Genomic DNA, 72,089 nt, shown 5'->3' on the forward strand with positions numbered 1-72,089 from the left:
TACTGAGTCATTCTGACGGGTCCCTAGTGTTACAATTATTAAGAAAAGAGTTGGATGTATATTTAGCTCTTCTAATTAATGCAAATCATTTTTAGCAATGAAAAAATTGTTCACATAGAAATGCTCCGAACAGAAATGCACCCTCGTGTACTGTTACGTTTTAAGAAACTAGTTTTATGGTTTCAGCAGACTTATAACAAGTCAGCGGATGTTTATGCAATTCTCAATATTTATAGGCTAATTTCAAGAAAATGGAATTAAATCAAATCTTGTTTCCGGCGGTAGTAGCCTTTGTAAATCTGAAATGAATAAAAATCGTTCCAAATTCCATCGAATTTTATATTCCAGCATTTGTTGACAATTTTCAGATGCCACTGATGCATAAAGATCCTACTTATAACGTTCCTAAAAAATTATAACTCCGATCAGAAAGCGAACCTTCGAAACCATACGTCAGCGTCCGATTATAAATTTTCCTGCTGCGGTACATAATTGACCGCCAGCAGCCCGAAGCATACCAAGAAACCATCCCAATTTGTCCAACACCGCGCAAGGGATTGATTACACCTCGTGATCATCCGGTGCCGATTAAACAAATCGCCGGCAGCGGACGAGCGAAAAACCGCGAAACCGTCGAGCAAAACGCGATCGTTACCATGATTTAACAGTCGCGAGTGTAAACCCAGGGGCCCATTTCCGGGAGCGTGGTCCCGAAGGCACGGTCGGTTAGTCGATGAATTACGAGACAGTCAGCGTAAGACGAAAAAATAAAAAAAAAAAAGAGAAAGAAAAAAGCGTGAAGGAGTCAATTAGCATACGTCGCGGACGTATCAGCGGCTCGCTCGGCGTACAAGGAGCGTTAATATTCCCCGGGTGGCTCGGACAGAAACGTGTCAGATTTGTATGCAAATTGCTAGACGCGAAATGAATATACCGTGCTTTAAAGGATTTCATTTTGAGCATTTACGAGTGGCCAGAGAAAGAGAGAGAGAGAGAGAGAGAGAGAGAGGGGCGTGCTCGCGAGTAGAAGCTGCAAGCCTTGCGGAGCGTAACTCAACGGCGATCGTTGAAGAGCACGCGAGAAACAAGCGAAGAAGATTTACGACAAGGGAAATATACCTTCCCATCCTGTCTGCGAGCGCATTCCGGCCCCGAAGAATGAGAGAGGGGTGCAACTCGCGTTACAAGGGCTGTAAACTCCGCTCTCCTTTGTGACGTAGCGCGTAAAGGGTTTAACCCCTTCGGCTGCCGCTGCCTGCCGTTGCTGCCGCAGAGCTTTTCTGCTCTTCGCGAAAACCAGAGACGCGGTTCCTTGACGACTTTTGCCGGCCGTCCACTCCCCTCCATTCTCGCATTCGAGAGACAGACTGTCTCGTATGAAGATGAATTTCGTGAGCGAGACACACTACGATGACGCATTCAGTCATCGTTTCCGCCGGTTACGGCCCCGTCATTACGCTCTACACGCGATCTCCATTTTCGAAGGTAAACGACGCGCTGTTCCTTCGTTTCTGTTTCTATCCTTCTCCCTCTCTCTCTCTCTCTCTCTCTGTCTCTCTCTCTCTCTCTCTGCCATTCTCATTCTCTTTCTCTTGTTTTTCTCTAAATGAGGACCACCGACCGGGATCCGCCACGGGAATTCGTAGGAATCGTTTGTGTCGGCTCGACCGTGTCGCGCGTGCTTCCTGGGAATTTTAATTGAAAGGGAAGAAAAATTCTTCGCTCGTCGCCAGGGAAAATCTGGGATCGTCGGGAGAGGAAATCTGGATTCTACCGGGATCTTGTTTTGTCGTGCACACCTTTCTAGAGTTGTTGTCTAGAGAGTTTCTTAACACTAAACCACCCACGGCCGGTCAAACTGACCTTTTCTGCGTGCAATTTCGTACATACAACATGATCACGTCGCTATTTATCTTGACGACCTTTCTTACAGTATGTATACAATGTATTTTCCAGTATTTATTTCTCGTTTTATTTTTTTTCCCCAAGTCCTGCCTGACCGAACGAGATAACATGGTATTTGCTTTTCTAAACCTAAACAATCAGTGTAAATGAAAGACTGTTCTCAATGTGGCATGACCAACTCAAAATAAATGAGCCGACTTATTGAATGAGACGCTATCAAGTTACGCACGTGCCTGGTTGATAATACTGTTTCATGGCAAATGCATCCAAACCGCAATGGTGGACGACTTTTGTAAATCGAGGAGAGAGCATCGCAGTATTCTTTGTATAATTGAAATTGTATGAAAATAAATTTGCATCGTCATTTTGTGGAAGTTGTTCATCTGCTAATTCATTCAGCAACAAATTTACTATTATCCACTATTTACTATTTGTGTTTCTCGCCGTGGGGCGGCGCACGTATTCATGCTTTACATTTTTTCGATTAATATACGTTAAATGTTCAACTATATGGCAATTTTTTCTGGTTACTAAACAAACTAGGTTTTGATGGAACATAGTAACGATAACTTCTTTTAAGGTCCGGTCTAGGTATAGAAGTCCGGAATAGGTATACAGGAAGTGTCGGTAGGTTTAGTGTTAAACGTAGGATCGCACCGATTCCGATTGAAGCGCTTCGTTATTATAAATTTGGCACTCATTCGAGTATTAATAAAATGCATACAATGTGAAAGGGCTATCAAGTATAGGAGAACTTTTATTATCTACCGGACGTCGGATGTCTTTACTGTCTGAACAGTTTGCACAAAGAAATAGTACAGTAATTTCTCTATATATGTCGCCAAGGCCTGGATGATAAACGTCGCGGAATTATCCCCACTACCGCGGGGTGTACCCCGTCAAGTGTCGCGAAGCTTGAGAGACCAGTGCGATAAGATCGACGTACATTCGACTAGACTTGCGCTTTTGGATTTGTTTCCAAATGAACCTAAGGAATTATTCTATTAGAACAACACGCGTATGATATGATGAAATTTTCAGAATCCCTGTCAATTGCAATTTTTGCAAAATTTCTTTCTCACGTCCGCAGTAAACTAATTGTTCTAACACCTCGAAAAAAGAATCCAAGTCGTACGATGCAATATTAAAAAAGTCATGGTCCTTTTGAAAGCCTCCATTACCGCGACTTATTGTATACAGGAGCGATTGCATGAAAGCTGATAGTTTTTGATTTTTGTCCATTGTCAACGCGCTGTGCGACGTTCCGCTGTTACCCCGGTGAACGGTAGCCACCTTTAGGGGCCATATTTCCAACTTAAAAGGAGCTGCTGTCAGCAGTGATTTGGGTGGTGGGTGAAGTGCCGCTTTTATAGTACGCACGGGAGGAGACAGTCCAATTAAGGGCACATTTGTATACTTAAGTGCACCGATATCGATGTATAAATCGGTCCGCGGGCCACGATTTATGGCTCCGCCGAATGTCGTAAAACGTACGGCAGCCAGATACAGTCTGAGAACCGGGGACCCGAGGCCCCAGGCCCGGGCCTCCGTGTTCCTGGAAGCTGAGCCCACGTCCCGGGCCCGGGTCCTCGAATCGAATCGCAACCGTCCGGTGAGGACCCCGTCTCTTCCTCTCTTTTTCCTCTCTTTGATCCGCTGAAAAAGTCGATGGCACAACCGGTCGTCCAACGGTCCGCCGTGTCGCACGAATCATCTCGGGCCCCTTCCTACACCTGAATGAAATATTGAAATGAACCCGGATGACACGCGACCATCTTTCATGCTCCTTAGATCGCGAGCTCTTCGTCAAGTTCAACAAGTGCTACAATTCACGCTTCCCCAGCGACTTTAATTGCTGGTCGTTGATATTATCGAGTTGGTGTGTGTAACTATTTTTTGGACAGCTCCCTTTGCTAAGTCGCCACTAAAATTTGCCACGTTGTAACTGGCAACAACTTTTACATTGCTTGATTTGTGTGCACTTCTGAACGGTGACCGTGTTACCTTATTAAAACATCAGAATTCAATTTATTTAGATTTTATTTTATTTTTTGGACAGCTCCCTTTGCTAAGTCGCAAATAAAATTTGCCACATTATAACTCACACGAATTTTTACACTGCTTAATTTGTGTGCACTCGTGCACGGCAATTGTGTTACCTAATTAAAATATCAAAAGTAAATGTATTTAGATTTTATTTTATTTTTTGGACAGCTCTATCCCTTTGCTAAGTCGTCACTAAAATTTGCCACATTATAACTGGCAATAATTTTTACATTGCCTAATTTGTGTGCCCTCGTGCACGGCGACTGTGTTACCTAATTAAAATATGAAGGTTCAATTTATTTAGATTTTATTTTATATTTTGGCCAGCTCTATCCCTTTGCTAAGTCGCAAATCAAATTTGCTACATTATAACTCACAAGAATATTTACATTTGCTTAATTTGTGTGCACTCTGTGTTACCTAATTAAAATATCAAGATTCAATGTATTTAGATTTAGGTTCTGGATGATTTCACTAGTTCATATTACAGTGAATTCTCGATATATGTCAACAACACGGGTCTTGCCAGCGTCGTGTATCGTCCAGGAGACATACCCGAGCCGCGTTACGTTTACACTCCTCACAGTAGAGATAATTCCGCGACGTTTATGCTCCAGGCCTTGGCGACATATATAGAGAAATCACTGTATCACGTTGATCGCGTGTGACACAATTTTTACATTACTAAATATGTGTGCTCCTAACACAGATATGTTTCTCTGTTAATTTTTCTGTCCACATATTTCCCAACCAAAAATCCAATTCTCGCCAAAATTCGAACTTGATATTTTTCACTGCTGCAAAGCGTCACAAATGAAATTTCATTCCAACTTCTTTCTAAACTTCGTCCAATCAAATCTCGCGAGGACTCGTCGCCGCGTTCTCGTCATAATTTCCATTAGCTTGTCGCGGCGGAATTTCTCGTCGTTCCGAGAAGAATCTCGATTTCTAAAAATCGATCGTGTCCCATCGGGGGGGAACAAGATAGAAAGTATCGACAATATATCCCATTCGGATTTCACCGGTTTTACGCGCGCTGGAAAGGGGGTGGGGAGGCGGAGGGGCGACGGCGGCGGCAACGTTCGCGGTTCTCGATGATAAATAGACGGATTAGAAAATGGGTGACCGTTCTTGCTGAAAAGCGTCGCCCGGCGACAAATTGCCGGCTAGTTTCTAACACACCGGCCTTCGAGCGCACACCGTCCCGTATTTTCAAACGTAGAATCGCTGGAAGCTCGTTAACGCGCGTTAAGCGTGCACACGCTGCTGCAACCCCGGGGCCAGGCTCCTCTAGAACAGTCGCAGGTGCATGAAATGCACGCGGAGAATCGGGAGAAAAGCGTTTGTCGCGAGTCGAATAAGAAAATGATGAATAATACGTCACACCGTTCGCCGGAGAATCAGCCTGCGAACCTTAATATCGCTCTGTCACTGCTGCTAATTAAAGTGCGAGGTTCGGACATCAATTCGATACCTTCTTAAAATTCGCAGTACATGCACTGACAAAGATATACAGTCTGTTGCAATAATATTCGGACGCTCTTACCAAGAAGATAACTTTCCAACCTCTTAACTTAACAATTATTTTGTAAAAGTGTGTATTATATTATAATACCCGAATATTCTCGGGCTTTTAAGTTAAGAGGTTAAATAGTAGACCGTACGACTTGGATTTTGCGGAGAAGTTAGAATTAGTTAGTTCACCGCGTGACGTGGGAAAGACATCTTGAAAAAATTACAATTCGTCGGAATTGCAGAGAAAATACCAAAGGTTGCCCGAGTATGCGTTAAAATAATTTTTATATTCTATAGTAAATTCGAGAGCCTTCGTGAACAGTGTAAGTTGTATTATCATAGTGTAAGTTATATTATATTATGATAATATAACTTACACTATCCAAGAAGGCTCTCGATTTTAGTAGAGAATATAAGAATTATTTTAACGCATACTCGGGCAACTTTTGGCAATTCTAATTGTTACTTTGTAATCTTTTATCAATTGTAATCTTTTATTTCTCTAGCGCCCACTGCAAACTCAAAGCAGTTTTTTAATCAATTATCTCCGATCAATTTCTCCGTCGAATTCTCAGCTGACAAAGAGAACGCGTTGCCGATCGAGAGAAACGATTTTCGCGGAGGAATTCGCGCAGGCGATCCTCTCGCCTCGATCATCGACAGCTGGCGACCGTCGATTAAGTTGCTCGATATATTTATATCCGCTCGTTAGAGATCGAAAATACACAAAGCGAGAAACGAGAGACCGGTCCCGGGAAAGGGGTCTGTGTAAAGAAGAAGAAGAAGAAGAAGAAAAAAAAAAAGAAAATAAGACGAGGAAGAGAAGGAACGATGAAATATACGCGGCAGTTAATTCCGTCGATGGAGCGTGGACGCGCATACGGAACAGGTGCGTGAATTTATGCTCGCTGGAGGACCGAATTATTACGCTTCGGTCTCGCTCACGCGAACGCCAGAGACCGTACGCTACTGTTTCGCGAGGAACGAACGGTTCGATCGGTTTACGCAACGGGGTTAATTAAATGTATTAGAAAATGCCCGCGTATCGACGGATTAATAATCAGATAGGCCCCGATAACCGGCGGAATTCCTATTGGAACCCCCGAGGGCGAACCTGTAATTAGCGCTCCTGATTAATAATTTACGGGACGGGAAGCAACGATCTTGTCTACCCGCCGAGCGGATTCGCGGTTTTTCCATCGCCGGATACTTTGTCGCCGGCTAATCGATACCGAAAACAACGTAAAAGTGTTTAATTACGGGGGAAAGAGGCAAGGACGCCGGAGATCGATCTCTCTCTCTCTCTCTCTCTCTCTCTCTCGCGTCCCCGTGATTTTGATATCGTCGTATACTACATTATATAAGTCGCATCTTTTCCCGCTCTCTTTCTTGCTTCCTGTATTCCCGCGCGAGCTCGAAATTCCGGTCGTCGTTTTTTTGCAAACCCGGTCGGTCTCTTCTCGTTAATGCGATCGCGTGTCTCGCTCGACTTCTCTCTCTCTCTCTCTCTCTCTCTCTCTCTCTCTCTCTCTCTCTCTCTCTCTCGACTTCTCTCTTTCTCTCCCCCGAGAGAGAGAGGGATCCGAGCGCGGATCTCCCGAGCCAGCAAATTTTTCATCTTCGCCTAATTTATAACGGGCTGCCAACAGGTTCCTCATTTTATTATCCGCACGAATTTATTCCGCGAATTAATGCTCCCGGCCAATGACAGTTACAACCTCTTCATTTCGGAGACGCGAATAATGGGGCGACGACTGACCGTGGGATTCGGGACGCGAAAATCATGGTTTTCTGATCGCCTGGCGATTTGGTTTAAACAATTCTGGGAACTACTTCTGCGTTGGTCTTTCCACTTATTTTATAATAGCCCTGGAGATGAGAATTCGGCGTCGATAAATAACGATTCTAGTTATTGTACAATACTATTCCGGTTGTAATGAATTTCTATTTATTTTAACAGAGCGCTATAGACTAGAATTAGGACTCTATAAATGACGATTCTATCTATTGTATAATGCAATTCTCGTTACAATGAATTTCTATTTATTCAGATACAACACTGTAAATTCGGATTAGATCAACGAGGATTTTAACGCTCAGGGTCAAAACAGACCCGGTTGTTCACTGGCAGAACAAATTGATTTCTTCTTATTTCTAAAAGTAATAATATAGACAACAATGCTCAGGATGGTAAATTCTTCAAGAATGATGACAATGGGGTCAATAATGATTTATGGTTCTGTGCTTGCAATTCTGACAATGTTTCAAATAGTAGGAATTAATGTAGCGGTAATTAACAATTAAAGAAGAACTAACTTGCAGATTTTTGCAAATTGAAAATAAGAAAATGGAGAGCAACGCTCAAAATAGTAAATTCTTCAAGAATGTTGACCAGTGGGATCTAGAATGATTTATGGTTCTGCGCTTGCAATTCTGACAATGTTTCAAATAGTAGGAATTAATTTAGCGATAATTTAAAATTAAAGAAGAACTAACTTGCAGATTTCTGCAAATTGAAACTGGAAGAAAATGAAATGAAAATTAGAATTTGTGGAAATTAGAAATTAGAAGACAGTGCGTGAAACGGTTGATTTTTGAATATACGTCGCAACATTCTGATCAAACACGATCGACACTCGAAATCTAGCCAATTTGTGTACACACGAAGCAGCAGTCGGGGTGATTTCACGTAATTTATTCCCGCCGTAAGTATAGGTATGATTCTAGAATTCGAAGGAACAATCGTCATAATCGAAATCATCGCTACTGTCAAGAATAAGAATAATCTTGTACAGTTCTTGGAGAGAACGCGAGGTCGCCGATTTTCCTGTCAACGTGACAGGAATAATTCCGAGACTTACTCATCGGACAGAATTTCCATTCGCCACGAGTTTCTGCAACATTGCTCGACAATGCTCGATCACGGGAAAACGAAAATTTCTACGCTAATGCAGGATCACACGGGGGAGCCCTGAAGAAATACATGGTTGCTTGTTTAATTTTAAAGAAAAGGAAGGAAGGTTCATTCTTGACTAAATATTGAAAAAATTGTGAAGAACTGTAGATCACTTCAAAAGATAACATAGGTTAGGGGTCTAAGGTGATTTATACTTGCTGCAGAATGCAATTTCAAAAATTAACTAAGCTTCTAAAGAGACCCTGATTATAATTTTCACGCGTTCCAGATCTTTTTATAAATTTCGTACATATTTTCATAATTATTGATTTTCCGTGCACACGTTGTCCATTCAACTCACTCTACAATGGCAGAGGCCGAGCTAAACCAGCACAGAGAAGCTAATAATAGGACGCACGCGATTAACCCTTAATTATCGAGGTAGAATCTGACGTAATCCAATTTTGCCCTACACACGGTAAAATTTTCACACACTCTTTAGAATCCGGCGTGCAAGTCAATTTAGGCTATACATCAAAATAATTGCTGCTATTGAAATTGTACTCCTAACAAATCTACGAGCATAAATTATTATTGATTTAAACCAAGCCATAGAGGGAAAATTGTGAGAGATTCAATGGCAGCAGACTAATCAACGGGTCTTCCATACTGACTGAAACGGGAATCTAATCTACCAACGTATCAATCACAGTCGAGCACACAATCGTTGACTACAAGAAGAAAACGTAGATCCTAATATATTCAAAATCCCAAAGGAGCTGAAGAAACCATTCCAGGAAAAATCGCGACCATCTTGCAAATGCAAAATTTTCATAGAAACAACCACAGACAATTTATGAAGGTACGCTAATGAGTACGTCGCCGATGCAACGTTGAAGCCGCAAGTATCAAAACGAACGACTCTCACAACTTCCACAAACTGTTAAATCGAATTTACAACTACCCGGTTCGGACGATCATCGCGTGGATGATTCATTCGCAGTGAATGTGAAAGATGAAACAAGAAAAAGGACGAAAACAATGTTTCTCGATGAATCATCCCGCATGATCACCCAAATGAAAATTCACGCGGAATTGTTGGCACAATTTCACCATTTCTCCCATCGTAAGACACTTCTGCGCAGGCTTAACACTCCGTACATAGACTGTACTAAAAATCGCGAGTCAGATTTTTTAATTTCACGAAAACCCCAAATCTAATAAACATGTATGTTACTAAATTTCCTTTAAACCGAACTAAAATTCTATTCTGTTGTAGTTGATATACATGCTTTGGAGAAACCATAGGCGCGCAATAAATGTAAACTATCGTTTATTTTCTAGGAAATTCTGGACGATGAAGAATTTCTAATCATTATAATCACTAGACTGCGGATCTTCATGCAGAACAAAACTTTTTTACCTGAATTGCAACGAACTGAAGACAAATAGAAAATTTTCTTTCTTACTATGTTTAGAAAATAATATAATAGTATGTTTAAATTTTTCTAATATTTTCGCTACTTAAAATTACGCCTACTAATTTTTGTGATAAATGCATAAAATTCGCAGTCTAATAATCACAAAATAAGTAGTAGTGCAAGTGGTTAATTTCTCTGTGGTGCAAAAGAGGGAGAAAAAGACAAGAATGAGTAAAAAACAAACCAGAATTCCCGTTTGCATATTCGTGAATCCCCGAGTCTCGCCGATTTCATAGTAATTCCCTGCTCGTCATCTAGCATGGTGACGCGGCCGATTCGATGCGAGTTGCTACTGTGCGAGTAAAAAGCAATCTGGCCGAGAAAGTCGAGGCTGCGGCAAAGCTCGCCGCCGACGCGTAACAGCAATTTCATTGACGATTGTTCCCGTGCTCGGCGAGAGACCTTTTTTGCGGGGTCAATTAAAATAATCAGAAATTATCCCGGGCCGGCCATTACGGGCAACCTACCAAATCGGGGAACAGGTTGCTCCCTGCCGAACCCAGCTAGAACCGGAGCTACAGCCTCCTCGTTTATGTTTGCTCTTGCTCGGTGATGAGCTATGACTCGAATCGTTGCAAACACTCAGGTACACGTGACAAAAAATTCAAACAGTATCCAACATGATATTATACCGTAAAAATTCTAGAAAGTCTTGAATATGGTTTCCAGTTTTGGTCAATTCTTCGAAGCTTTATTTTGCTCCTAACTTTACCAACTTAACAAATCACTCGTAGCGAGATTATTTCAAACATTTATAACTTACAGCTGAAAATGAGTGAACTCGACGACGAAGGCAATTTTCGTGATGAACCAATACGCCTGGGACGTAATAGTTTACGCTTCGTCATAACGAAATATCAAAAGTATTGAAGAATGTCTGAATATGTTTATAGAAATCATTGTATGTAGAAATTGGGTCAAAATTTGCGGTACAAATAAGACCAGGGCGACAGAACGGCTCGAAATAAGCCAAACCTCAAGAATAACAAAATTGCATTGGCGGCTTCGTTTTCGAGAAAAAAGCAACTCAAAATACTAGTTCGGATAGTGAAGGTCCCACCAACATGCTCCGAACTATGTCATGTTGGGGCTCCTTTTAATCGGGAGAACCTCACGAATAAATTGGTAATAGTTTCGCAAAGAAACAATGTAAAACGGAAAAGTTCAGCACTGGATAAGCGTCGTCTCACCGACCCATCCAATCCTGCGTCATGTTACACATCTTCTACAGCTTCTGGGCGCCTCAAAGGTCACGCACGGCGACAGTAGGGACAAACTTTACCGAAACATCGTGTACATATCTCTCGCAAATATCAAATTCACAATTTCCCGTTGTTTATCACGGAATCGCGGCTCGCGTTCGACTCCTCGCGTCGCCGGCGTCAGATATCCGTCGGTTTCGAGCTCGTGGAGGTTCCTGGGAGTCTGTCGCCGATCGGCGTGTTACATTGTAAACGTGACCGAGCGGCCCGGCCGGGCCGATATTTTCACTTCTCGCGGATCAGCCCGGGTCCCCTCTCGGTACCGATCACGTGCTCACGATAACAGGTCCGGGGCCCGACGATGTTTGTTCCGCCGTGTCTACAACGGAGCGCCGCCGCGAACGATTATCGACGTTCGACAATCGAAGGATTTATCGTTCCATTTGCCGCGGAGCCGCGTGCTCGCCTCGAATTCTGCTTCGGCCCGGGTTTTCTGCCAGCGGAGCGCACGACTCTGCGCCGCTTCGCAAACGGGAACTCCTTACACGTACCGCGAGAGGTTCCACGAACGCCAATTCTCCTCTCTTTACTTATCGCCGCGTCGCTTTATTAGGAGATACCTTTCGACAGATACCGGCGAACCCACGTTTTTCCTAGGTTAAACGAGACCCGCGGATACCCCATCTGACAGCCATCGAACAGCACCCCCACCACCCCAGGAAGACTGACTTCGACGCTGACTATCGGACGCCTGACGCTGATGACTCCGATTTCACGATCGACTAATCGGGGTACAGCTTGTTGGCACCTGCTACTGCGATTGATTCCTTCTCGTCGTTACACGCGGAGACTTCTGTTGGCCGATCTGATTAGGATTTGATGATTCTGGAGGGTCGTAGACGCTGAGTAGCTGTAATGGGAATTTGTCGGGGAGAGAGGGAACAACAAGCTGGTGGTTCTCGTGATGAGAGATTAGAACGGGAACTTGAAAAATAGCAGTCATAGCTCTATGATCGAGGTTAATTTATGCTTAATTATTTAAGCGTTCTTTAGGCTTATTTAGTTATTCTTCCACGAAATTCTGCGAATACGTTGATCCCCTACGATTTATTTTATGGTCACAGTGATTCGAATTTCTCCTATGTTCGTTATTTCCTAGAAAAAGAGAAAATTGATATCTACCGGATACCTACGTATATGACAACTACAATTTTATGCCGGTTTTACACTAGGTTTACGGGACACTAAATATGCCTATTCTACATAATAGAAAAATAACGGAAATGTATATATACAAATTTTTAATCATTTCTTTTACAATATATACCCGAAGAAATAAATCTGTTGAATAATTTCTCATTTGTGCACTTTATTTATTTCGATAATTGTGAATTAAGAAGTCCCGTAAACCTAGTGTTGCAGGAAATTAGTGGGGTAAATAATTTGCAGACTTTGCACGAAACTCGAGTCACGAGTCTGACTCGATGTTATAGGGGAAGGGGTTAAGTAGAAAAAGACAGTGATATCGCAGACTTTTGCGTACAGAGATTAGAAGAATGTGAATTATGACACTGCTGGGATCATTCATGGCTTGGAATCCTCGAAATCGTAAGAATTTATTAAGTAGAAATAATTCTGAAATTATAAATTTTTGCATAGGATAGAATTTCTATATATCAAGAATTATAATGCATGGAACGGTCGATTTTTAAACAATGTCAGTTCCGTGATCGACTCCGCGATCTAGAACAATTTACAGCTCGAAACCCTCGAAATCCCATAATCCTAGATTCTTTTAGAAAAAAAGCTGAAATTGTAGTTTTTTATATATTAAAAATTAGAATACACTGTATAGAACTGTCAGTTCAGAAGAAGGGACAATTTAAGGCTTTTCCTGAAGAGATTTTAAAAATACGGACATTAATGAGTTGATGTTGTGACTACTTTTGCTATCATGACATTAATCGTGGAGCTACGATGTTGATACCAGCTACTTGGATTGATACATTGATTGATTAATGTTTGTCTGATTACGTGACGATTCTGTTGCTGCATCGATTTGCATTAGCTGTTTCTAGAGAGTTCAACGTTGGACACTGAGTAGGCGAGATGGAACTTTGAAGAACAAAAAAACTAAACTAGTTTTGTTTTTTGTTGTGGGGGCATCCAGGTTACATATTCTAGCGAGTTGAAGTTATGAATACTTCTAACTAATTGACACTTGATCGATACTTCTAACTAATGCAGCAGGCATTATCTTTTGCTGAAGAGGCATCAAGACTACGCGGACCCCAATTAATTCATTTATTTATTTGACAGAGTTTAGTTATCAGGATACAATCGTGGAATAACGGTGTCGCTATCAACCAGTTGATACCTCGACTGACTTATGTTTTTCTGTTTACGTGGGAACTCTGTTGCCACATCGATCAGATTAGGATTCACTGCTTCGGAGGGTTTAATCCTAACCGCACGGATTGAGCTAACTCGTTTGGAGATACTCGGACAATTAGAAAGAATACATTCCCACCTTCAATTTCAGATTCTATCTTGCCGCATTGGAAATCTGTGTTTGCTATACTTATTAAATTTAGGAACGTAATATTGACCTCACTGAAAATTGTCTCCGACATATAAGCTCGATCAGTGACTAATAGAATTTAATAGAACGAGAAGTCGCGTTAAACTTCGTCTTTTCTTGTGACCACGGTCAAAATGACCGGTTTTATATTTTACAATTATTGAAACTATATAAATTCATTCAGGGAAAATAATAGAATTTCCAGATACTGTTAGTGCTTTGTAGGTTCAGTGTTAAAACGACATTCAGACTAACCCAGGTATGACACTTGGGGACACTCTAGTGTTGAAGATTAACATTTACAACAGAATATTGAATGAAAACCATTTAATAGAAGAATGATAACAATGAAGAAATAAGGTCTGTGTCACTTAGAATTATAACAATATTATTACCCTGGGTATTAGAGCACGAATATATTATTGCACATCAACATAAACACTTTGGCTACCGGGACATCCAGATGCAAGTAAAATGCATCTTCTACTAGAGCACTAAATTATCAATTTATAAAAGAATATTAAATGGAGTACATTTAATTGGCGTCCAGGGAAACTGAAGAGAACGAAGAACTACTTGAAGATGAAGATCTACGACCATATTGACTTATAGCACTGTGGCTATGCGTTAGGTCATGATATATCACGACTTATGAACACTTTGGCCACCAGGACCTTGTGCTCGAGAATAACATTTACAAAAGAACATTAGATCGAGGTCTACAGAGCCTAAGTACATCACACAGTACTAAGAGCACTGTATCCACCCCGAAAATTAAATGAACCACGAAACCTCATCAAACCCCGACCATAATCACTCGGAACCGCCACGCACGCACACAAACACGCACGGACACACAAGAAAATTCCGTCATGGAAGGCTGCTCGTACGATCAAATCGTGAAAGAGTGTATCGACTCACCGTCAGTTTCAACTGGTAGCTTCCAGGTACTATCGTGGACCGCGCGAATCATTTATCACCGCGACCATTCGTCCGCATAATCGTGGTTCTCCTGGCGGGAGCCTAAGCTCTTGGGTCTGGGTATATCACGCGCGCCGAGTGGTCCACACGGCTCGGGCCCGCGATGAATATTCGAGGATACCTTTGGAGCACTGATCACGCACGGATTCACAGGATCGTTAGCCTTCGGATCGCTATCCCCCGGCAGTGAGCGCGGGCCGACGCGATGGGCGCACTACGCGAGCACGTTTAAAACTAATTGAGCAATCATCGGGAGATCGCAGCCCGGGACTCTGCGTTCGAACGGTTGCCGAGCCGAGCCGAGCCGAGCCAAGCCGGTTTTTCTGTGACACCACAAAACGATTCCGAACAGCCGAAGAACCTATTGCCCGGGAAGGGGCGAGGGGGGAATGATCCAAAAATCCTGGCACCTGGCTGTTCGTCAAACGAAAGGGTCTAGCACCAACAGACACCAGTTTTGCGAGCACACACAGAACAATCCAGGCGAAATCCTCCGATCTTCAAGAATCCTGATCGCTGGGAATACCAGACGTCAAGATACACCACGAAGACGCTGTTGTTAATGTCGTCGAACACCGGACGTCACTTGGCCACGAAATTTTCCGGACTCGGATCCCACCGGAGGTCGATGCTCGAGGGTATCGACTCCGATCCAGAAACCGAAAGGTCACGGAGTTTCTGTTCACGCCGCTCGGATCGCGCGACAACAACGACAACGACGACGACGACGACGACGACGACGACAGTGAAACGGCCGCGGGATGACAGCGCCGATATATAGTTCCTCTATCTAGCACTGTAACGATTCACGTTCCCGATATCGGCGAGAGGGCCGGTAGATGCCGGCGATGACAGTAGGCGGGAACCGGCGCGGCGTTCCAGAACAATTAACCCCAAAGTCTAATCGATTTAATTAGGCGTCGGCCGTGGCGTGTTTCCGATCGATCCTGGTCGCCTCGTCCGTCGAGACCCGAGACCTCCTTTTCTTCCTCCCCGTCATCGGGTCCCCTCGATCCTAATCGACGACGTCTTCCTTCTCGTCGCACCCTGTCCTCTTCCTACGGTCTATCCTCTCTATACACCTTCTCTTCTCTTCGCGCTCTTCTCTCTGGACCCTGAAGAGAAATCGAAAGAGCAACCTGAAGACCTGGAGACAACGAATAGGCACTGGTCTCACTCAGCAGGGACTTTTCTTCATGTACTGATGACTGACACAGAGTCTTCAAGCTTGGGTGTTCAGATTTTCCCAGCTTCTACTTCCTCGTACCTTCTTTATCAACCCTGAAGAGGAATCGAAGAGACAGAACTGATAAATTGGAGACCGTGCAGCAATTGGGTCCCTGGACACTGATCTCACTTAGCACGGTCTTTTCTTCATATACTGCTGTTTGGCACAAAGGTTTTCAACCTTGAGGTTCTCAGATTTTCCCAGCCTTTTCTTCTTCGCACCTTCTTTTCTCTATCAACCCCAAAGACAAATCGAAGGGTCAAACTTGATAAATTGGGGACTGTGCACCAATTGGGTCCCTGACCGCTGATCCCACTTAGCAGGGTCTTTTCTTCACGCACAACTGATTGGCACAGAGTTTTCAAGCTTGAGATCTTGAGATCATTCCAGCTAGCTTGACACTAGATCTCCCCAGCTTCTCAATCTTCGCTCCTCTCTCCGAACACTCAATTTTCTCTCTGAACCCCGAAGAGAAATCGAACGAACCACCCGACGAATCCGAAACTGTGTCACCAAATAGGTCCCAGGAGCCCTCGATCTCACCTGCTGGGGAACCCCAGGTGTCACAGAGTTTTCACACTCGAGATCCTCGGATCCAGCGATCTCTTCAGGTTCTCCGAGGGATTTGCGATGCCCCCAGCTTCCGAATCTCCCGAACCAGATGGAGGATCGACGAGTGAGCGTGATTCTTCCTTGAACAGGTGATGGACCACGCGGTTTCGGCGGTGGGCGTGCGTGTAGGGGACGCGTGTGCGGGCGGCGATGCAGGTGATTTCCCACGTGTTCACACAGGTGGGCCGCCCCGTGCGCGGCAGGCTGTCAGAGGGCGCGGCGGTGACACCTCGTATCCCGTCATCCTTTGACCCGTTCGACCAAGCTTTTTCTCCGTGCGAACAATCCCGTTTCCCGAGGTGAGAAATAAACAAAGCACCCCCCGGGGGCAAAAGCTCGGCACAGAAAACCGCACCTGACACGGAGCTGGCGGGAGAGGGAGTAGCCGGCCGCGGCGTGGCGCGTGGACCGGCACACGATCCAGGCCGGCGATCTCGCTGGTTTTCTGGATCGTTGGCAGAGGGGTTTCGCGAGCCGGCCGAACCGACGACGATGACAGAGGAGAGAGAGGTCGCACGGACTTCTCTCCGGGCTCGTCGAGCGATTTTTCCTGGAGGACGGAACGACACACTCGGGGCGGAACGTGGAACACACGGCGCGGCGGCGACAGAGCGGCGCGGGGGACGGGGCGCGAATCGCCGCGGTACGATGACAATGATAATGATATAACAATAGCGTGCGTTCTCCGCTGGTTCAGATCTTACACTGAAGACCAAGGTACACATACACATGTGTGTCGGCCGGCCCGGCAGGTAGAAGAAGGAGGTAGAGGCTGGAGAGGTAGGAGGAGTGTGGTGGAGTGTGGCTACGGAGGGAGGGGAGCCACGCTCTTGTGCACCGGCCACACACAATCGCGTGGCTCCGACCTATACAAGCTCACCTTTCTCTCTCTTACTATCCCGCTCTCTCTCTCTTCCTCCCTCTCCCTCGTTTTCTTTCCTTCTCTGTTTGGGCCTCATCGCCGGGGCCCCCTATCTCTCGCCTCTCTTCTCCCGGGGACCTAACGTGCTGCCTCTATACAGGCCGGACAGCTCTCCGTAGGAAGTCTCTGTGTGCCGCGGCTCCGTTCCGTTCGCTCGCGAAACCAAACGAACCTTCTTCTTCCTCCTTCTCCTCCTCCTCCTCCTCCTTCTTCTTCTTCTTCTTCTTCTTCTTCGTTGTACGGTTGTTCCGATATCTCTCGTTCTCTGTTCACCGGGAGAGACACACACGCAGAGGGGGGGAGAGAAGGAGAAGAGGATGCGAGTCCGCAAAACGTATCGTGTGCGTGCGCGTAGCAAGGTGCGTGAGGGGCGAGCACGTGTGAGGGGATACAACTGTGTGCGCCTACACGCGAGGAGACAACGCCATGCCGCGCAGCCACACACAGGCAAATCCCAGAGAGAGAGAGAGAGAGAGAGAGAGAGAGAGAGAGAGAGAGAGAGAGAGAGAGAGAGAGAGAGAGAGAGGGCCCGAACGAACCACCTCGCCTGTATTGCTCGCTTGCTTGCTTACCTGCTTACCTGCCTCTGCCCTCCTGCCTGCTTCCCTTGCTTCTTCTGCTTGCTCGCTTCTCCTGCTCGCTCCGCTTGCTCGCCTCGTCCCGCCAACGGCGCCTCGCTTACATACGATACGATGCGAACAGAGCCACAAGGCAGGCAGGTAGCGCACAAAACTAAAGAGACTCCGAGATGCCCCGCGAGAGAGATAGTGACGGGTCCCTTGGCCGAGAGGAGAGAGGAGATGATCGAGAGAAGAACCGGGGGGGGGGGACCGCCGGAGACAACGCGTATCGACAGGGGCGAGTGAGAGAGAGAGAGAGAGAGAGAGAGAGAGAAATCGCGAAAGAGGGAGCCCCGGACTAACCACTCGCGAGGTAAGGGAAGAGAGTGACCAGAGAGGAGAAGAAACCGCCTGATACCCGTGGAGGGGTGTCCGTCCGATCCTGCTGCTGTTCCTGCTCCTGCTGTTGCTGATGCGGCTGATGCTGATGCTGCGGCTGCTGCTGCCTGCTGCGGCTGCTGCAGCCTGTTGCTGCGAAAGCCGCGAGTACGCACGCTTTCAGCCAGTCGCGCGAGTATTATACCCCTACCACCGCCTGGCCCGAACGAGTCCCGATCGTCCTTCTCGAACTACTGTTCCGGGGATGACGCTAAGTGATGCTGAGGAAGGGCTGAGAGCGTCAGTCGTTGGGGAGGTAAGAACCGGGGGCTGAGAAGGATGGATTATGAACTGATAGTTTCAGGTAGTCTAGCAGATTGTTCGTGATAAGTAGACTGCGGATCTTTAGGCAAGATAAAAAATGTTTGCATCGATTGCAAGACACAGGGGCGGAATGAAAATTTCTTTCTTCTTTGAATTATTTTATTAGCACGTTAAGTGCCAAATATCATTCCCAGAGATTCTTGCGAAATCAGAGTAATCTAATTAATGGAAGCGAAACTAGAGATTTTAAATGTATCATAGGGGATGCTGTTTTAACCCTTTCGAATTCTAATGATCTTAGTGATTTTTGACTAGGTTCAAACGTTCATTTTTATTGTGACATATCATACAGTCAGTCATATGTGACTGACATGGCAGTTAACGTGTTAAGCTAAATACGCTGGTTCCCTTAGGAGCCAAGACTCCGTAGATTCCCGATAAGTTAGAGTGACCATGTTACCGACAAAAATAGGCGAAAAATGGTTTCACGTGCCTCAACTTTTCGTCAGTACAGGAGAATATTTTTCGCTGGGAAAGGGCTCGTTCGAAAGAGGAAGATCCGATCTAGCCTTGGCCCTTAAATCTTCGTTCACTGCCGTGTCACCCATATGTGGATGACGGAATTATTTGTCCGGGTTTTAAAATCAATTTTTACGTTGATATATTCATTGTACCAAGTTTGACTAGGAACTGTGAAATGCAAGAAACTTGGTGGACCACTTAATATCATACGTATAATATTATTAGTACACAGCGGGTATTTATGTGCAATAAAAATGTTCTGCATCGATTGCGAAAGGCGGAAGTTCCATAGAAATATATTACATCAATTTAGAATTTCTCCTAGTCATTGTCACCATAAATGCATTTAAAATCCGCAGTAAAGAGAATATAAGAATGTTTTCAAATTCTTTTAAAATTTAGAATTTCGTCATTGTTATAAATGCATAAAATCCGTGGTCTAATTGTTAGAAACACTTAGATACACTTTTATAGTCCGTCATTTAATTTCTAGAATATAGAATTCTTCTAACGTAGAAGAATATAATATAATATAGAATAATATAGAAGATAAAATTCTTTCAATATAGAAGAATATAATATAATATAATATAGAATAATATAGAAGGTAGAATTAGAATACATACATAATATAATATAAAAGATAGAATTCTTTGAATGTAGCTATAGAAAATGTTAGCAAGTCTGAATCATCGATAGATTACAGTAACACCCCTACCATCAAGCAACGTCGATCATACATTTGATGAAGTTTCGTAACCTATAGAAACCTATTTCGTTATTTTTTTATAACAATTTTTTAAAGCAGGATGCATACTATTCGTAGCAGTCTGGAGTTGACACTTGATCGTTCAGGATTCAAGTGATAAAAACTCAAATTGAGTGAGCCGTTGAAACAGCGTTGCTGTGCCGAGCTGTAATTTTGTACAGTCATCGGTCGACTTTTCTCTGGATTCTCTGTTTTTCATGCGGGTGATGATTCTTTTATAGAAATGAGCGTCTGCGGATTATTCTTGAGTGTATCGGAATCGATGATTGGTTCACGGTTTGTTATGCACACCCGCATCCCTTGGTTCGATATGGTTCTTTTTTGCATGTTGCACGAAGCGCAGAAAGTAGTATACTTTGCTGGTAACTTTGTTATTTGAGAACGGAATGTGGAATGCATAGCTGGATGCACTTATGCTGGTTGTCTTAATCCTAATGAAAAGATTTGTGGACTAAATATTTCTCAAATATTCTTTTCTTATTTGTGAGATTAAATTTTCTGAATTTGGAACGTGTCATCACACTTCTTGCAAAGGACAGCTCGAAATGTGGCTCCTCAAAATTTTAAATATTTATAAATATATATTTTTATCACTTTATAATTTTTATTTTAAATCTATTCTAAACATTTTAAATATTAATATCAAACCTTGCCCAGTCCACATACTTCAAATCGCATCTCCATTTACCACAAACAAACACTAAACATTTTCAAGCAACAAAGAACGCTACAAATTTCACGCTTCGAAAGATCAGAATTTAAATGAAGCATCACGCGGCTAACGATACTAATCGTGTTACCCCGCCGAAGCAGGATTAACCGCAATTACAATCCCGGCAAAGGTGTCCACGGTTCATCGATGCGTAAACATAATTAGTTCGAACTCAAAGTAATTCCTAACAAAACCAGCCTACGACGCCATAATTATACCTATAAAACAAAGAGCAAGTTATCGCAGGCTGGAGAGCCTGGTTGACACATTATCTGGTCGATTGCGGAGGGCCTGTATTGCGGGCTAAATCGAGAAAATGCCGAGGGACGGACGAGCTGATGCGCCTGAAACAGGAGCATCAGAAGACACTAAAACGTGTCGCCGATTCTGATCTACAACCGTCGCGGATTAACTCTCGTTTTACGCGTTACAGGACGGAGGAAATTGGAGCAATTTTCCAACGACATCCAAGCGGCGGGCAATTAGTCGCGGTTGGAAAGCCGTGGATTCCACCGGTCCAGGTGTTATCAGTCGCGGGGATCGATAAAACCGGCACGGCCAAAGTGTCAGGGAAGGATTAAGACGATCGGTGGGTGTGCTCGTTGGCCAGCTGTCTCGTTTCCATCGACCGAATTACCTGTCATCTCTTCTTATCGCGGACAATCCGTTCATCCGTTTACCTCCCTTCATTCCCCTAAGTCCTTTTTACCCGAGAATCAGTCGCCTCTCCTCGATCGCGAAATTAAACGCGAATTCACGCTTCCTCGAGATGTACATCGCGCATGAATCATCCCCAATTCATATCCAGGATGAAAACCGGAGTATTCATACTTCTTTGACGATTGAAAAAGACATTTCCGAACTTGACACAATTGTGCACAGTGGATTAAAAAATTACTCGAACATCAAACTTCGCAACAATGTTTACTGACTGGAAAACCAAAAATGCTAGAAATTGAAACCACTGTGAAAACGTTAAAAAATTTTATTCCTGAACGAATCTTCCACAGATTTCAAGAATGAAATCTGCTCTTTACAACGACACCTTAAAGATTAACGTACGATTTTTTCTCACTGTTTGATGGGTCAAAAATCGGGGACAAGGTCAGTCGTACCTTGTGTTACCACAAAGTTATTGTACACTTGTCATTTAAACCTCGATAAAAAACCTAAAAAATATCGTACGTCAAGTTTTTTTGTTTTGTTGTAAAGACGAGGCTTTAATCTTCGAATCCGCGGTAGATTCAGTCACGAAAAAAATTTGTCAACGTTTCAGTAGCTTTTTAGTGAATTTTTAAGGTATTAGGCAACGATGAGTGCTAATTGGTAAACGTGGAAGCCTCAAACTGTAATGAGAGATTATAGTGAGAGATTATAATGATGAGATAATTATTATAATGATTATAATTGAAGTATCGACGATTTCTCGAGAATTCAGTGACCAATCGTGGACAATTTCCAACAGTTCTCGATGATAAAAGACGTTCCGAGAGAGTTCGACTGCCAGTTCTGTTGTAAATTTAACCGTTCTTTATTGTACAGGTGAACCCGAGGTAGCCGTCCCACCTGAGCCAGGTACGGTCCCGGTTCGAGAATCCACAGGAACGAACGACCCGCGTCAACAATAGCAACGCCGGCCGGCACCGTTACATAAATCGAATTACCTAACAGTCACTCCGAGTCATTGCACAACTGTATTTGCGCGCGAGTCGATGGTACCAAAGTGATTTGTTTGCGCGCGATTTAGAACATCTGTGCGCACGGCCTTCACCGACTGATTCCGTAGGCACTGTCGCGATAATAACCTCGCACCGACGACGATCGCGAAGGATGCCCGGGAAAGCTCCGTTATTCTTTTGATGACTGTCGTCCTCGATTCCAAGACGCCATCGGTGCTTGATAGATCGAGAGTCGGGAAAATGATTTACGTAATTCTCTATGCCTAAAACCGTGGTGAAAATAGTGTTAATCGCCGGCCGGCAATTATTCCATAATTTTTACGCTAGGTTCAGCGGACCCGGCGGGTTCTAATATTTCTAATTTACAATTATTAAGATTGTGAAGATACATCTATAAGGATTTATTCAACAAATTTATTTCCTTGGGTATATGTTATTAATGGACTGCCGGTTTTATGCATTTATGAGAAAAACGGGTAAGCACAATTTAACACTTTGACTGCCAAACTAGAAACCTCAAAATTTCCATAAAAGTAAGTTAATTAATGAAATAAAAAAATTGAAAAAAATTAAATATATGATATTGAGTAGCCCTCCAACTTTCCTGCATTTTATAGATCTCAATCAAATTTGGTACAATGATATATTAACGTAAAAAATCATTTTAAAACCTGGACATTCAATAAAATCAAAGTAAGTTATTTAATGAAATAAAAAAATTGAGAAAAATTAAATGTATGATATTGTGTAGTCCTACAACTTTCTTGCATTTTACGGTTCCTAATCAAATTTGGTACAATGAATATATTAACGTAAAAATTAATTTTAAAACCTGGACAAATAATTCCGTCACCCACACATTGGTGACATGGCAGTCAACGTATCAAAGCAGTGGATATACTAAGAAGATTTAAGGGCACCAGCGTATTTAGCTTAATAAAATAATTCTAAGAAGAAAGAAATTTTCATTTCGCTCCTGTGTCTTGCAATCGATGCAAATATTTTTTATTTTGCCTAAAAATCCGCAGTCTAGTTATTAAAAAAAAAATGGCTAAAAATTTAGGCAGCACATTCTCGTTATTTTTATAAAGTAATGTAAAATAGTCGCTTTTTGTTACTATTTAGAGGATTTTTCAACAGCAATTCTAATTGTAAACCAGCAGGTCCCAGTATCGCCATTCCAAGGCGTTCCAGATTATAAAATAAAATTTCTAAGCTTCCTATTGGTAGAATTGCTAAAAATCCTATTAATAGGATTCCGGTGGAGAAAGTGTTAATGTTATTCGCAGTCAGTCAACGCAGATCGCAAATCCCATCGATCGATCGATGAGATGCTGAAGGCCCATCTCGCGGTTCTCGTTCAACCCCCATTCTTCAGCCGCCCACGCAGCATCTCGAAACCGCGGTTGACATTCCACGGATAAAATAAAGAATCGAGCCACGCAGTTAGGGGGATAGTCTCTGATTTATCGTCGTCGGTTCTGGGCCGCGAGAGCGTCGCGCGGATCGGGCGTGATCGGTTGCGCCAGCGCAGCGCAACGCAGTGCAGCGTCTGCGTCGCGTTCCAATTTTGAGTTCCACCGGCGCATAATGAATCGGTATGCAAAACCACGAATAAGGATCATAACTCATTCGTGCGATATCGTGTTCTCACACGCGGTCAATCTGACGTGGCTCGTCGGATCGAAACGGGGACTCTGCGCCGTGCACCGAGCCTGTTCTCCCAGGCAAGATAAGAAGTGGGCATCGAAGACCGAACGTATGCGAACGAATGCGAACGTTGCAATTACAACTGCGTATATTCCCGGGGACGCATACAACCGTTGAACCCGCTCTCGCTCACGAGATTCGATATGGAAGCTCTTTCCGAGAGGGACGACAGCACAGAGAAAAACGGACGGAGAGAGACCGGGGATTAAAAAAAAAAAAACAGAGAGAAAAAGGTCGAGTCGAACTGACATGAAATATGCGATCGCGTACGCGTAAAAGTATCGGCCCACCATCGTCCCTGTTAAGTGTCCGAGCACTCGGCCGCGAAACCCACTCGCGACCGGGTTTCCTAGCTGCGCACCGTGCGCTGTTCCCGTATGCCGCGCAAAATTCGATTTTGATAACCGGACGACGGTGCTTTGTGCAAATTCCCATTCTTATGCAGAATTTTGTGAGAACTAAATTCAGGAAAAAATTTCGTTCGTGGACCAAAAGATTCCTCAAGAATAAAAGGAATAAGAATAAATGAGGAGGAGAATAAAAATTTATTCTCATTGAAGAATTTATTTTTAGTGATACTTGGGTTTTCTTATGTTTCAGAAATTAGCACGTGGAATAAATGAGGATCAGAATGAAACTTTATTCTCATTGAAGAATTTATTTTTAGTCAGTTTTAGTAATACTCGGGTTCTCTTATATTTCAGAAATTAGCACGCAGAATAAATGAGGTTGAGCGTAAAAATTGATTCTTATTGAAGAATTTATTTTCAGTCAGTTTTAATAATACTCGGGTTCTCTTATTCTTTCAGAAATTAGCACGTGCCATAATGAGAACTAGAGAATCACTCATAAGTCGTTCCTACAACCATTTGTTAAAGTCGGTGCACGCAAATTCCTTTTTCAACACTTCGTCCATCAGTAATGTATGCCTGACACTATTTTCGTCAAACTTGTCATAGGTTTATGACATAGAGAAATGCAACATTCGACGAGAACCTCAGAGTTCGTCTAAATGTCCCTCGCCAGAACCGCGCAAGGGGCTTATAGCGGGAATTCACTGTACACCAAAACACGAGCCGGTATCGAGCAAAAAAAAAAAGAAAATAATTTTCGAATTCCGAGCGTGTAGGATCTAGACCACGGTGAGCCGGCAGCGAGCGATTTTGCGTTGGGAAACCGGCTGGTCAGGTGATTAATGGCCGTCGCCTCGGGGACGCGTGAACCGGTGCATCCGATTACGGGGGTGAAGCATTGCGGAAGGGGAGATCGTTTCTTACCAATCGCGTCTTTCTCTCTCCCTCTCTCCCTCTCTCTCTCTCTCTCTCTCTCTCTCTCTGTGTCTCTCTCAATCCAACGATCCGACCGGGAACTTATTTCTTCGAGGCTCCCGGGACAGCCGGGACCATTGTATTCTACACCTGATGCTCGCGCGGACTCTTTCCCGGCGACGTTAACCGATCGAGGGACGCCAGAAAACGTCTCTCCTCTCCTCTTCTCCCCCCCCCCCCCTCTCCCCCTCGCTCGTTCTCCTTCACAAGGAACACAAAGCTGCGGAGAAAGAGATCGAGGCTCGGAGAAGAAGATAATGGATTTCACAAGGGCGAGAGACACCAAGAACCGGCGCGGCGCGCGAGTTTAGCGAGAAAGCTAACAGCCGTCCAAGAGAGAAAACGGCTTAGAGAAGAAGATCGCGCCACGGCCTCGGCCTCCGCTCGGCTCGGGGGCGGATTTATCGCGGCGGCTCTCCTGGACATTAACTGGGCAAAGTGTCAAGGGCGACTGAGCTTGTTGCGGCACGGATGGTTCACTTTATCAGCGGCCGAACGTTGACGGGAAACCGTGAGAAAGAGAGACGGGATAGGCCAGATAGAAAGCCTCTCTCCTCTCCGAGAGAGGCCCCGCGGGAGGAGGACGTTGCCTTGCGGAGGCTCGAAACGAGGCTCTCCACCAGGGAAAGAGAGACGAAGAGGGCGCAAAGGGAGGAAGGGCTCGGCGGTAGCGGTGGTGGTGGTGGTGCTTCTCGAAAAGCAGGGTACCCGTGTCCATTGACCGTAGGTACGCCAGTGTCGACCGCATCGATAATTCGATAAAGTGTCCTCACATTACCCTATTGATTGCTCCATTGTCCAGCGACGCTTCTCCACGATCGCCTCGTCCGAAGCTTTCAACCCCCTCCCCCTCCCCCACACCACCCCCAGAAGGTTCAACGCTTTGCTTCCTCTTCCTTAGTCGCGACCAGCCGGGCCGAGTCGTTTGTGTACACGATTATAACGATATTTCCATACGTACGGATAGTTCGCTATCGATCCGTCTGTCGACGATGCTGCGCTAATCAGCGCTGCAAGGGTGGTAGGTACAATACTTTGTCCAGGAACGTTCTAGCGTGCCACGATCTTTCTCTGGAACGCCTTGGAACCGCTCGATTTGATTTCGATTGAACCCTCTGGCTAACAAGGAGAGGCCACGACCTTCGGGTCACCGATTCGGTTGAAACTTTGCACACTTATAGATCTCGTTCTCCTGTTCACGAATATATACCATTATAGGGGCAGATACCCAATAGTTTTCGAGATATTGACGATTAAACTTTCAGTATTTCCTATGTAATGCCGTATTTTTTCTGGCCTATACCAAGAGTCGGTGTGGCACGACGGTAGCGTGCCAAGTTTTCAGCCGGACGACCAGGGTTTCAAATCCTGTCGACTAACGCATTTTTTAAAAATTTCATTATGTTTTATCATTGCATATTTATATTATTAATTTCAATCGAAAATGCAGTTCGGAACTTCGTTGGTTGCATTATCATCCCCAATGTAAACTGTCAATAAACAGTGACATTGGAGACGCTCTTGAGATGGAGGAAACTCTTGAGAACGCGACGCAGTTTGAAAACGGCGGGTCACATTACTTACCATTCGTCCTCGCAGTGATAAAGTTTTAATTTTCCTCTAATGATTAGTTTTAAATTCTTTTTCTTCAATGCATATAATGATGAGTACCGGTTTCATTTTGATCAAATATAGCAGGCCGTCGAAAATGATTGGAAAGCAGTAAAATATATCACCTCGCAATTCCATTTAAATTATATAATCACCACGGATCAGACAGGAAGTCAGTATCAATCAACGTTCGAAAGGACAATAACATATAAGGGAGAAAAGACCGCACTTGTTCAAAAAAAGGTAGATGAACTTATGCCAAATCACACAAACATAATAGTAACTTGTTCGAAGTCCGGAAAGTTAACACAAGATATTTATGAAAACTTCTTAAAATTTAATATATATATCTAATATATAAATTACTATTACTATTTAATTACTATTAATTATCATTTAATATATAATAATACTAAATAATCCTGTAATTAGTAAATAAATACATGTTATTTGTAATTCAAAATGCAATTTTATGCGTGACATTTAATCGATTGAAATTAATAATATAAATATGCAATGATAAAACATAATGAAATTTAAAAAAATGCGTTAGTCGACAGGACTCGAGCCCTGGTCGTCTGGCTGAAAACTTGGCACGCTACCGTCGTGCCACACCGACTCTTGGTATAGGCCACAAAAATTACGGCATTACATAGGAAATAATGAAAGTTTAATCGTCAATATCTCGAAAACTATTGGGTATCTGCCCCTATAATGGTATATATTCGTGAACAGGAGAACGAGATCTATAAGTGTGCAAAGTTTCAACCGAATCGGTGACCCGAAGGTCGTGGCCTCTCCTTGTAAGAGCATTATGGGAGGGACGGAGATTTGGAAAAATTGCTATTTGGAATTGCGAAGAAAAAGGTCGATTTTTTCAACTTTTTTATCCGAGCCTGTAGCGAAACTTTAATCAATGCTTTTTGTCGATCTGCGTCAATTATATACGGGGTGTCCCACGTAACACAGTTTTCACGATTTTTCAAGTACTTGCGATAATCTGACAGACAAATATGTTAAACAAAAGTCGATCAGTTTCTGATTGGCAGACTGTCATTTTTTGTTGAAATTTTCATTTCTTTGCCTTCAAGTTCATCCGAAGGTCGTGGTGTAATAGGTCGTTGAATTCGTCTTGATACGGGTTATAGCACTGTTAAGTCAAAAGTACCAAGTGCCATTTAAAAAAATCAAGGTGACCTTGACCATACTAAAAAGAAAATTTTTTTCGAACTTTTTTTTATTGCAAATATTTGTTTGTCCGATTGTCGCAAGTACTTGAACGTTACGTGGGACACCCTGTATACGGTAAAGGATTCCACCAGATCGTTTAACGTTGCTATGAGCAATAAACATTTCAGAATGACAGCTTAACACTTTGACTGCCAAACTAGAAAGCTCGAAAATTCCGGTAAATATTGCCTTACAAAAATGGCAGCCCTGAATTTTTTAACCTCTTAAGTTAAAAGCCCGAGAATACTCGGATATTATAATACAATATAATACACACTTTTACAAAACAATTGTTAAGTTAAGAGGTTAAGATTGTCCGTAAATTTCCAATACAACAAATGCTTGGACAAGGAAATTTATTCCACTATTTTCCATAAATAAATTCTTATAGTTTCAATAATTATCAAATATAAAACCGGTCATTTTGACCGTGTTAGGTTTAGTGTTAATGAATTCACCCATTTGCATCATTAGCGTCACTATCACCGGAGCGTATATATATGTATACACTCAATGTATTTTTTCTTATAATGCTGAAATATGAAGTTCTTTTACTTGTAGTCATTTTTGTGCTTAAATATAATAAAAAAGAAAGTTTGGTGATAAAGGCCTTCTTTTCATATTTCCTTATGATGCAAATGGAGCGTTAAGGAAACGCGTTCTCGTTCGAACAATAAGTGAATCTTCAGCAGTGGATGCTAGCGGACGTTCGCAGAATCAATATTCAAAGAGTTCGACGATTCACTGGCTCGCGCTATCCGCGTGATCTTCATATATCAAGGGCCACGCGATCCACGGCCCGATGGATCTCTCGTGAAATCGGCGATCGATTATACCCGAGGAGGGTCTCGAAAGAAAGCTGGCGCTGGAAGGGTGGAGAGAGAGTTGTCCGAGGGGAAGAGAGAGAGAGAGAGAGAGAGAGAGAGAGAGAGAGAGATCAGGGGCCTCCGCTGCATGCCTGAATCCTAATTGAATCGTCAGGATGCTCGACTACCGGCCCTTCTCTGGCCCGCTGACATCAAGAATGTGACAGACAGTCAGGCATCGTGCCCTTTTCAGAGTCCCTCTTTCGCGTCGAACTCCGAGCGCGACCTGCCGTCGTACGATCAGCGATGTATTGCCCGTCGTTCGTTTGCGGCCAGCTCGTTTACGCATAATTTGGCCGGCCGTGATTTGGGTTTACGGCGTGCGAAGAACCGCTCCGAGTCCTCGACATTTTAACACGCAACCAGCTAATTATGTCTTCGCGAAACCGCTGCCGGCTGCGTTTCTTACCGGCGACAGAAATATTCGAAGAAGACGCGCTTGCAAATCCGAACCTGGCGCTTCTGTCACACCCCCTTGCCCTCCCAAACGCAATTATAATAATACAAAACTATTTTGGTGATTAAAGAATTTTGTATTATTATAATTGTGGTGATAAGGGAAAGTCGCTCGATTTGCCTAGGACGGACTAATTTTAGTGACTCAGGTCACTAAAGTTTAAAACAAATATTACAATTATTTAACTATCGCAGTACACAGTGGATTCTCGATATATGTCAACAGCACGGGTCTTGCAAGCGTCATGTATCGTCCAGGAGCCGTGTTGTGTTTACACTCCTCGGCGTCCGAGGCCTCTCGACCTCCGTGACCCCTCATAACAACGCGGTAGTGGGGATAATTCCGCGACGTATATCATCCAGGCCTTGACGACATATATTATAGAGAAATCACTGCATAGTTTTATGCGAAACCACTGTACAAGGCTTTCACGTATAGTCTTTAACACTAGGTTTACGGAGCACTAAAAGCGACTATTTTGCATTACTGTATAAAAATAACAAGAACGTGCTACCCACAGTTTTAGCAATATTTTTAAAACAATGTATACCCAAAGAAATAAATTTGCTAAATAACTTCTCATATAAGCATCCTTAGAATTTTAATAATTTTAAATTTAAAATATTAGAACCCGTCAGTGTTAAGAACAAAATTTTTAATGTTTCAGAAAATCTTCGTTCACAAAGGTGTCCATATAAAGATATGCACCGAGTCTGCGATATTTAAATAATTGCATTATTTGTGCAACCTAATGTCAACTAATATGTCAGCACGTGTCCTTAAAAGGTTAAATATTTTTTCAGTAAATGTTTCAATAAAATGTCGGAACAAAGACTCGAATGTTACTGTATTAATGTTACACACGAGAGTTTGAATCGCAGCGGTGGTCTGTAAAAGGAATATGTTTGTTGCAAGGAGGGGTTTGAATGTTCAGGATGTTCCAAGGATTTTTCAGCGATTTTCCCGTGGTCGAGGTCAGCCTAGCGGTTTTCAATCTCTGCCTTCATCTTTTGTTACTCCGCTAGTTTCACGTTTCCCGCTGTGTCCACCTACGGAGCAATTAATCAAATACCTCGTTACTTCTCTCAGAAACAATTTGCATCAAGTTTTCTTTCCCTGTCCGACGCGGACTGACCTTTCCGAATATAATTTCGCTGGCTACGAGCGCGGTTAATTCTATGCAAAGAACAATGCGAGTGTGGGTTCTAATGCTTCGGGAAAATCTCCGGTTACCTTGCGAGTGTTAACATCGTATATCTCGATTTTTCTTTTCACTTCGAGACATTGGAAACGCTGAACTATCGAATCGACCCACTTTGATCCGGCACAAAAATCTTGAAAGCAATTATTATACAATTTCACGTATCTTTTTTGACCAGAATTTTATGTAGAATGTTTATAAGAGTTTGTCATCAGTGTGATTTTGCAATTCTAGCCTCACTTTTTTAGGTCGAAAATGCATCTCGAATTCTTTACTCTGGCCAAACGTTTCTTTTATTTCAAATTAAAGGCTGCACAGTGCTGAATTTAAAACAGTGAACGATTCTGATATGTTATTCTATTTCAATGTAAGTCGTGATGTCGAGGAGGTGAAGCATCGTTCAAGATTAGTGTAAAAATTGTTCACAGATGATTTTCTCATTTTAAGACTGATCAGTATAATTTACAACAAAAATATTCTCCACAGTGTTCATTGAGACAAACAAAATTTGTATCGAAATTAACGAAATTTAAGATGACAGTGACTTATCAAGGACAAGTATTGAAGAAAAATTAATGTTCAAAGAAAAATAATTCTTAAAATATAAGTAGCAGGATTTTGCCAGGAATTAACAGGATTTCGCTAAAGATCGTCAGGATTTTGACAGGATCAGACCAAAATATTTGCAAATACATAAATTGACTTAATTTCCTAATGGAGAATGAACGTTGACTGTTGGAAATTTTTGGCGTGAGATTATGGGGTGGGGATTTAGATCGCGTGGCTCGGAGGCCGTTCGGCATATTAATCTCCAGCGTAGAACCGATGATTTTCGTTTCTGGTTGAAACATCAGGCGCGGCACGCAGGATTCGTTTCTGGCCTCTGGGGAATCTTCTGACATTGGACTTGAGCTAAGCCTATCGTGTCGTGGTGTTTGTACCTGTTCCTGTGGGCGGAGCACGGCGTGCCATTCTATTTCAGCTCGGCTTTCATTCATAACTTGGGTTTTTAATAGCTTGCCGCAGCACAACGCGCAGCGCCTCTGGCGACATTCGAGGACAGCCCCGATTTCTTCGTCCCCTCGGCGAGAGCAAACTCTCTTCACTCTCTTCGCCCCTCTCCGCCCCACCCCACCCCCGAAAAACGCTCCTCTCGATTTCAGCACCGGTCTATTGCGAGGAGAGAATTTCGACCGTTTAAAATCTTTATCTATGTCCCCTCTTTTCTGCGAAACTCTCCGCTCAACCCTTACGCAGCGACATCTTTCGCAACCTACAAAGGTTGTCAACTGACGAACAAATAACCCATTTCTTAAGCAATTATACATCCTGTACTTTTCCTGATAATTATATACCTAGCATCCTAACAATTTGCAAGCTGATTGAAACAGTAAAGACATTGGAACATTTTTACATTCCATAGACTCATAATTCTCTTATTACAGACCAATTAAAATCACATTTTCTAAAACCGTCACGAAAATTGATAGAAAAAATGACTGATAAAAATAGCTCCTGAAAGCTTTCGATAGCAAAGCATATTAATTACCAGACTGCGGATGCACATGCAATTTTCCATTTTTGTGGACAAATTTGAAGAAAGAGGTACCAAATCAAATTCTATTCTCATTGGTAATAGCATTTGTAGATCCAAAATAAATAAAAATCGTGCTAAATTCCGTCGAATTTGATACTCCAGCATTTTTTGAAAACTTCCATGAGCCATAAATGCAAGGAGATCCGCAGTCTAGTAATTACGTTACAGTGCTTATACCCTCTACTATCCTAACGATTTACAAGCTGATTGAAACAGTAAAGACATTGGAACATTTTTACATTCCACAGACTCATAATTCTCTCATTACAAACCAATCAAACTCAAAAACCATTAAAAATTGTTCCCGAAATCTTTCAAATTAGCATAGCATACAAATTATTCATAATTACTACACTGCGGATGTACATGCAATTTTCAATTTTTGTGGACAAATTTGAAGAAAGAGGTACCAAATCAAATTCTATTCTCATTGGTAATAGCATTTGTAGATCCAAAGTAAATAAAAATCGTGCTAAATTCCGTCGAATTTGATACTCCAGCATTTTTTGAAAACTTCCATGAGCCATAAATGCAAGGAGATCCGCAGTCTAGTAATTACGTTACAGTGCTTATACCCTCTACTATCCTAACGATTTACAAGCTGATTGAAACAGTAAAGACATTGGAACATTTTTACATTCCACAGACTCATAATTCTCTCATTACAAACCAATCAAACTCAAAAACCATTAAAAATTATTCCCGAAATCTTTCAAATTAGCATAGCATACAAATTATTCATAATTACTACACTGCGGATGTACATGCAATTTTCAATTTTTGTAGACAAATTTGAAGAAAGAGGTACCAAATCAAATTCTATTCTCATTGGTAATAGCATTTGTAGATCCAAAATAAATAAAAATCGTGCTAAATTCCGTCGAATTTGATACTCCAGCATTTTTTGAAAACTTCCATGAGCCATAAATGCAAGGAGATCCGCAGTCTAGTAATTACGTTACAGTGCTTCTTCCCCTCGATTATACAAGCTAGTTACTACCAAGTTTCACTCGGCAATTACCGGGCTCGGTGGTTCTAGCGCGCATAGTCCCACACAGTATAAAAATCGGATCGGTCCCCACTCCACCCGAAAATTCGAGCGCCGAGCATCTGGAGCAGCTCGAGAACCGGAAGCGCATGGGCCCGTTCGCGAAATGCGTCCGTGCGCTGTCGGATTAATTGCGAGAGCGTTTCGTGTCGTCGCTGTCTCGCGTCTCCGGCGAAGTCCGTCGTCGGTGATATTAAGCATTCGCGAACGCTCGCGCAATTTTACCGTTCGGCATACGAAAATCGGCGATAACGATCTGATCGGTGGAGCCCGGGGGCCGATCGACGGTCCCGAGAGTCAGCTCGGTGTCAAGCGAAATTTCTCCCGGATCGAGTTGCGAGAAGAGCAGATGCGCATTTCGACTGGAACAAGCGCGCTTCCGGTTCCACGTCCCGGAAGACCATCGATCTCTCGGGTGATCGCGAATCGGGAGACCGATTAGCTCCGTTTCTCCTTTATCAAGCAGGAAACACGCGCATTCCGCGAGCGTAATATTGTATCTCCTCGCGGCCATCTAATCTTCGTATCGCATCTATAATATATCATTCCCCGGGCAGAGCATGAGTCGGTTGCGTAATTCCGGGTTTCTTGCGAATGAAATTGCTCGCGATCTCGCCGGGGCTGCGCGCACACACGTTTTCTGCTACACGGCAGTGCGTCTGATTTCTTCATTAACGCCCTCTACCCCTCTCCGTACAACCTATTCCTATTCACGTGGTTCGTCGGACGAGATCGTGTTGGTGGCTGCACAGGATCGCGCATAGCGTTCGCGATCGCGAGGTAACACAGAGAAATATGACCTGCTCCATCCACCGGGGAAAAACTAGCTCGAGGTTGTTTCAACTTCTTTCGCCCGGGAGAGTCGTTCCCTTCGTTGTCTGCTCCCGTAGGACGCAGGATGAAATTAATAACACCGCGGAAAACACGGCTCGATTAGTTACACGTCGTAATTGCCCGACGATTTTTCCTCGGAATCGGTCGAGATGGAGATGTTCTACGAAATATCAAGTCTTTCGTGGGCTTGATAAGATTATCTTGGTTATTATTGATGGTGCGTGAGTTCTGCTCTTGATGAATTAGCTGCGGGCTCCGATGCGGAATCCGAGCAATTAGATTGCAATTAGGATTCTACGTAGGAGGGTGAATACATTTTCAGCGGGCGGCGCGTATGTAACCTGTCATGTTGAATTGTTGCGGGCATATGTTCCTTTTTATCAACAGTGGAGGCCTGGACTGTGATTTCTCTATATATGTCGCCAAGGCCTGAATGATAAACGTCGCGGAATTATCCCCACTGCGCGGTATGCCCCGTGAGGGGACGCGAAGCTTGAGAGACTGAACTTGAGCTTTTGCACTTATTTGAATGGTCCATTTAGGAGCGAAAATTCTGGAAAAATTCACGATTATGTCTGCTGATAGGTATGATATTGATGAATTTTTTCAAAATTTTCTATTGAACAGAACAGGAGAAATAAATGAAAGTAGATGCAGCAGGTAGCAAAATCTATGTCTACAACAATACAGTGTTTTCTCTGTATATGTCACAAAGATCGAGAGCCCTCGGACGCCGAGTAACATAACACGACTCGGTTATGTCTCCTGGACGATACACGACGCTGGCAAGACCCGTGTTGTTGACATATATCGAGAATTCACTGTATTCTAATTATTAAGTTGCCCCGAAAGTCACACAGTGCAAATTCAAACTACTTTTTCAAGAAAGCAATTGCTTAGGAGGTAATAGAACAGTAATGAACGGATGATCACTGATCCAAGTTTACCGCCACCAAATTTTTTCTAGTAAAAATCATACTTTATAAATCCTAGAAAACAGTCTAACAAAAATCGTTTCCGAAAATAACCGATCCCAGTATCCCTCGAATCGTTCCTAACTGGGTTTCGGTTGTTCCTGTTTAATTCTGTAGACTAATAATTAGAAACTTTGTTACTAAATCTTCCTTAGTAAATCCACGATTGATATCGACCGATAAAAATTCCTCTGCGGGGTTCCCGATCTTAGGGTCGTTCTCGAAGTCCGTAACCGGGTTTCCCGTTCAGTCTTTTGTGTCGGCCAGCTGGCAGCCTGGACGTCCGCGTTCCGAGAAGTCGGTGTATCCATCAGCGTATTGGACATTCACGAAACATCCTCCGCGGAGAAAGCTTTCTTGAGCCGGGTCGGGCGAACTCCATTTTTGTCGCAGGTGCGGACGAATGTTCGCCGACAAATCATTCCCCGTGGCCGGGCGAGCTGCGGGACCGTGTCTTCGTAAGCCGATTAATCCTATCGAGCGTATCTCCAAAGAACCCTCTCTCTCCTCTCTCTCTCTCTCTCTCCTTACATCAGGGATGGAACGAAGTAAGTCCATGACACGCATATAGGTAGAAACGCGAGGTCCTTTGGGCGCGATCATCCTTCGAACGGAGAAGAAGAGGAAGAGGCAAACGACGACGACGACGACGAAGAAGAAGAAGATGAAGAAGAGGATGAAGGGTAACCGGGGATGAAGATCCGAACAAAGAAGGAAAGAGGGATAAAGGAAGGGGGGTACATGCACGGCGCGAAGACGAGGGGGCGGGCAGAGAGGCGAGGGCGACGCCATGAGGCTTATAAATAGACACGCGGATAATCACTCAGGATTTATGGTAACCACGGATTATCAAGTTGTACAAGGGGGTATATTTCATATTCGCGACGTTACCTTATTTCAATGGGGGAATACCTGTTCCGCGCGTTACAAACTGCATGAACGCGCATACACGGGACGACACGTGTGTTGCGCCCGCGCTCTCCACCGGCTCTCGTGGTACGCTCTCCGAGAGCATACCTGCACACCAGCCTGCGCACACGCGAGCAAGCGAACGAAAGAAGAAGCGAGAAAGCGTACGGCAAGACGCCACGGAACTGGCTCGAAGAGGCGTCCAGGTGATCTCGCTCTTTCTCGCGAGAGGGCCGCTTATCCGGCCTTCTCTCTCTCTCTCTCCCTCTGTCCGCTACACTGTTCGCTCTCTGTGTTGCCCTTCTCTCAAAATCATTCCCACGTTCGCCGGCTACAAAAGTGCCCGGCCACTTTTCCGAGAGACCGATCCCCTGACCGATCACCGACGACACCGTACACCGGCTCGATATCCGCTCACGAGATTAGAGCCGGGACTCTTAACGGCCGGAACGGCGTCGTTGGCGTCGCCCGTCAGTGCTGGAATTTCGAAACCACTCGACCGAAAGGATGAAATTGCAGGCGAGATACAGGGGAGGATGAGTCCGGGTATAGACGCGAGAGACAGGGAAAAGGGGGCCCTGAAACTGCTACCACGGAACGCGCGAGCGATCCGAGAGCCTTCTCTACGACAAGCAACAAGCCGACAACCAGCACGGAATGCGTTCCCGACCCCGTCACCTGTCGAACTTTGCACGCCGTGATCCGAGCGCGGCCTCTTCAACTTTGACGTACCGGATCCAGAAATTTGTTCGAGCAGTCGAGTTATGGATTATTCCTGCCGTGCGGAGATTCGTATATGCCGATCCGATCGGTGACCGATCGCATTTTTGTTGCGCGAATGCGGTAAACGCATCGGATGTTGAAGAGTTTTGCAGTGGACACTTTGCGGAATTTTCTTCGGTGAATCGATTGTTTCACCTTTGCGGTGTTGTATACCCGATAACCCTAGGCTCTAGTTAAACACCAACGCATCATGATAATCATGCCGTAGACACGTCAGCCAAAACCCTTGAATCATCAGGACCAAACAGACCCTTAGACTTTGTCTCTTCCACGTCATCCTTTCCACAACAAGCCTTTTCTACTCCCTTCCACATTTTCCTCTCAAAAACTACATATTGTTACGATGGAAGCTGTCGATTGCGGCGATCGAGAGAAGTTGGCCGTCGTATCGATATTATGGTATCCGGCCAACGGGGTTGTTGTTAAGAAGAAGACAGACGACAGAACCTCTCGAGTCGACGAAGCGAGAGCACGCACCTGTATCGCATCTTTTAACATTGTCCGTTGACAGCCAATAAATAGTTATATAGTTGTTGGTAGTGTTCGGTGTTGTTGTTTGGTTGAGGGATGTGTTCGCCGGCGAGGCGGGGCCGAAGCCTCCGCAACAGCCCGTCGAAACAGAGTCAGAGCTTCTTCTTGCATATTTCAGTGCAGAAGGTTACATCGTTGTACCTTAAACTCGCCACCGTGTATGCACTTAAATAAAACTCTTCTCGATTTTATTATAAACTGTTGTACTCGATTTCCAAACCCGGAATCCAACAGCGGTGAGACAGACTTGACATTCATTTCTGCGGTAAGAAGTATTTATGTTGTTGATTCGTGTTGGACTGCGCTTGACGATTTTGTGATTCGATTGATTGTCATTGTGTGCCCTGTTAATACATTAAAAGATATTGAAGATAGCCGGGCGAATTCATAGTACAACCCAGCAAAGTTGTTAGATTATGACTCGTCTCCCCACTCTAGCTTCCCCCCTCTACGGTGCTATTTCCCCCACGTTTCCGTCACGGCACGGTCACGTGACGCGTTCCGTCTCTAACGCGCATGCGCCACAATGTCACGTGACTAGTCCGGTACTGGCGGAGAGAGGGTCACCTCTTCCCCTCGATTCGAGTCTATTCCCCTGATTTGGCGACTCTGCAACCCGGTATAGTAACGATTATTGTGTCTAAGAACAGTTGTAGCATTTCTCAACACGTTTTTAGTAGGTTATTAAAGTAAAAGAGAGGGAACACGTTAAACAAAAAAAAAAGTTAATCCAGTCTCAACTATTTATCCATATGCGTACATTCTGTCCTGTCTAAGCTGAGCACCACAAGTGCCTCACTTATAGCAAATTTAAGATTTTATTTTAATCATGTTTTTCTCTGATCAAAATATTGACACTATATGGCACGTAGGCTACATACAAATTTATTGAAAGACGTAGAAAATTTTGGGTATTCGACATAAAGATTAATTTTCCAAGTCGTCAAAGGAAATTCTCTTTTTAATTGCAACAGCTTTATGCAATTTAGTAACAAGCTTATTGCAAGCAAGAGGATCGGTATCCATTAAAGAAGACATTGATTGGGCCCCTCGGATGTACAGTCGCGCCGGAAAGTATGTTGACCCCTTGTCAAGCGGAATAACTTTTTAAAAATTGGTCCAAATGACTTGAATCTTTTTTAGATGTTAGACCAACTAGTTTGCTAAAGAATGACTAAACAAACATCCTTTTAAATTGCAATTGGTTGGAATGATAAGAAAATGAAAAAATGAGATGATGTGTGTACTAGTGGATATACCTCGCGGTAGTGGGGATAGTTCTGCGACGTTTATCATACAGGCCTTGGCGACATATATTGTAGAGAAATCATTAGATCGAGTTTTATCAGATCGAAAATATTGTAAATAAAATATTGAAAATGGAGTATTACTCCTCCTTGATCCTAGTGCATATATTATTGACCCTAGATATCCTAGGGTCTCTCTGTACCTAGAAAATTTCTGAACACTAATTCGAATATAATTACATGAATAATATCATGTAATCACTTAATAAAATAAATATAAAATTAGTTTGAATGCCACACATCGGAGACAATACTAAACTCTTTCTATCTAAAGAGAAGATATAAAGATGCACTTCTAGGACACAGTTTAATCACGGTTTAATCACAGTTTAATTCACGTCTTCGCTCTTCGCGGACAATTTTCGCAAACAAATCAGCAGTAAACGCAAGAAGACTCGATAGAATCTCGCGGAACTTTTACCCAGTCTCACGTGGAAAGATGCGTGAGAAATACCTCTAAGCGTACCCCCAGCGTCTCTTATCTCGTCCCGATGATCTGCCGCGGATGCCTCTCGCCGATGCATCGCGATCGATCGCCGATCGTGGAAAAACGGAAAATGATTCCCGGCAACGTGTTTATCGATTTCGAACAAAGGTGCGCCGCTAAACGAAAGCCCCGATAAACGAACTGTAGATCTGTCCGCGGCGATTGCCGGGTTCCACGGCCGATTCATTCGTTCGCGGCAATTACGAAGGAGCCTAAGCTAGCCCTTGGGGGGAGGAGGGAGGGGGAAGGAACGCACACGAGGCTTCAAGCGCGAGTCAACTCTGTCGGCGAACCGACAGAGGCATCGCGTGTACCGCAGATGATATCGCCGGGATGCAACAATAGAGGCGAGCCTCTCTTTCTCATCTCTCTCCTCTCTTTCTTTCACCTCGCCCTCGCTCCCCTCTTTTCGTGGCCCCCCTCACGAAATATTCTCACAGAACAACCTTACATGCCGGATTAACGCACCCACTGGGCTTCCCATTGTCAACAAGCCGAGCACGCACACGGACGCGTATACAGGGTGTCTCTTCTAACTCGAACGTCCTAAACATCGGTACACTGATTTCTCTGTATATGTCGCCAATGCCTCGATGATAAACGTCGCGGAATTATCCCCACTACCGCTGGGTATGAGGGGCCGCGAAGCTCGAGAGACTGGACTTGAGCTTTTGGATTTGTTTGAATGATCAATTTGGGAGCGAAAATTCTGGAAAAATTCACAATTATGTCTGATGTTAGGTATGATATTGTTGAATTTTTTCATAATTTTCTATTGAACAGAACAGGAGAAACAAATGAAAGTAGATGCGATAGAGCTAGAGGGTAGAAAAATCTGTGTCTACAATAATACAGTGTTTTCTCTGTATATGTCGCAAAGGCCTCGATGATAAACGTCGCGGAATTATCCCCACTACAGCGGGGTATGAGGGGCCGCGAAGCTCGAGAGGCCCAGGACGGCGAGGAGTGTAAACATAACACGGCTCGGGTATGTCTCCTGGACGATACAAGACCCCTGTTGTTGACATGTAACGAGTATTCACTGTATTTTCTTTTCACAGCGCTTGCGGAAAATCACTAAAAGAATTAACACTTGTCTGCTTCTAGTGTTGATTTGATACACTTCTTACTGACTCTAAGCAAACTGTTCTGAATTTGTTTGTGGACACATGTGGTACTGTAACAAACATTTTTCACGTTTAACACGTAGACTGCCACAACAGTGTCTACATAATAACAAAATATCGGGGCAACTTATTTAACCCCTTGCCTTATAATATCGAGTCAGACTCGTAGCGTAGAATTTGAACAGTATTAATTAAATATGTAAGTTGTCAATTGCATTTAAATCAGAACAAAGTTCGATCAATCTTTCTCTACGAAACTTTTACAAAAGTTATAATCGCTGAAATCGTAGAATAAATCACAGTGCACGGGAATTGATAATTATAGGTTCGGCAATTATTTTAGTAACCTTCTAGATCCTAACAATGTTTACTTAACTAATGTATTGTAACAAAATTGATTTTCAAATTTGACGAAAACAGTGTCAGGCACTGAAGCGCTGGACAAGGTATTAAAAAAGGAATTTATATGCATTGACATTAACAAATGATTGTAGGAACGATTTATGAGTAATTCCCTAGTCCTCATTATACATTTAGATGACATCTTTCCTTACTGGAAATGTAAATGACCCTCGCGTCTATATGACCAAAACCAGGGACATATAGACGGATAGGGACAAGAAGGCCGAGAAAATGTCTTTCTCCGATACAACGTTGCACGTAGGAACGGACAGCTAAGCTCGAGAGCGGGGTACACCCCGCGATGTTGTGGGCAGTTCCAGGGACAGGAAAACGCGAGGCTTGCAGGGACTTATAGCGAAAATTTACTGTAATTTGCTCGCTGACGTTAGCACGCGCAGTTCTGACACGTTCATTTTGACAATACGATGTCGTCCTAAGCTAAGATGAAGCTAAAAATTGAACGTAAAAATTGAGTGGGATGTTTAGGATGCTGAAGTTAGGTGGGACACCCAGTATACGCGTGCGAGTGAGCGCGAGCGTCTACCTTGCCCCGGCTTCTACAATGCCCCAATATTCCTCAATCTGAAACGGACCGGCGTCTTTCTACGCGATTGTTAACGGGCAGCTCCCATTATGCAGCCGGTGCGCAAGGTCCCCTCGAGTTCCCCGGATCAGGTTGCCCCGATTTCCACTATCAGAATCGGGGACCAGATGCCTGCTTCATTTGTCGTGCTACCGGCGATTTCGAATCCGGTAGAAATTCATTTTGACGACAAATATCCGGAGACAACAATCAACATCCAGGCAACATGTATAAAATTAAAAATAAATAAATTTCTCCTTTCTCGTCTTGCGATTAATTCAAACAATTCTCACCTTTGCACAAAGATCCATAGTCTAGTTGTACACAGGGTGTTCACACTATTACCAGCCAGCGTTTCTCTTGCAAAATAGTAAATATTAGAAGAAAACTGAAAGAGGAAAAGGTAGTACTGTTTTTTTACACGCAACACAGTGGCGTATGTAATTTTGTCGTGTTTATACTATTGGCTTGTCCGGAAATTTCGTGCCGATTTTTAAGGGAAACTCAATTTAAATTTCGATATACATTTATTGAATTATTATAAGTGCCATTTTGTTCCATAATCTATCTCCATCTTTCACGCGACTTGCGTTTTTCGGCGAAAAACTTTTAAATATGATTTTTTATGTCGACCAAAGAGTTAGAATTTTTGTCATTATGGGAATTTTGTATTGACCTAAAGAGATGAAAATCTGAGGGTGTAATGTCTGAATTAATAGGGTGAATGGGGTAGCACATCCTAACCAGCTCCAACCGCTTTTGGAAGAAAAAATCATCAAATGCCTAAGATCACCTTTTTAGACTACGTGCACATACCATTTGTTTTCAGCCATCCTGACATATTCAGACCTATCCTAATGCCAACTACAGAAAAACGGCACGAACTTTCCGAACAACTCAATATTTTGTCAGATACCAGGTGACCTTCAATTTTTGTAAATAGAATGCTGTATATACTTTTATATCGCACGCGTGCCTGGACGAATTCATCCGTACGCTGCACAGTGAGCTTCAAGGTCATGCAAGGTCAGAAGTGGAAGAAACAGTTTAGCCAAGGTCATAATGATAGCCTAGTGATGTCACCATCTTCTTGCCCTTACATTTTGTATTCGAGAATCAGCTCCGTGAACAACCTTCGATCCCAAATCCCCACAAACACGCTCTCCCCAAGTTCCGAAGAATCGCCTGAAGAGAAGGAACATCAGTAGCACTTTAAAAGAAAACGGTTCCGCGTCGCGACCCCGGCTGGTAATTGAAGAAGATGCGCCCCTATCCCGGGGGGCATTCATCTGACAAATCCATTCATCCGTTCACCGGGAGGATCGCGGGATCAGAAGCGGCAGAGCGGCCTTGAACGATCGCGACGCAACGGCATATACACCGTCGGCCGAGAGGAGCAACAACCATCGCATTCCAGCGGCAATGAAAGCGTTCACGATTCGACGAGAGGAACGAAGTCGAACGGTACACCTGAGGCTGGTCACGTCTCTGTCCCCCTTGGACCGAGAAAAATCGCTGGTACCTCGATGGAAACCGTCATTCCGGACGATGACTATCCGATTCCCCGTGCGCTCTCGCGTATCAGCGTCCAGGTCCACGGAAATATTCCGGCGATATCGGTGCTCCTCGAAATATGCCGCGGCGCGTCCGTCGCTCGCACGCTGTACCACAGCTTGATCCCCCGTGTGTTCATTAGCTCGATAATGGGTTACTCGAGCGGAGCTGGAGCTCTCTCGCGAACGGACATTAGATTACACGCATTCCTACTGCCGATACTTTGCTTTAAGAAGCTCACCGTGCCCGTTCCTCGAGCCACCGCTCCTCGTCAGAGAGGATTCCGCCGGCCAGGCGATCCTCGTTTATCGTAATTCGAGCGGGACGAGCAAAAGGGGGGCCTCGAATTCGCCCGGGTACACAATGTCACTCACGGAAAATCCTGCCCCCGGGGGCCAGATAATGCGAATCTACGCGCCTATTAACATTCCAGCCGGGACGAGAACGGGTTAATGTTATTCCCTTCTTGCAGCACGGTGTCCTTCACCGTTCCAGCCCGGTCTTCTAATTAGCCGCGGATTTAATGCCGTATCGATTGATCATTTTAGGAGCCGCGCCGCGAGCGCTTATCAGGAACGCGCCGGGGCTTATTATCATCCGGCCGCGCTGATACGCGTAACGAGCCCGCTAGGAAACGGGGCCTGTCGGTGGCCGATGATCCCCGTTGTGACCGGCCATAATGATTAAACTGCGAATCCTTATGCGAAATAAAAATTTTCCGATGCAATTTTCCCGGCGAGTGAAATTCCATAAAAACATATTCCTTATGTTAATAATCTTAACGAGTCGATAATAATTTAATGGCTTACTTAACGCTTTACCTACCGGCGACTATTATACAATTTTTAAAAGTCTTTATGAGGAATAAAAACTCCAATGCTGTTTTCCCGGCGAGCGACATTCAATGAAAATATATTCCTTCTTTTAATAATCTTAGTGATTCGATAATAATTTAATAGCCTACTTAACGCTTTACCTACCGGCGACTATTATACAATTTTTAAAAGTCTTTATGAGGAATAAAAACTCCAATGCTGTTTTCCCGGCGAGCGACATTCAATGAAAATATATTCCTTCTTTTAATAATCTTAGTGACTCGATAATAATTTAATAGCTTACTTAACTCTTTACCTACCGGCGACTATTATACAATTTTTAAAAGTCTTTATGAGGAATAAAAACTCCAATGCTGTTTTCCCGGCGAGCGACATTCAATGAAAATATATTCCTTCTTTTAATAATCTTAGTGACTCGATAATAATTTAATAGCTTACTTAACGCTTTACCTACCGGCGATTATCACACAATTCTTAAAAGTCCACAGTTGAAGACTTTCCAACGGATACCTGATTTATGACAAAAATGAGTAGGCGTAATTTAAAACAGTAAAAAGATCGAGCGAGTTCGACAATATCGACATACCATTTTTAACATATATAAAAATTATTGGTGAGCAAAATAAGTTTTTACTTGGCTCCTACAGATTGCAATTTAAAAATTTTATTTCGCATAGTCTATCGACGACGATGTCACGGGACACGCTAGATCGCGCGATCCGCCGCATAGATCTCGGTATTAATATTGCGCGCGGATCGTAATGCCTCGCGAGTGCGACACGTGTACCTGTGTGCGTTCACCACACGGCCGCGACCCCGTAATTATATCAGCGACGATTTAAATTCTAATGCTGGTGCAGCGCAGGCGAGTCCGCGCGACACGGCGCGGTTAATGATCTCTCGTCGAGCGGCGGGAGCGAGAGAGAAAAATTAACAGCGCGAAGTGCCCGTCGCAGATCAAAGTGAAACGCGCAGCAGCTTAACGTCGTCACCGGTGTTGTCGAACGTGAAACGACCCGCCGCGCGATATTCGTCGTTAGGACACGAAATAAGCAACATCACCGCGCGACGCGGCCGGCCGTCCAAACGTAACCGGCGACGACGACGATCATGCGAGAGGCTTTTTCCTTTTCACCGGTCGCCTACCGGTGAAACTGCGCGGAGAATCAGCTCGTTAGCCGCATTCTACTTTTCGCAGCGCATTGTGCGCCGAAGAAAGCGATTTTTGCAGATCGGGTTGCTCGTCTTTCGAGCAGCTTCCCCCCACGCTTCCGCCACGACCCGGTCACGTGACGCGTGTCGTCTCCGTCGCGCGTGCGCCGCAATGTCACGTGACTGATCCGGTACTGGCAGAGAGAGGGTCAATTCCCCTCATCTGGCGACACTGGTGCAGCCTTGTTCGACTTATAGTTTTTCACAGTACAGTGTTTTCTCGTTATATGTCAACGACATGGGTCCTGCCAGCGACATATATCATCCACGAGATACTACTCTTTGATCCACGGCGTTCAAGGACTCTCGAGCTTCGAAGCCCCTCAGGAGGTATAGCCCGCGGTAGTGGGGATAGTTCTGCGACTTTTATCAGCCGGGTGTTTGCGACATATATCGCGAAAAGACTGTACATGCTGATTGAAGATGCTTATAAAAATTTTACTCACTAAAAGGAGGAGCAGGCTAATTTTATCCTTGTGGGCGAGAAGTTTTATTGTATTCATAAACATGTTAGAATATTTTTTTTGATACACAGAAACGTCTTGGAAATATCCTCAATGTAAGAAATGTCCTTTAGAAAGGTTCTTCGTGTTAGAAAATATTGGAACATTTGGCAAAATTTTGTAGTCGATCTAACAGTAAATAAAGCATAGATTACGGAAAGAATTTTTCAAAATGTCCTAAAACTCTCGAAGAATGGTAGCTGGTAGAAATGAATTTAATAAAAATTTCTATATTTCTTGCATATTGAATATTATTGATCCGCTAAGTGGCTAATAAAACAGCTATACAATTATTATTGCATTTTACCATTTTATTGGTTCCCAAACCAGCACCTATATACAACCGCGTCCGCAAAATCCGGTTTGCAAGGGTTTGCAGGAAACACACTAGCCGATAAGTTTTGCAATAAAACGCGCAAGCTGGGAGAATTTTCCACGGGAAAACAGACCAGCGTTTGACGTCCGTGACAGTTTTGTAAGGCAATATGTCGCAGGATCTTGTACGAACCACATCGTAGAGCTCGACCAAATACGGTAATCCTGGATTAATAGGAGCTGTACGGAACCGTGTTGCGAATATTCTTGATGGTGTTAGGTGATCAGAGAATTGCTGGCCGTGGAATTGTTATTTCTGTTCAGTTTGCTTGGTCCTTCAATGAGAAACAGCGAACGTTGGCAAAATAAAGAAAAAAAAAACTCGAACCGACCCTAAAACTGCTTGCTTAGATTCTCACAACAATTCCCATAACTTCTGGAACATCGTACGAAAAAAATTGCCGTTAAACGAAAACTACTCTAACACTATTACAATAATACTGCAGTCATCAATTTTATAGTTCAAAATTATTTTTGATTGGTACGAGACTGGTAACTATATCTTTAATTAATATTAAATTTATGACACGCTGAGAAATACTGTTTTGCTTCATGAAAGTGATAAGATTAAATTTATTTAAATTTTGCGCAGTATTACCATACGACAGAGGTGCTCGGCACAGCCATTAGCGGGCGCCCGCCGTTGCCCGTGGGCACAGCCACGGGCAAGTGACTTAGCGGAGTAGGGATAGGCCGTAGCTCAGCTGTAGCTGGCCACGTAGCTAGGACAATGCGTGTGACAAATACATGCAGCCTTGCCCGCAGGGGCGTGGCTTCGTGACCGCCGTTCTGAGTATGCAGCGCACACTATACACAGGGCAAGAAAATTCTTGTACGGGCAGACACTGAACAGCTCTCTGCCATACGAGATCGTATGAAGGAATTGAATGAATCATTTCCCACGTATCTTTACAATTTCAATCATTGTCAGGTAAAAAATATATGAAATGACTTGACCGCCGGTAATTTACTGTTAATTAATGGTCAAAGGCAATTCTACCTGAAACTTTAACCATCGTTTCATCCATAGTTCATGGGAATTCCTAGGGAGTCACGTATTCTATACTCAACAAAACTCACTGACTTAAGATCAGCTTCAAGATGAAGGTTTTGACACTTGGAAAGTCCAGTGTATTCGAGTATGCGGGTCAATCGGATAGGGTTACCACAATACAGGGATAGTGTAACATCCGATGAAACACCTTCGTCTCTAAAATATAAATCACGATTTCCATTTGCAAAGTGTTACATGCACGCAAAAATTTAAATCTTGTTGTACCGTTTATGCACAACGATTTCCATTGGTTAAACTATAGGTACCCAATCGATATAAATTTTTTGAAAAACGTTTCTTTCATGAATTCAAATAATGGTCGCATAAAAATATATTTGTAATGAAATCGGTTCATCTTGTATATGAATTACAGCAACATAGACTGGAAAATGTCTATGGAATATAGTTTTTGATTTTACTTTTATTTACACATGTACAATTCTCTAAAAATCGTGCGACTATGTTCAAACATATTTGCGAGTGTAAAGAACGGATTGCAGTTCGAAGAAACGGAATACAGTGGTTTCTCTGTATATGTCGCCAAGGCCTCGATGATAAACGTCGCGAAATTATCCCCACTACCGCGCGGTATATCCCATGAGGAGCCACAAAGAGATACTGGACTTGAACTTTTGGATTTGTTTGAATGTTCAATTTGGGAGCGAAAATTCTGGAAAAATTCACAATTATGTCTGCTATTAGGTATGACATTGTTGAATTTTTTCAGAAGTTTCTATTGAACAGAACAGGAGAAATAAATGAAAGTAGATGGAATAAAGCTAGAAGGTACAAAAATCTATGTCTACAACAATACAGTGGTTTCTCTATATATGTCGCAAAGGCCTGGACGATAAACGTCGCGGAATTATCCCCACTACCGCGGGGTATACCCCGTCAGGGACACCGGGGAGTGTAAACATAACACAGCTCGGGTATACCCCCTGGACGATACATGACGCTGGCAAGACTCGTGTTGTTGACATATATCGAGAATTCACTGTACTGGAGAAAAAGCTACATTAACGGAACGTTGACGTAATCGATACGATGGTTAGCGAGGTACCTGCAACGGTAACAGGCAAAAATCGCGGCGGCGCAATGAAACCAGCGTTACGTTGGTCGTCCCAGCCATGAACGGGTCGTTAGGCTCCGTTCGTTTACGTGACAACGGCTTATTAGTCGCTATGAGCGTTGCGTAACAATGATATAAATGTGCGATGGCTGATCGGGATACATTAACGGAGTGAAACGCGACAGATCGCTCAGAGGGAAACGTATAATGAACGGTTTCGATCTCGCGGAACAACCGAGATACATATACCTGAGCACACCGGCAAAGAAAGCGGCGGGTAAACATGTCCGCGCGAACAGGTTTCCCAGTTTCTTAATGGTTTCCATAGTACTCTTTGCTTTATTGTTCTCTCTCCTTAAACCAATCTCAAACACCGTCATGTAATTCCATTCCCGGCTAAAGCACTCCGCAATCTTGTCCATTCGAATTCCTTCAAAATCACACACTGTACACTGTTACAATCCACCGTTATTATTCCATAGCCATCAATGTTGCGGTTAAATTATATAACTTCGACACCGTACCGTTCGATTAGGCGCTTCGATAATGTTTCAAGCGCCGCGGCGCTTTTTGACTGCGATATCCCGTTTGGTAATTGCGGACTTCCGCCGGGACATATAATAATCCACTGCGGCGAGATAATTGATAAATTCTACTGCAAATATATAGGGTAAGGGATCCAATTACCTATATTAATTATTCTTATTTTTAAAGTACAATGGATATTAAAAAAAGAGATATATTACATATATACAATATTAATTTTGTTTTAATGAAAAAATTTAATATCTCTTTTTTAATATTATAATGCATTAAAAGTAAGTATAATTAATATAGGGCACAGTGATTGGATCCCTTACCCTAGTGTTAGATTGTTAGAATCTAATTGGAATTATAAGATTATTAATAGACTGCGGATCTTTAAATAAAAATTGCCTGTTGCGAGACACAGCAGCCACTCAGTAATTTCTTCCAGGACAGAATTAGTTTTTGTTGATTTGAAAATGTATGTGGCCTCTCGTCAATGGTTCAGGGATCAGCAGAAAAATTCCAGGTCCGAGGGTGCGGCAGGTAGTCGGTTCCAATTAAATCAGAAAAGTTACAATTTCTCTGAGAAATCACAACAGAAGATCAACGACTCCCACGCAGAACATTCCCCGGGACTGAACTCGTCACCACCAAAATTTCTCTTCTCCCACCGTCCAGCTCCGACACCGATAAAACAGGATGAAACAAAATCGAGCCGAAGCGGCCCAAGAGGACTGGGCACGTTCGATGATCCCGGTCCCAGCGACACTTCGATTTTAATTACCCGTCCGCGCATGTAAACAGCGCTACGAGTAATCCGAAAAGAGCAGGATGCCTCTCGTTAATGGGCCAAGGATCAACCGAAAAATTCCAGGTCCGTGGGCCCGGCAGCTAGTAGGTTCCAATTAAATCAGAAAAGAACGAACCCGACCGGTGCGCTGCGCGATCCTAAAAAGAAACTCGAATCGGCCGAAGAGGAGACGAGGAAGAGGGAGAGAGCGAATAGGAGAGGTTGGAATAAGCAAAGGAGGGGAGGGGGCGGAGGGGGATCTTTGGAGGTGGCATTTTTCCAGCGGGCTGGAATACCTGCAGCTGAAAGAGATACGTCACGCACACACGCGCCCGTACGGAGGGAGGAGACGGAGATATATATATATATATATATATATATATATATATATATAGAGGGGGGGGGGAGAGAAAGAGAGAGAGCAGCGTTACCGGACAATGCCGTTTCTGCGCTACGACGACGTGCGTACGAGGTGACTGCCTGTGTTCGGTGTTTCGCGAACAAATGGGAGAGCATCGTGCCGGCACCCTGGCCCCGTGGCAAGGGGACCAAGGGGCCACGGGGCAACGACGACGAGGACGAAGAAGAAGAAGAAGTGGAAGAAGAAGAAGAAAAGGTTGAAAGCATTGTTCCTGGCCCCTCGCCCCACCTGCCCGGCCCCGCTCGTTTTTCGTCCCACCACATTTCATACCGATGCACCATGCGGCTCTCCTCAGATTCTCTCTCTCTCTCTCTCTCTCTCTCTTTTCTCTTGTCGCCTCCTTCCACCGAAGCCACCTCAAACGCACCGGCCCGTGCTCAGGTGTGCTCCATTGTTAAACGCCCCACATATCGCGTACGCGCTCCTCGCTTACCCTCTTTATTATGTGTTTGCCCATTATAACGAGAGCGAGACAGAAAGCGCGGAGGGGTGGGGGAACGGGGCGGGGCGGAGAATGAAAAAGAAAAAGCGGGCGGGGGGGACGGGGGGCAATAGATGTAGAGCCACTGGCTCCGAGGGATCAAGTGGCGCATTGTACGACAAACGGGATGCCTCTTCTGCAGACGGTTTTTGGCGATTTTTCGGTCGGTCGATCGTTGGATGCTGTCTGGAGGAATGATCGAGCGGGATTTAGTGGTAGGTTAGGAAATCTGTGAAACGAAACCGGGGAATAAAATTTTAAAAAAATTCTTGCAAGCGTTAGGGATAGATTCACACATTGTATTTAGCTCCCTAAAATCAACGGAGGTGATTTTTATTTTGTAGAAAGAGATCCGCATCGACCCCATCGAGAGTCTCGATCGCAGTCCCCAGCGTCAGAGAATAATAAAGCCCGTTGGACCGGTAGATCTACGGAGCGGATCGCGGAACCGGTTACCAGAAAACGGTTCGGCATCGTGACAGGTTGAAAAGCGTTTTACAATGTTACACGGGGTCGCGGTTACGAGCCTCGGAAGAGGAACGGCCAGGATCCAAGGCGTCGGTATATTTCGCTTTGTTTTATCCCGGCGCGGCGCGGCGCGGCGTGGTCGTGAGGGGTGTAAAATGCGTGCGGAGTACGTGCTAAGACAAGGGTCACCGATACACCTGCGCGCCGGTGCTTCTAGAGCGCGATAATATAGGATTCTGATCCGACAACTGCGACCGGTATCTTCTTCCCCCTTCTCGCCTGGCCTCTCTCTCTCGCTCTCTCTCTCTCTTTTCTCGAGAGGGGGGAACATAATGCCGTGTAGAGCGCGGGCACTCATAACGCCCGTGGAAGGCGAACCTGTTGAGATATAGCCCGGGTAGTGTTTCAATCGCGCGGGGCGAACGGACCGTCGACAATGATACGCGCGTACGTATGCAAAACCTATTACAATATTGGATACCCGGCCCATGCATCACGATAGTCGAAATAAATCAACCGCGAACAAGCACCGACGCGGTCAGCGGAGAGTCTTAAATAATTTACTAATTTTTCAATAGGCCGACCCGAAAGGTCGTGCCGGCCAGTGCCGCGTAAATCCCTTCGCCTCTCCCTTTCTCCCCCTTTCTCTCTCTCTCTCCCACGATCCCTCGCTCTTTCTTTTCCTCTATTTCCGCCGGGGTTCGACGGAGCCCTCTCCCGTTGAGCGAGTATTCCATGGGCGTTGGAAACCGACGGGAAATCCCGGGGCCGCTTGAAAAATCCGCGAGAGCGTAGCTGCTATCCCCGTGCGTGGTGCACGAGGCGGCAATAAAGAGCCATAGCTCTTCGCAACAGTGCGGATCCGCGAAATGCTTCCGCAAACCGAGCAACAAAACGCGACGTGCTCGTTGCCCGGCGAACATAATGTAAACATTTGCCGAACCGGCAAAAATCCTTACTTATTGCCCCACAGTTTCCTCGACGGGCCTGCTCGGGTCACGGCCAGCCCTCCCGTGGAAAATCCGCCGCGACGCTGACAGTACGTAAATTCGCGTGATTTAGCGTTACGAGAGCCTTTGAATTTTCTTTCTTTTATTAGGAAATCTCTTGTGAGATTTATTGGAACTTAATATAAATTACAGAGCAATACAAAGTATAGCGTATAGCCTAGCGTATACCCAAAAACATAGCCTTTCAATTACGGTGGAGTTTAATTTAAGGGGTACAGTGTTTACTCGATATATGTCCAAAACGCGGGTCTAGACAGGTACATATATCGGCCAGGAGATACGGAAAAGGAATCGTAGAAAAGGACAGCGAAGAGACCTCGGTTTGTGACCCCTCATAGGATATACCCCGCGATAGTGGGGATAGTTCTGTGACTTTTATCGGCTAGGCGTTTGCGACATGTATAGAGTAAACACTGTATTGTGTGCTGAATTTATTTATTCGTAGAAGCGATCTGCTTTATGGATCAAAATTCCGAGTTACCTGATACCGAAGTTTTCACCTTACGCTATAATCTATTCAGTTAACTTTAGTACGAATAAATTGACGTTCGCGGACATTAATTTGATGAGAATCGTTGATTGAATATGACTGGATATGATTGAATATGACTAATGTGTACAGCCTGGTAAAAGTAAGATGGATTCAATTAAATTTTCTACGGTGTACATGTCCACGTTGCCTAGCAATATTAAACGTTCGAATTGCAAAAGAAGTTTTTAATTTCGGAACACCGTATATCGTCCATCGCCAAGCAGAAGCATTACGCAATCCTCGTACCAGAGACTCGCCCCTCGAGTGAAATAAAAGAAACCCGATTGGTCGGAAATGCTGTCAATCTCGTTGGGCAATAATGAGTCCCATTAACGTGCAAAACGATATTGAAAGATCAGAGATCCGCGACGATCGGCTCTCGGGCCGAGGTGTCGTCCGCGGCAGAAGAAGAGCCCTGCGTTCGTTAATTTTTAATGGAGCATTTTTTCGTATCGCGGCTCCCGTCGATGGCCGGCGGATCGATTAGCGGAACACCTGTACGCGTTCGCATAATTTAAACGTGCGAGCGGCGGTTCTCCCCGCGCCGCGTCGCGTCGCGTCGTCGTCTGCCGACGAATTTCACTTTGCCCACCACCATTTCTCATCCCGTCATTTCCCTCGGCCGCTTCCAGTTTCTAGCGCGTCGTTAGATATATACTCGGCGCTCGCCGAAACGAGCAAAAAACTGTTTAATTTTCACCGTTAAATAAATTTCTCTGGGTAAAGATCACACGGCCGGGAGACTTTCACGCGTGCGCGAAAAATCGCGGGATCGCAAACAGCAGGCGCGAGCGCGCGCGCTCATGTTCCGTGATACGGCCAACGTAAAGTTACGCCAACCTGGACACTCAATACCGCCCGGTAATGAAACATTTAACGCGCGTGCACTTATCGGCCGCGATCTCGTAATAAACAACGGACGAAGAGGCGTGATAATTCGAGCTGTCGCGGTTAAGGCTTTCGCGCACCCTCGAGCGTTCCCGTTGCATAATCGCAACGAGCATGGCAACGGCCGACGGAAGATGGGCTCTGAAACGCGGCACAATGCGGATTTTATGGTATCCAAATGGAAAAACTAGCTTCCCCGTTGGTACTACTTCACCTGATGCTGTAATTGGACTGGTTGGAGAATTGAAAACCAGCTTGAACATAAATCGAGGAGTCTCGAGACCATTTCCTAATGAGTACATCAATCATTAGCATTGTTTATATCAATTTGACCCGTGGTTAACCTCTACTTTTGATTATATTTCTTGTCATAAAATAAAGTAAACTCGCGTCCAAATCGGCAGTGATTTCTATCACATTATTGGTCTTGAAGGTCATCTGAAGGTCACGATACAAACATACTCAAGTGTATTCTTAGCGATATCACCTGACTAAAACAATTCGTTTTTCAAGCCATCCAAACGCCATTCCCCATGTCATGAACAACAAAAGCGACATTTATCCTCTATGACAATTCCTGAATGACATATGAAGGTCACGATACAAACATACTCAAATGTATTCTTAGCGATATCACCTGACTAAAACAGTTCGTTTTTCAAGCCATTCATTAGTCGAACCCATCCAAATTACGCCATTCCCCATGTCATGAACAACAAAAGCGACATTTATCCTCTATGACAATTCCTGTATGACATCTGGAGGTCACGATACAAATGTACTCAAATGTATTCTTGGTGAAATCACCTGACTAAAACAATTCGTTTCTCAAGCCATTCATTAGTCGAAGCCATCCAAATTACGCCATTCCCCATGTCATGAACAACAAAAGCGACATTTATCCTCTATGACAATTCCTGAATGACATATGAAGGTCACGATACAAACATACTCAAATGTATTCTTAGCGAAATCACCTGACTAAAACAATTCGTTTCTCAAGCCATTCATTAGTCGAAGCCATCCAAATTACGCCATTCCCCATGTCATGAACAACAAAAGCGACATTTATCCTCTATGACAATTCCTGTATGACATTTGGAGGTCACGATACAAACATATTCAAATGTATTCTTAGTGAAATCACCTGACTAAAACAGTTCGTTTTTCAAGCCATTCATTAGTCGAAGCCATCCAAATTACGCCATTCCCCATGTCATGAACAACAAAAGCGACATTTATCCTCTATGACAATTCCCGAATGACATATGAAGGTCACGATACAAACATACTCAAATGTATTCTTAGCGAAATCACCTGACTAAAACAATTCGTTTCTCAAGCCATTCATTAGTTGTAGCCATCGAAATTACGCCATTCCCCGTTTCATAAATAACAAAAGGGACATATAGCCTGTACGATATTTATTTGTGTACACAAATAGAAGCTCGGAATTCGATTTATACTTTCAGCAGTCGCCTTTTTCCGCCGACATTTTCCAACACAATCGAGTCGGTAATCGACGTTTGACATCGGGACCCGCGTTCCGCTTTCTCATAAATATTGTTCTGCAACCTAGTGCATCAAGGATGTAGTACTGCCGCGAGTATCGTCCTTTCTTCTGCACCGCAGAACCTTAGAAAGTTTCCGTCTGTTACGTCTGTCGGTTACGCGCGTCGAATCCGGCGCCGATTCTCTAATTCATCTGGGATCTGCGCGATTTATCGCGGGATCAAGCGGCGCGCTCCGCCGTTTCTTCAGGGGGGACACGGTGGTTTCTTTGCCCCGTGGGTAAACCGTCTCTGAATACCAGCGTTCCACAATAATTCGCCTTGACTTTTGTTCGGAGCAGCTGAGTTATGTCCGCGAGGTTCGAGAGCAGCGCATCGCCTCGAGACAATCGTTGCATTCTGCTGTCGCGCTGGCATACCCGTCAATATCGATGCATGTTCCTCACCGTGCTGTTTCTTTTCTGTTATACGGGTTCATTATCTGATAAAATGTCGGCGGCGATTGCTTATTCTCCGCGGAAAGAATGTGGCCATTCAGTGTTCACGTAGACACGCGTAGAAATCGGTCTTGGTGCTGGTAGAATCGGTCGGTGGACGTTCTATGTCAGTGGTTCTCAATTAGGGGATGTTCACTATTAAGGGCGGCGCCAAAGGGTACGTATAACTTTACAAAAAAATGCTAGATTGCACTTCTTTTTGCTTCGAGAAAAGAGTTGGTACCATTTTGATCAACAATTTTTATTTCTGCTTCAATTTCTGGTCCAGTGTCTGGAGTTACGGCGAATAGCCATTTTCCGAATTTTTCTATGAAATGTAATTTTATAATCAGTTCTATAATTATTGTATAGAACAAAAATAATTTTAACAAAAATAATAACAAGAAAATGCTTTCTTAATGTTAGAAAGTTTCTTAATATATTTCTGCTTCAATTTCTGGTGCAGTGTCTGGAGTTACGGCGAATAGCCATTTTCTGATTTGTTTACGAAATGTAATTTTATAATCATAGATCTGTAATTATTGTATAGAATAAAAATATTTTTTGGCTGTTTTCTGAGAAAATATTGTACCTAGTGTTCCAAGTTTGGTGCCATTCATTCTTTCTTAATGTTAGCTCAATATTTAAACTTGTTTACAATGTTAGGAATGCAATATTACCCGGAGGAGTTTTTCGAAAAATAAATAAATGAATGTATACAGCTCGGCTTGATTCTGTTCATTTTTCAACAATACGTTAATAATTAAATATATTCAATAAGTATGTTAAGAAGCGAGGTTGAAAACCACTATTGTTCGCAGATCAAGAGAACTAGGATTCATGAGTTGCAATACTATCTGCCATAACGTATTAGACATTTTACAATTTACGATTCGAATTCTGCAGTGAAAGCCTTGTAGTGTTAAAAATGCTACGGGAATGAATATTCCTACAACAAAGTGATTGATGATGATGGTATTGTTAATAATTATAACCTGACGGTGATCGAATCATATATTCTTAACAATTCTATCAACTATTATACGGCAATTGAAAACCATTGAGCTATACCTAGGATTGAAGTAGAATTATTAATTACCTAGCTGCAATTTTTTATGTAATTTATATTCGTCTTCACTGTGTAATTATGGTGGTACTAGTAAAGTATATATTAAAAGAATTTTGTAGTTCCGTTTAGAAAACAAGGTACAGACAGTAGATATTATACAGGCTAAAATATACTTTAATTTATATTTATGAAAATTTTTCATAATGTTTAAGGAAAGTTTCGCAATGGCAACAATTGTAATCTGTGTTTCGGAAGAAGATACCAGAAGTCATAATAGCTGTCCACCCCACTCCTATGTTGCAAACCTGAAATAAGAGGAGTGGGGAGGGCAGTTATTATGACATATACCTTACTTCGAACATTAAACCATAGTTACTTGGGACATCCTGAATTTACGGGCCGCCTTTACCCTAAAAATCGTGTGGTGAGAATTATTATTATTATCAACAGTCTATATAGTCTACATAGTTTCGAAGGTGGCGCCTAGAATGCAAGAACTATTCGCAACAATTCCATCTAAAGTAACCTAACGTAATCAGACAATACAGTTCTAGGTTAAATGGAAAACAAACAACATCCACACTGACTTCTTTCGCCACGTTTCCAGCAACAAGTGATCTAAACCTACGTCGATCAAATTAACCACAATTGTATCAAAATAAGACGAACATCTTCTCACACCAAAACAGAACTTTCAACCCGGCAATTCTCGAACAAAGGAAAAACACAAAAGACTTACTTTCACCGGCAGCGTATTAATATTCATCGGCCGAATATGTTGTTTCGATTGTTTGCAAACAGTCCACCTTTACAACGTACACATCCGCACACTTTGACAATAGTTCTCAGATTGACAAAACACGGTGAAACACGATCATACGCACACGAACAACCATTGATTGTCATCACGAGGAACGATTGAATTAATACATTCACCGGACTGTCGATCGTTGTATATAAACACCGACCATAATTTCACGTATAGTGGAAAGATTACGGAACATCACTCGTGTCCTTTTTCGATCGACAACATGCGACGACTACATAGCAGCATGTTGCCATATTGGTCTTTTCATAGTGACAGATGAGGCGCGCTAATGCTCCAAGCGGATAAACTCGAAATTACAGCATCGCGTACATGCGGTAGTGTTTACAAACGCGCTGTACCGCACCGCTCCGCACGGGAAACTTTATTTAAAGATCAATCCCTGTGACGACTTTTACGGATTTTCTTTTGGTAAATATATTGATTGTAAACATTATAAATTGTTGGGTATTTCCAGTCACAGTTAAAGTATTATTTTTCAAGGAAATATTATAGCGAAGGTTGTCGATGCGTTTATAGATACTTTTAAGTTATAGAATGTAGTAGAATAAATGCGTGAATTTATTGCCTACATGCATATTTTTCAGGAATAGTTCAACTCTATTCTGGACTCATTTATCATCAAACTGTGACTATTTATGCAAATGTACAACTTTGAGGAATATTAAAGAAGACTAGTTAAAATTTTCAGTGGATTTTATAAAAGTTTAATTCAGTAAAAGTTTTTTTAGTCAGCCGTTAATTTAACTTATATATTTTCGTTATTTTTATCGTGTCATCTTTGTTACGCAGAAAACAGAACAAAACACAATTACAATCATATAATTTATACAGTACTATACCTAGGACACTGAAGTTTCCAAGATGATACTTTGTACTTAATACAGACCAATCTAATGATACATAATACCATTTAGGACACTAAATCTGCCAGCTTCTAATTGCAGGCTAATGAACCTCGTGGACTCTACGAAGACTCGTAGAACCAACCGGAAGCGCGCATTCTAATTCTACAGTATCCACGTTACCATTACACCGTCACCAGCAACTGCTCCACCAAATCCACTCACAGCAACAATTTTCGAAAATCGAAGAAACTAGCCTGAACAAATTCCAGAGCTTCATGAACCGCAGCTCGCGGAGCCGCTCGCGCATCCTAATTGCACATCTATTCTAATTACCCACGGTGTTCCGCGGCCATCGTCGACCCGGTCTCCCGGCGTTAGTGTTGTTAATCGATCCACGTACGTCCGTCATAGCCGGCGATTCGTTCCTCGGTGGCTCGATTAGCGATTCAGATCACCGACGGAGTAAGACATTACGCGGACGGAGTAATTACAGGCAGCGGTGCTAGTTCTGAGGAGTTCCGTAGATTTTTCTGCCGGCGGTAATGCGTCCGTTTAGGCCTTGTCCGGTAATTAACGTCTCGCTGGTTTGAAATTTAGCGGGCATAATCGCGCGGGTTAATTAGCCGGGTGGAATTTGAGGTATCCGATCGTGAGGGGAAGCCGGGAATAAGGGGACAAGCACGCGCGGCGTAGCGATCGAGGCGCGTGTAGATCGGGCGTCCTTGCCAGAGCCAAATAGGCTGTTGGCGACATCTACGGTGGCGCCAATCCTGGTCTCCGCCATTCGGACACGTTCCGTTTCGTCCCGGACAAGGTGGAAAAGGGCAGTCCCCGCGAGTAGGGACCGAGCAGTTGCACGAGGAAGCAGAAACGAAGGTGACGAAGAACGAGAACGACCAGGGTCTACGATTCAGCCCGCGACCTCTCCGAACAGGCCACAGGGTCCGAGGAGAAAAAAACTCCTTCTTCTTCTTCTTCTTCTAGCAAAACCCAGCGTCGGGTAATATACGATCCTAGGGTCCCGACCGAGAGCGTCCAACGTTTATCTCTTTCCGATACGGAAGTCTGCCGCCAAGAATTAATTGCCTTCCGTGGCACCTTACCACGGCCACGGCGAGTCCCGATGCAATATCTGTTCCTCTACGAGCCATTAGCCGGGCGCATACTTTACATTAGAAAGCACGTAAGCGAACCGTGGCCACAACGAGGAGACCTGTTCAACGGCGAAACCTTGTTTCGCGGAATTCTCGCCTCTGCGATTGGCTCACACGGAAAAATCTCGGGGGAAAAGTTATCGGCCTGCTGGGGATCGTTAGGGGACCCCGTTTCGAGAACCTTGCCGGATCGGGGTCTGCTCACGACGACACGAGAGGACGCCGTGATCAGCTGTTCCGGGGACTAGATGTTCCGTGTCATTCGTTGCACCTTACACTCCTTGCTGGAGTGGAGGGTGGGCTTGTGAGTAGGGTGGGTTCCGGTGGCGGATGGGAATGGTTATGCGAGGTGTTAGGGTTAGAGGAATCGGGACGGCGTTGTAGGTGAAGCTTTGCTTTCAGTGGAGATCCATACGCGTGTTATGGATTACCGCAGACCCAGCCATCGCCATGCGAGGGTTAACTCCTTCGCCTGGTATGACGGGCCCTAGTCGTATAACAGGTTTAGGAGTCAAATTGGATTGTGACTGGTCAGGCTCGTCATGCGATTTTTGTAGTCGTCAATGACGATCATCCTGACATATATTTTTTACGAAACTATATTTTGCTTTATATTTTTATCTTTTTGACCAGGTCTCGAATCAAGAAGAAGAGAAATAATGTGTACTCCTTGGGCTCCTTGGGCCCAGCAACTGGAAGTTGAGAGTGCACGCGAAGGGGTTAAAGAGAACCTAATGTCGAAGAGGCTAAAGTCGAAGCCATGAAATTCTATCTACGACCGATGTTTGATTAGTCCGTTCAAACGGCTTCCGACAGGTGTGCCATTAAGCACCGTCGATTCTGCGATTGCAGAATCGATTACTCTCGCCGTGGCCTCGACAGGGGGTTATCAGCTCATCCGTTGTCTCCTAAGCTCGCTGGTTGTCTGTTTCGCGATCGGATCGACGGCGGCGCGGCGCCGCGTCGTGAAGTGAAAGTTCCGCTATAGTCCGCGACGTGAGAGGATAGCTATTCTTTTTCGCGATTGTCTCGTCGCACACACATACCCAGGGCGCAGCGCGGGCGAGCGGATCGCGCGCATTATCGCGTCGCGAAGAGGGAAACGCTGGGGAGAAAGAGAGAATGGATGCTGAGGCAGGCGTCGTTGATCCTGAACGATCTCTTATCCAGTCCCCGCGAGACAAATTCTCACGCCTCGCGGCCGCCGTGCACACGTATCGAACAGCCTCGACGCCACAGGTTAATAACGCCTGACTCTCCGCTTCACTCCGCTCGGCTCCGCTCCGACCCGTTCCGTTCTGTTCGCGGTATAAATTAACGGCTCGACCCAACCTGAACGATCCTCCGCTCTACGCGCGCTCCTCTCCTGTCCCCCGGTTTCTCGCGTGGCTCCTCTCGCGCGATTCGCTCCGATCGTTTCACTTTCACGCATGCCAACAAAGAAGAAAGAAAAAAAGAATCGAACGATACCCGCCGCCGCCGCTGCAACGCTCAACTCGGATCCTTCGAGCTGCTGCACTTTTAATGCACGCGCATAACTAACTAAGCCGCTGCTGGCCACAGACGATTCGTCGCGACCAGCTTCCACAATGCGAGGCAGAAGAAGTTTACTCGCTAGCTTTATGCATAATCTGATCAAATAAAAATTAGTTGTTGCGTCTGGACAAGTTGTTCTATTGGGTCCCTGTAAACAGTGAGATTATATTGAACAAATGTATAATCAAAGTCGCTAGAGTAAAACTTGTCTCCCCACTCCACCTTCCCCCTCCAGATTGCTATTCCCCCACTCTCCGCCACGGCCCGGTCACGTGACTAATGCGGTACTGGCAGAGAGGGGGTAACTTCTTCCCCTGATCTGGCAACTCTGCATATAGCGTAGGTTATTTTCAAAGCGTTTTCGTCATGAAAATAATTTCTAAAAGGTCCCACTGTTCCCGACCGTAGGAACAAAGAAATTCAACTTGAAATCTTCAGCAACGATTTTCCTCAGTCCCAAGGTAGCAATCATTGTCATCGAAAGTCCATAGCAAATGGCTGGACGTCCCCCGGAAAACTAAACACGCCTCCTCTGTTTTTGCTGAAGGTTTTCACTTCAGCCGTCGCGTCGTTTGCCATTTGAATTCCTCGGCAGTGCCTCTCGAAGCAACGGGTTCCTCGGTGTCTTCACGGGTCGTTGCGGAGTCATCGTGTTATCCTTGTGGATTTTACGCGTTCGCTTATCCGCCGTTGATTTCCGGCGAGCGGAGAAATCACATGTTCTGTCCACTATAGCAGCAGCAACAGGAACGAGATTGACTCCTTTTCCCGGTTTCGCGAAACGGTAACTTTTCTCCAACTGTCGGAGGAAAGCACCGTGCAATTGTATGATTTATGCACACGGCGATGACAAGACTCGCAGCTACTCGGCAGTCGGTTTTACTTGCGTAACCGGCAAATTATATGCCGGGAATAATGGTTTCTTCGCGGTGTGCCGCTCGCGGTAGACGTTTACTCGCGTCCCTGTCGTTCGACGCTTAATTTGAACGCTGTTTTACTAGCCGGTGCTGTACGCGTGCTTGTAACGAGATACTTTATGCGATGAATAAATTCCGTAATTTGAAGAGTGCCGGGATAATCGCCTGGCGCCCCTCGAATTCCCATTTTGGCGAAGTGTAGCCGTGGAACACGGTGGTTCGAAACTCCGCTGCTCTAGCTTTTAACCCTCTCGATGTTTACGTAGAGTATACTGATCGCTAGACGGCGGAAAAATTTTAGACAATGGAAAGATTGTTGGGATATTTATTCGTGGATACAATATGAAATACTTAATCTAAGGATACCGAGACTGTGTGTTGGACACGTTTACCTCCCTTATATCTATGTAACTCTAACGCACGGTGTTCCTTATGGCCTTCGACTATACAGACTGCCCGACTCGCCGATTTCCCGATAAGGACATTGGCCATACGGTTGCACATAGACGTGCGACTCGATGGCACGTTTTGCCAGAGATTGATAGAATTGAAAATATGTTACTTTTTAATTTAATGATCTTGAACAGAGTGCAATAATTATCTGTGTCGAGTATCTATGTCTATTAAAGCGAAATGAAATTCTATTTTATAGCTAAAACTATATACTATATTAATTAATACATAGGCATACATTAGATGTCCAGTTTCCGTAAAGCAACCGTAAAAGTAAGTCGGGTTTTCATTACTATTCTGGCACAGTTTCTCGAGGAGCCTATCTACAGTGATTCCCTCTATATATGTCGCCAAGACCTCGGTGATAAAGGTAGCGGAACTATCCCCACTACCGCGAGGAATACCCCGCGAAGGGCCGCGAAGCTAGAGAGACCAGTGTGATCAGATCGACGTACATTCGACTGGATTTGAGCTTCTGGATTTGTTTGAATGTTCAATTTGGGAGCGAAAATTCTGGAAAAATTCACAGTTATGTCTGCTATTAGGCACGATATTGTTGAATTTTTTAAGAATTTTCTATTAAACAGAACGGGAGAAATAAATAAAAGTAGATGGAATAGAGCTAGAAGGTAGAAAAATCTATGTCTACAACATCACAGTGATTTCTCTATATATGTCGCCAAGACCTCGGTGATAAAGGTAGCGGAACTATCCCCACTACCGCGAGGAATACCCCGCGAAGGGCCGCGAAGCTAGAGAGACCAGTGTGATCAGATCGACGTACATTCGACTGGACTTGAGCTTCTGGATTTGTTTGAATGTTCAATTTGGGAGCGAAAATTCTGGAAAAATTCACAATTATGTCTGCTATTAGGCACGATATTGTTGAATTTTTTAAGAATTTTTCTATTGAACAGAACGGGAGAAATAAATAAAAGTAGATGGAGTAGAGCTAGAAGGTAGAAAAATCTATGTCTACAACATCACAGTGATTCCCTCTATATATGTCGCCAAGACCTCGGTGATAAAGGTAGCGGAACTATCCCCACTACCGCGAGGAATACCCCGCGAGGGGCCGCGAAGCTAGAGAGACCAGTGTGATCAGATCGACGTACATTCGACTGGACTTGAGCTTCTGGATTTGTTTGAATGTTCAATTTGGGAGCGAAAATTCTGGAAAAATTCACAATTATGTCTGCTATTAGGCACGATATTGTTGAATTTTTTAAGAATTTTTCTATTGAACAGAACGGGAGAAATAAATAAAAGTAGATGGAATAGAGCTAGAAGGTAGAAAAATCTATGTCTACAACATCACAGTGATTTCTCTATATATGTCGCAAAGGAATTGTCCCCACTACCAGCAAGGTCGAGAAGCCTCGGACGCCGAGTAGTGTAAACGTAACACGGCTCGGGCACTGTTGACATATATCGAGAATTCGCTGTACCCTGTGAAAAGAAGAGTTGGGTGCTATCCTTTTTGTTAGAATTTCTGAACGAAGAAAAGAAGACGAACGATTCCGAAGAAGAGACGCATTGCCATTCCGCGAGGTGTCCATCGCGGACAGTATGCTCGCGATCCTGTTGTCTCGGTCGAAGCGAGAGGTAATGGCTCTTTTCTAGGCAGGTGCGAAGCCCATTCATCGGTCCGGGTTATATGCTAGCGTTAACAGCCGCGGCTCGGGAGATGAAATTAATTCCGTCCACGTCTGCGAAGACCGTTGAATGGCTTCTTACTTTCCGTCGTTGCTGGTCGTCGGGTTCCACACCGTGCTTCGCCGACTATCCCGGCCTCTCGTTCGGTAATGGCTTGTAAGAGGAAACGGGGCAAAGATTTATAGGTTGCCAGAACGAAAATGTATGTGAGTCAACAATACGTCGATACAATATACGAGGGGGCAGGGGGAGGGGGAGAGAGAGAGAATACGGTACGGGGGAAGGAACGATGCAACGGCGTGGTGTACACGTCCGACAAAAACGCGTGCGCGCACACACAATCGAGGAGCGATTTCCAATGGAGCCTCTTTTTGCGTGGCCGCATGATTAACGATTGAACGCGCTCGACTTCCGATCCGTGCCGCCCCGACATGCCTCGGAACGGTAAGGAACGCTTGCTCTCCGCGAGTCCTCGATCGTATTTGATATTTATTTCCTCCCCTACCCTCCCCGCCCCTCGCCGCAAACGTCTCGCTCGTTGGCTCGTTCTTTTCCTCTTTGTCCGTTTCGCGCCTTCGAATTCGTTGATTTATAGCTCCCCGTCGATTCGGCGTCGTTACAAAATTGCCGCGCCGACATCGCGACGGTATAAAGTACACGTAATCGATTGGTTAGTCCTAATGGAAGATGAATTGTTGCTTCTTATCCGTTGCGGAAGTCGCGAGCGGCTTTCGTTGTTGGGAAACGGGACTCGGAGCGGTCGGAAATGTTCCTCGCAATTAACCCTCCGTCGGCAAGCTTGTTTTTGTCTTATTTGTTCGCTTACTGGGTCGTTTGTGTTCACGACTAATTTGTTTACTGTTCTAGGTTCTAAAAAATTTTTTTTTAATTCTGGAATACGCGTTCTAGTCGTTGGGACGTCGAATGTTTGAAACATTAGGGTGAGGGATTACTGTGGGGGTACCAATTACTGTGCCTATATTAATTATTCTTATTTTTGAAGCATAACGAATAGTTGAAAAGAGATATTTAATTTTTTATTCATTAAAATCAGTTAATGTATATGTAGCAGCAATGGGTGTAATTCCGCGACGTTTATCATCCAGGCCTTGGCGACGTATATCGAAGAAACACTGTATAGGCACAATAATCGGTACACCCACAGTAATTGGGTCCCTTACCCTAGTGAGAAAAATAAATATTGAATGGGAAGAAATTCAAAATTTTGGAGGGTTCTCACTGGGCCTAAGGGGGCATTCCCAATTAGAGCTATCAATTTTAGACAATTTATGAGATCAAAAGTGCACAGGTTAGTACAGGCCAAGTGTTTTACAATTTTGCATGCGTATTTAGTTATACTTTCAGATAACGTAGTGCAATTTCTATGCAATTTTCTTTATTATTTATCTTTATTTAATTATGTTTAAATTATTGAATTCGAGTGCTTCATTTTAACCGGAAATGTACAACCTCGGTAGTCTGATGATAACACAACGAGAAGTTAGAGACATAAATATAGAAGATAGTTATATAAAAATAAAGAAATAAAAAATAATGTTTTTTAGGCCTTAAACAGCAAATGTGTACCCCTAAGTGCACATGGAACGCACAGAATAGAATGTGTGATGCAGGCATGCTGTATCATCGCGTTTATGGAGTCCCGATAGTGATCTTCAGGGTGCGCAGCCCACGCTGTCGATAACGCAGCGGAATCCATAGCACTCGCCGCGAATTAGAGTATAATATATCAAACGCAACGGAGGCACGCATCGCATTGTGCAGCTGGCGTAATAGGCTTAACATCCTGTTTAGAGTGTTGCGTAAGCAATATTAACGGAAGAAGAATGAGATAGCTATTAAAAGCGACTCGGGGACCCGGTATATAACGTCTTTATTCTTGGCGTGACAAGCGAGTCCCCGAGTTTTGCGACGTGTAGCGTATTAGTTATGATTTATTAATAGTTCTAGCAACTTCGATGCAGCGGTAAAATTAGTGTACTCTCCCGATGGGGACTTGAACGATATCGCAAACGCCAATTCGCAATCGTTGTATTCAACGATGGGTACCTTTCCGAAGCACTCTTGGAAAAATTCAAAGAAATGCCACCAAAAAAAAAAAAAAACAGAAAAACGAGATCGATGCTCGGAGGTGCGAAGGATCCACGTTAGACTGGCAGATTTATCGGAGCTATAAAACTAGCCTACGAATTTATTATCAGTAGACTGCGGAGCTTTATGCAGTTATGAAGATTTTCCAAAAATGCTATAATATAAAATTCGATAGAATTTAATAAAATTTTTATTCGTTTTGAATCTGCAAAGGCTGTTCCCACGAAAAATAGAATTTTATTTCATTCTATTTGTTTAAAATTTGTCTACAAAAGTTTGAAATTGCATAAACATCCGCAGTCTAATTATCAGTCTCTTATTGTCAGTCACATTAGAATATCACAAATTGCTAATATAAAGTGGAAGAATCTCCGCTTCGACAATGGCACGATTAATGTATTTATAAATCACAGCAATCTTACAAAAAGAAAACGAATAATTGTTACTAAACAAACTGTTACAAAGCAAAAGTAAAATATGTGAAATATTTTACGTTTGTACGCACATTTGTCTGCAAATATCGCCGCGATATTAATCAACAGCGAGTCTTGCCATTAGCAACGATGGCACGAAACATCGTACGTACGCCATTGAATCGTGATGCAGCCGGAAGCGGCTTTCTAAACGAAAACACTAATTTATTAGCGGTTTCTGAGCCATATTGATTCATTGATCTAAATTTCTGACCGGTCACAAACAAAGTTGAAGCGGCGAGCTGTCGATGCACAAAGTGCAAGGGGCTTTATTTTGGCATTGATAGATTCGCAGTCAATATGGGATCTATTTTGCCGGTGAAGTTTTCAGCGCCGAAAATCGAGTCGCTGGCCGCCGAATGGCCGCGGCACGGTAGATCGATTCCGGCAACGGCGCGGCGGAATTTCCGCCGCTGGCTGTGAACCGCACTTTCCAACCGGCGGATGCAACGTTCAATGTAAATTTTAATCTAACGGTTAAGTGGCTCTTTCGTTATGATGAAACGGTGAAAAGCTATACGCGGGGATCGATCGGATAACAGGAATTCCCACTGTTTAGACTGGCGATCCGTTTGTAGAGGGAAATTGGATTGACGCGCGTGCCAACAGATGGTCATTTTGCGAAGAAGAATTACAAAGTAATACCAGAGCGGCCCGGTCATTCAAGTAATTGCCAATCCGGCAAACCAAATAGTTCCCGGACTCCCGGATAAAAATAGACGCGCCCGCACGATTACCGATCTCTTTCCTCCAGCCTGTAAATAATCCCGTATCGTATTAACAAATATTAATATTGCTTCGGCCGGTGTCTGTACGCGCCGCAACCAGCGCCTCTAATTAATTAGGTAACGCTGCTTTTAATAGGATTGCTCGCGGCTCCGTAAACGTTCCCTACTAAATACGAACGAATTAAGATATTACCGCTGAAAATAGAAATCGGACGTTTACCATCGAACGATCCGCGCGTTTTCTCGAAATTCTTCCTGCATAGCCGATACTCGTCTCGTATTTTCCTCTGAAATGCCGTCGAAACCTGTTTTTAATCATCTCTCTCTAATAATTCTCAATTATTAACGCCCCTACACGGCTTCATAGTTCATACATTCACATTGAATCATGTTACAGTGAATTCTCGATATTTGTCAACAACATCCGTTGTACCTCACGGTAGTGGGGATAATTCTGCGACAGTTACCATCCAGGTCTTGGCGACATATGTAGAGAAGTCACTGTATATTTTGTTCTTATACAAGGTGGTCTTTCTAAATCGAGTATCTAAATTATTTCTGTTACTATTAAAAGCAGGAGAAATGGCCAAGACAGGTTTGAATATTTTCCAGGTGTCCATCTGGTGGTGAGACTCGTATGAACCAATATAATTCCATATTTTTTACTTATTTTTTCCCGTAGAATCTCGCCCTCTCCGGCTGGACCAGTTACTGACCTATCTAAATTAATTGAACATAAACAGTTGGCATGCTTGAGATTTGGCAAGGAGATATGTTCACCCAAAAAAATGGTACTTTGGAGGATCATCAGTCCAGATCATTCTACGCGGAAGCTATGTACGCAAAAGTTGATATTTCCAAACGGACCGATTTCTGTGGCCATTTCCGCGCTTCAGACTGAATGAAACTTATTAAAAAATACAGGGTGGCGCAGATCGAGCGGAGTATCGTTGGCAAAGCGGCCTCGCAAAAAAGTTTCACGAGTATGGCGAGTGGCAGAAGAAGCCCGGCCCGGGGAAATTGGCCCGATAGATCGTTTTCGCGACGTAAAAATTGCACGATGTCCGAAACCGCCATTCAATTTCGCGTTCTTACCGTGCTCGGTTAACTACTTTCCTGAGTGGATCTTGAGAAACGATTTCTACTTTAGGAGCAAGAGAGTAATTCCTCCCGGGCAGAACTGAGAACAGGGTGGTGTGAGGCAGACAGAGAGAGAGAGAGAGAGAGAGAGAGAGAGAGAGGAGGAAGAGAGAGAGAAAGAAGGGGGGCAACCGGCGCGTATATACGCGGCCAGAGCGGGATAAGTTTCGAGCTGATCATTAGGTAAGTTTAGAAAAAGGGCCAATCCGAGGAGGTTTCATTAGGAAATGGATGAAACAGTGGATATACGAGGATTGGAAAGGAGGCGGTTCTGCGCGCGGAAAGGGAACGAGTCGAGCTTTGAAGCTCTCGCGATGACTCGAACTGATAATCCATTAGGATCCGTCTACTTAGAGTATAACATCTATTTGAATGCAAATCAATAGGGAATGGGAAAGGACGGTAGCCAGTAATTGGTCCGGCTTTATTGGAGCTCTCAGTGTCTCAAAGAGCATCTCGTTCGGTCATCTCCTCTGGCTCTCCGCTTCGGCCTCTCTGCTGCTCCCTTTTCCCCTTTCTCTCGGTCCAGGGCTCTCTCATTCTCCTTCTCGCTTTCGTTCGGCACCGCCATTTGCTCGCTTCCTCTTCCTTCGACTTCTCGCGGGGCTTCTGTCGCTTTCCTGTTCGTTCCGCCTCCTTCCACATAACGTACATACACATATACATGTATATATATATATTTATTGTACATAGATTGATATTGTACATAAGACAGTAATTATCCAAGAACTTGTCCCGTCTGGCCACTTCACTTCAAGTGTCCAGGATGCGTACCAACAACTCAAGAATATTGCTACCGATCCGGTGACGGTGCGTTCGCTTCAAACCGGGGAACAACAAATTCAGGAAAAATCACAGTTCGTGCTCCTACAGTACTCTGATTGCCATGCATTTATCTTTAGCGGCGCGATGGAACGACAGCACAGTACTCCCGGTCCGTAAAACGCGAATTAAAAGCGAGCCAATCTCGTTGGAATAACACTTTGTACTCGAAGATATTTTCATTCCAAAATTCAAACATTTTGTCTGATCTGGAATATTTTCTTTACATGTGATACCTAACCATAGCTCTTGTACTTATGAACTGACTTTTGGCATACTTGTAGATTGTGGGTTATGTTAGAACTTTTTCGGACAGGTTTGGAGATGGAGGAAAATTTTTCTTTTTTCAATATGGTCACATTTTTCGGAGAAATTGGTGCAGGTTAACCTGTATGTTCTATTATATTTTTGTACTGAGAGGAAGTCGTTTCAGTTTCGTTGTGCGGTGCCAAAGAGTGGCCATTCCCTCCGCCATCAAAATCATCTTTTCATATTAACAATAGAAATTTCCAGCTTGCCGGAAACAGTGATAGAAACGGCCACACAGCTGCTAAATCTTTTAAAATTGTTAACACTTTGACTGCCACACTAGAAACCTCAAAAATTCCATAAAATCAAAGTAAGTTATTTATATGATAACAATGTATGATATTGAGTAGTCCTCCAACTATCTTGCATTTTACAGATCCTAATAAAATTTGGGTACGGAGACTATATTAACGTAAGAATGAATTTTAAAACCTAGACAAATAAGATATGGGTGACGTGGCAGTCAACGTGTTAGAGAAAATTTAGATTTTGCGGAAAGATCCGTGTTCTAATCATCGTATTATCCCCTTTTCGGAAACACTGATAGAAACGACCATACCACTCAAATGATTCAAAAATTCGTTGTCGTCACGTCTCGCCTCTGCCACGCCAAATGGACCTTTCCAATTTCCCCGACAAAAAAATTCCAAAAGAGATTTGGAGATTTCCAAAATCTCCATCATCCCAAAACCGTCAAGCAACAATATACCCCGCTATGATCCAAAAAATCCACTTAACACATCCTCCTCTTTCACCTGGTGGACCGTTCCACCCAGCATCGAGGAATTTATAGTAGTCCGCGGAGGACATAGGTAATGCGGTGTCTAAGGAGCGATGTTTCCGTGATCCCGGTCGCTTAATTTGCGCGGGTTTTGCACACACGCGCGCACACGTGCACACAAAGAGAAGAACGCCGTCGAGCACAGTGAGCCGCGGTCCATGTATATGGAAGGTCGTTGCCAAGTATGTATGTACTCCTCCGGCATCACTGTTGGGCCTCGGTAGCTATGCCGGCCATACGTCAACGTCCATTACACTTCCACCCTGCTGCTGGCTTTAATGTTTTCGACTCGGGCACTCTTTATCCCACCTTGCAGCTAATTAGCGAGCCGGATACCGGACACGCGCCCTCCCACCAGCCCCCCCTCCATCCTCTGACCCTGCCGACGTACCACGGTACCACAAAGTCGTCCCGCACTTGGTTCTCTTGCTTTTCTCTCCCTCTCTCTCTCCCCTTTTTCTGCCTCTTTTCTCCAACTCTATCTCCGACCTTTTCCTCCTCATCCTCCTCCAACCTCCTCTGGACGCGACCGTGGTCATTGCGCCAGCGGTGAACCAGACTCCGCGATTATTCCGAACTCATTTTAACTCATTACCCGGGTCCACCTACCCCGGGCACAGAATGCCGGGTCCCCGGACACAAGTGTGCCCCCTCTCTTCTTTTCTGCTGGCGAAGCTCTTCCTGTACGGCCGAAATCTAAAGCACGGAAACTCGTATCGCGTGAGCGCCGCGGTTTTTCCCTTAAATTATCCCCGGCTAAGCGATTATTACCACCGCGAGAGATCATTCCGGGGAGATAGGAGGATGAGACGCGAGGTAGCCGTGTGTCTCTCTTTACAGCGTCTCTGAATGCATTCTCGGAATACGCGGGATAGGCAGGTGCTCGCTCCCCGAGGTACAAAAGAGAGTCTGAATATAATTATAGGCACTGTAATTATCGGTGCCACGAACTCTAATGAATACCACCACCATCGGCGGAACGATAATTCCCTGTCTCGCGGCCACGAACGCCAATCCGGGTTAAACGGTGACTGCACCCTCGGGAGGATTGTTCGGGATACGGTGCATACGTTCTAGCACGAGGATCGCAGAATCGGCCAACTCTTTTGTCCAATCGCGTTGGCTGCCGAGCGAATTTTATGTGTTTCGCAAGAGTTTTATTTACTTCGTTCGGAGAATTGTAATATGTAATTTATTGCATTCGTTGGGTTAGTAATTGCGGATTTTTATGTGTAATAAAAATCGTTTGCATCGATTATCATGAACCGGAGCCAGACAGAAAGATATTCTTTCTTTTAATCATTTTGATAAGCTGGGACTAATATATTCAAGCTTTTAAATTCTTTTATTCTAGCTCCTGTTTTAAATTGCATCAAATCCGCAATCGTATGTAATATATGATTATCTAAGAAACAAATAATTATTTTTAAGTAACCCAAAGCGCTGTTCAACAATGACCGTAATCTCTTGAAAATGTGTGTACTGAGTGTGATTGTGTGTATTGAAACAATCAATTTTTGAAAGAATATCTAGCTGCACTGGACTCTCGTTTTCTTAGAAAAATGCAACAATTTTATTTTCACCGGATGAAAGTAAAAAGAACATAATCTCTGTGATTTTCAATTCTTGAACTAAAAGAATGTGACGTAAAAATATCAGGGAAGATTCTCTAGATAACGGTGTACATAACCACCACATGAAAATGCATATAATTGATTAAATTACCGAATGAGGAAGACTGTAGTCGTCCATTAATATCTTCAATTAAAGAGAAGTGTACGATGTGAGAAGGTTCAGTAAAGAAGTTTCGTATAACGGTGCAGATAATCACACCATAATTTATATAGCTGTTTCAATTAATGACTGAAGATGGCTGGATTCTTCTACTTCTAATTTAAAGAGGACTTTTTAAGTTCAAATTGTAGAATTGAATGTACGTCTTAAAAGTAATTTTGTCACATACAATTAGCTTTACTATGTTCTATTGGACACCATTAATGTGGCGATGATTAGACATGATTAGTAACGGTTAGAGTGAAATTCGTGATTATAATAAAATTTAAAAAATAAAAGGAATACCATTGCATTGCTCTCGACTTAATAAAAGCATTAGAGAAAGAAAGAGGCTTCTGAACATTTTTATTTAGCATAAGGACGCACAATTTAGAAATGATATTAAATACAAAAATAAATATTTTACACAAATAATACCTTGGAAATAGATAATGCTTTCATTAGATATACAAATTAATTCATGAT

The sequence above is a fragment of the Halictus rubicundus genome, chromosome 7 (assembly GCF_050948215.1).
Source record: "Halictus rubicundus isolate RS-2024b chromosome 7, iyHalRubi1_principal, whole genome shotgun sequence".
NCBI lineage: Eukaryota > Metazoa > Arthropoda > Insecta > Hymenoptera > Halictidae > Halictus > Halictus rubicundus.